This window comes from Gymnodraco acuticeps, unplaced genomic scaffold (genome assembly GCF_902827175.1).
Source record: "Gymnodraco acuticeps unplaced genomic scaffold, fGymAcu1.1, whole genome shotgun sequence".
In the NCBI taxonomy this organism is placed as follows: domain Eukaryota; kingdom Metazoa; phylum Chordata; class Actinopteri; order Perciformes; family Bathydraconidae; genus Gymnodraco; species Gymnodraco acuticeps.
Window position 1 is genome coordinate 77,047 of NW_022990277.1, and position 64,444 is coordinate 141,490.

Here is a 64,444-nt window from a genome sequence, read left to right on the forward strand (position 1 = left end):
AAAATACCCTTGTGCTGAAGATGCATCACCTGGTGGTCTGGCCCTCTGAGCTTCCTCATTGTTGTGGTTGATACCAGGGTGTCAGTGGCATTTGGGTCATGTTTGGCAATGCTGTTCGTCTTTGACATCCCTGAGACCCCCTGCTTCTGTCGTAATCATGGAAACCTCCCCCAGGGTAACTACATGGAGGGCCATTGTTTGGTGCATGTTGCCTTAGTAGTTGCGGGCAATCTCTGGTCCAATGGCCCATTTGGTTGCAATGGTAACATCCCTCAAACGTCTTCTGCCTGTGCCTCCTTGGAAACCTCCTGGTTGTTGGTTCTGCATCTGATTCTCTGGCACTATCTGAGATTTAACTGTTTGAGGTGTCTGCTCTGCATTCTCTGGTTCTTCCTGAGCTTGAATTGTTGGAGGTGTCTGCCCTGCCTTCTCTGGAAGTTTCCCCTCCCTTCTCCTTGTCTTGTTCCTACAAGCTACGGTGTCTTGTTTTTTCTGCTATGTCTTCCCTCACTGGCGGGTCTGCTACTCGGACCACATTTATGCTATGTGCCAATAGGCTGGCATATTCCAGATGGAGTATCAGACTTGTAACTCTTATAAATCTTTCTTCATCTTCACTCCAGATAGTTCTTTTAATTGGAAAGGTTAAAGCATCTGATCAGATTATTACCCTTTCCTTGATATCTGCGGTTGAGCCTGGCTCTGCGTCTAGTCTCAATTTAGTTTCTTTTGGTGACATGTTCTCTAACTATTCGAATGAATATTATTAAGTTATCAAAGATTGAAACACTAATCCTCCGACTAGCACCTTCGTTCCTGATAAATAATATCCTATGTCATCCGAACTTAACTTTAAATCTGGGTAGGTTTTTTTTTTTTTTTTTTTTAGAATATTTTTTTTTTTTTTTATGATTTAAGTTTTTTTTTTTTTTTTTGTAAAATATTAATAAATTAAAAGATAACTTTTTTTTGAAATGTTAAAATAAAAATTGTACAGTGTATCGTTTTTGACTTTGAGATAAGAAAATCGAAGTCTTGTGAAAATCTAAATCTACTGTGTACAGTGCATACTGAAATGTATGGAACTATGTAAATGTCATAATTTGTGTTAGATTTAATCAATTGGTGTTTGAATATTCTACAGTCTAGTTTGAAAGTCTATGATGTAAAGTTTCTCATATGTTAATTAGAAACCACTTTGTAATTCTGTCCCGGCGAATGTGTTCATCAATAACACTCAAAATTAAGCTTCAAAATGTTATAATATCTTTGTAATAATTCTGTATTACCAGCAGAGTGCGCTGTTGTAATTTCCAGCTTAATCCACTAGGGATAGCTGTTGCAAAACTGACCTCTTTTTAACAAGAAGAAGCTTATTTCCTTAAAAATGGGAAGAAAATGTGAATATGGTTAAACAACACAGCACATAACCGCCAAAACACACTTGCAAACAAGAATATCTCAAATAAACCGCCAATACACACTTGCAAACAAGAATATCTCAAATAAACCGCCAATACGCACTTGCAAACAACAATATTTTCAAAACCAGACTCCTACAAATACCAAACTTCCCACGGTAAGATAACCTGTCTATTTTATAGTTCCAACTTCTGCCAATAAATATGATTTGTCCTTCTCAATATGGAGTGCCTAGCCTCATGTGAGTGGGACTGTGTGTCAAAACAAACAGAGTACTTTCAATTAGCATTTCACGAAATGGCGACTGCCGTGTGGCTTATTTTCAGCATGAGGACAAGACAAGATGGCAACTGATTTTCCAACCTTTGACCTGAAGAACAAAGGGATTTGAAAACACCTCGTGGCTCTCAGAGGGGAGTTTAAATAATGGCGGGGTGTAATCTTGTCAAGAAAATTGAACACAAAACAACACTGCAGTTTAAAATAACATTTCTATCTAGTTTACTATGAAAAAAATGGGCTTTATCTTATTGATATCATCACTTAAAGTTAGGAACCCTTACGCATAAGCTATAAACCTATCTACGTATTATTTGACTTTATAGTCCACTATTGGTCAACTGCTGCCATTTCGACACGCTAGGTGGGAGTATTATGGTAACTTATCAGCGACCATTAAATGACCGTCGTCAATTTAACGTAATGCTGTTGTAACTCCACATCTCGTATTCCACCCGCAATATCTTGGTTGAAACTAGAACAGTTATGACCACTGATAAAGCTTACACCTTAATCAAGCCTTTCCTCAAAAGGACTTTTTTAAAACAGTTCTCAACTGTTTTCGACTAGCACTGTCTTCAGTTACTCAACCCTAAGTTGATTCGCTATGCCTTGTTGGTTTTCAATTACTTGATCCTTAATCAATTCGCTATGTCCCATAGATCTTAACAATAATCGTTAAATGGACTTATATATCCTTACGTCATAGGCTAATTTAACTACTGACGTAACAAGGGACACCTACATGAAAACACAACAAGACACCTACCCAAAGTACAATGGCCACACACATTTATATTTTAAAATACTACACACACACAAATTAATAGCATGCAGGGTTAGATATATGAAAAAAGAAATTTGAACTCACCCTGATTGTGAAAATGCAACGCCACGTGTTATGGAATTCTTATTGTTATAAATTTGGTTGTTTTAACATTAAATACACAGCTATTTTCAGGATCCGCTGGCCTCCGTCCAACACAAACCTATTTTGTACTGCATAAACTATGAAGAATTTGATTTAACAGGTTTCCTCTTACCAAGTATTCGAGCTCGTTGTGTCGAACGGAAGCCGCGTCTCCGGAAAACAGCTGGTTGTGTAGTCTCTTCTGTCCAACGAGAATCACGTCGCGGAGCACCAATTGTTAACTGTGATGGTTATTCTCGCGTCCAGGAAAGAGAAGCTTAAAAAGGAGACTAAATGGAGTCTCTGAGATGTTTTCAAATTGGTACTTTAATTAATAAAAGGCGCGGTACAGTCACAAACAGGATATTGTCCGACAGAAAAGCAGCTGTCTCTGGCCCTCGCTAGCAGAGAAAAGAGCCCGAACCGCTCAGGTGCTGCTCTTATATAGCTTCTGCAGGCTCCTCCCTGCGGGCCGGCCCTCCACATCTTAATGTCCGTTGTTACGTTTAAACAGAGGATTCAGGCATTGTACATTCAATACATACTTAAACACGCCTCTTCTCCTCATATTGTCTTTCATCACTTTTCCTTTAACACATTCTAAACGTTGTAGTTAATATTCTAAAAAATACAGAAAATACTTCACGGCTGGTTTGGTTTCTGGTCATTCCGGAAGTTGTCACATCTTACCCACGTCTGTAAACAATAACTTTATTCAAATAAACTATACCTTCATTTAATATTCAGCAATAATAATACGTCTATAGTTGCAGTGTTAAAATCAGTAGGTTTCTGTGTGCATCACTCCATGTCATTTCGCTACTAAATTAACCTCTATAAGAAATGGTAAACTAGCCACATGCTAACCGGAGATGAAGGATTTTCAGAATAAAAGCTTAACTGGTTGTGCACAATAATTTTCTGGTTTTTCAGTATAAAACAGCATTTAAACTGAAGGTACATTTAAGGTACATTATGCCATCAAAATATTGATTTTAATTTCTAACAAAACACACGCAAAAAAGATTTAAAAAATAATTAAACAAGTGAGTGCCTGTTTTTCCTGGCCAATGTCAGGGTCCTTGAACACAACACACGCCAAACGTGTCATCACGTGGTATATGTCTCGTCTGACAGGGGTGTAGTTCTGACGGAGAGCACCAGAACGCAGCTCCGCTCCGGCACTTCCAAAAATGGCAGTACCCATAAGGAGCCGTACACATGCTGCAGTTTTTGCGTGGCTGTGTCTTTAGCTGAAAGCCCAGTGGCGATCTGTTCATCTGTCACACTGATCATACAGACAGTCAATAACTTTGTTGTTATTAGCATCTGGTTAGCTAGCTATGCTAACGAATATAAGAAGCTTTTTCTCCAACCAGTGAGGTAAAGGCACATCTTTATATGATCATTATAGTTATAAAAAAATAAGAGAATAAAGTAAACAGGTATAAAATACTATATGACAGTAAACAAAAGTTTTTTTTTTTTTAATTAATAAACAAGAATACAGTTTGAAAGGAGAGTGATTTGTAAAATATCCATAAAGAAAATCTGCTTACAGTTCTGTTCCATATGGGTGTTGAGAGATGTATCCATAGATCTACTAATGTTGCTCTCAAAGTGCACCAGATTGATGCTTTTAACTTCAACATTTAAAAAAAAATCTTCCCGGGGGAGCTTGCCCGCCCGGACCCCCCAAGAGGAGGTTAGGTCCCCCCCCCCCACTTAAATCATGTTCACATGGATAGGAAACTAAATACATTTGCACACATCTTGTGTCCATATCTTTCTGTTTGGGTGGTCATGCCACACCGTGCACGTGCATCAGTGACGTGCGGTGAGGTTCATGGCTGGTGAGGCACTGACTCTTTCAGAGTCAGATTTACAAATATCATATTTTGACCTTAATCGACATATTCGATTATTTTCAAAAGCTTTTTTAGTCTGATGCTTCGATTCATTTTAAACAGACCGTTCAACAAAAGGATACCCACAATCTAAATATTGGATTGTTCTTTCTTAGTAAGATCCCATTTTCATTACAATTGGGGTCTTACCTTGACTTGAAGATGAAGTCCATGCTATCCTTCTGGACAACAATCTCTATTACTTTTTTGTAAAAGTCCTCCTTATCTTCCTGTAGTTTCAAAAGTCTAGTTTGTTGTTTGCATCGCGTCTACCGCCATGGTCTACCCATGGATGTATAATAAGAACGGGTCTACCCCGTCTCTACGTAGAATAACAGTAGCAACAAGAACCTGTGGGCTCACTTGCGCCCCCTTCAGTGCGGCAGAGGTTATGGCTGCCTCCCCTGGTGCTTTTTTCATTGCCGTTGTATGATGAGACCAGCGAGCCTAAATATCATACACGTTAAATAAGTTATTTAGAGACTATGGATGGCGAGGATAAATGTAATAAAGGGATCTACAAACATTACATTGGTGACATACAGTGAGATGGTGCAGGCATGCGCTTAGGGCCCGCTTTCCAGCCAGTTTCTGTGGGGTGACGCATTCTGAGGTGAGGCAGAGCTCATCTGTGCCTCACCTCACCCCACAGTAACTGGCTTGAGCGCGCTCACAAAATAAGTGCCCGCGTTAAATTAGTGCCCGCGCTCCAGCCAGTTACTGCGGGCTTACGAGAGGCAGAGCTCGTCCCTGCCTCACTTCTCATCGCTACCCGTAGTTGTAGCGGAGGAGCTCTGCAAATGTGCTGATTTTGACTATAAAAAGCGATTGGAATCAAACAGAAATCACATTTACAAGTTACAACACAGATCAGTGGAGACATTTTATTATTATTACTATTTAGTTTTTCTTTAGTTGTTTTTCCGTTACATTGGATTATGACAGGTGAGGCTCTGCCTCCCCTGCCTCCCCTGACTGCACGTCGCTGACGTGCATGCATGCATGCTTTTTCTTTACACAGCATGAAAGAAAGATTTTAGTATTTTTAAGCAGAGGTCAATAATTTGTACGGCCCTCGGAGGATGTTGAAAACATTGAAATGGCCCTTGAGAGGAAAAAGGTTCCCCACCCCTGGTCTAAGAGATGCTGATTTGAAACCGTTGTTACACACAGTTACGGCATTTCCTGTTTCTGCCGGAGAGGGTAGGCCGTCCCAAAGCTTGCTGCTGTGTTTACTCCCTCCATCTGACAGGAGGGAGCCTCCTTGAGCTGCGAGTGTGGCTACAGACGGCGTTCACTCCGTCACGGAGGGGTAGGGTCGAGGGAGTTGTTTGGGATTGGGCCTTACTATAGCTGGGCCCTCTGTGAATGTAGAGAGGGACCAACAAGCTCTCTCGTCTTCACAGTAACTCGCAGAGACGGTTTTAAACCCTTCACATTCAAACAGAAACTGAACAGGCAGATTCGAAGGATTTATTTCTTTGGAAATATTATTTTAAATACAATTAAATCAAGTTATTTTGGTAAAACTAATGAAAAATGTAACAACAAAAAAATATAAAAAATAATATTTAAAAATGATTAGGCCTATTATTTTTTTTATGTTTTAAAATATAATTTTTTTAGAATATCTTAGGCCCTCACAGAGGGCCTAGAGGGCCCTGACGGCTCGCCACTGGTATAAGATCATATTAATGAGAGAGACGTCAACACCTTGTCAGTCTATGGTCAACACTAAGCTAGTTAGCTAACGTTAGCTCCACTTGACTGAAACCAATGCATTCTGCTGCTAACGTTAGCATTAGCTTTAGCATAACAAAGCAGTTGAGAGCAGCTTCTTACCGTCTTCCTGTCCCAGTGTAACTCCACATGTCAGCAGGAAGAGAAACTGAAGACCGACACCAAACATGTGTTCCCTCTGGAACAACACTAGTTGACAGAGAGTACACTTAGCTCACTGTGAATAACTATATTTGAAGTTAAATGTCAGAAATATGTAGAAGTAAACATCGTTAGGCTATTTCCTGTTTCTTCTGACTGAAACTGAAGGGAGGAGTTTTGAGTTTTCTCCTGTGACTCACTGTGGGTGTGTTTTTTTAATGTATTTATTTAACCTACAATTGTAACGGAAAACATCATTAACAGCAGCTTTGTAGAAGCCAGCAGAGGTGGAGGAAGTACTCAGTACTAATGTATTGAAGTAAAACCATCAATACTACAGTCTAAGAAGAATACTGAGTTACAAGTACAAGTCCTGCATTCAAAATAACACTAGAAGTAAAAAAAAAAAGCAATAGCATTTATGTAAAATAGCCAGTTCTCATTACTTAAAGTAATTGTTAGTCATTACATTCAGAAAAATAGAATATATATTAATGTATACATTTGAATATAAGATTATTATTTTTAAATGACCACTAGAGCTTGGTATTATTGTAAAAGTCACTAAACATTTATTATTATCATTTATCTATTTCTAAAGATATGTTTCACTTATCAAGATAACGTTATTTCAATTAAAGCTTTCCTTGACAAACATTTTTGCATTTAGGAAGAATCCATAATGTCAATAACAACAGTTTCACCAAAACATCAGAAAGGTTCATAGATATTCCTAAAACTGTAAGGCTTCTTTAATCTTGCAATCTGTAATTGATCTGTTATCATGAAGTGCCATGTCATTAAATAATCCTATAAACGTAGAAGACATGAGAAATAAACCTTTGAGAATGTAATATATTGCCAATATAATCAAATGATTATTTCCAAATATCCTCACAGCAGCTCCACGTGCAACATGAACACAGACAGATACCAAGACAAGAGACAAGGAGACTTTTAACAGAACAAACGATCGCTGAAGACAACATGGAGAAGACCCTCTGATCTGATCTGGGATTTCACTCTGAGTTCATTTCATTCACTGATTCTGTAGGAGAGGTGTTCCCCTCCTGGTCACTGCCGAGGTGCCCTTGAGCAAGGCTGCAAGCTGCCCACTGCTCCCAGTACTAAGATGGGTTAAGTGCAGAGGTTCAACTCCCTGTGTGTGCATGGGTTTCATCCTCTAATTCTTCTACTCGTACCTCACACTGCTCTGTAACCTTTACTCATGTCTTTTAAACCTGTGTTATTCATGTGTTGTGTTTATTTGATTCTCTTTGCTTTGTAATGACTGGTTTTAAATGACATGTTATAATGTGTTTCTTAATGTCTTTCTTTTATAAAGCCCTTTGAGGTGCCTTGTGTTGAAATGTGCTGTATGAATACACAAAGTAGACGTTCAGTGTAACCTTATATTCACAGAGATCTGGGGAGGCTGCTTTCTGTTTCTATGGAGCAGCTTCCCATTGGAGCTTTTAAAGTAGATTAAAGACCCATGTTTTTATGTTGGGGTCATTGTATTGGTCTCACTGATCATGTTTGATGGCTCTGTGATATCAAACTGTATTTTTCAGTTAAAGGAATTGTATAAATTAAGAATAATGGGACTATATGAAGCAGAATGTGAAGAAGTCGATGTACTCTGGTCCTGCTTCGGTACATGTTTGATGTGATGTCTGTTCTTTATTTACAGGTCCCATTGTTATTATTATGATGCGCCGCTCTCCGCCGTCTCCTCCAGCAGGACTCAGGTGAGGGTGTTGCACTTTTCCTTTCCCTTACATGTGAGGTTTCAGTGTTGGTGTGTTGTTTCTTTCCGTTAAGTATTTCTTGTGTTTCTCTTATTCTCCTAAGATACTGTTTGGCTGTGAAAAAGAAATATGAAGGACAGACCATCTATTTCTATTTATTTAGAAAGGGGCGTGTCATATGAGATTATCTTCTTCTCCCTGCTCCTTTTCGGTTAACGGGGTGTTTACAGACATGTTATGTTTATTATTATACATGAAGTTTTGCATACCATGAACGGAACAAAATGAAATATAACCCTTTGTTTGTTTATAACTTGTTGTTAATAATGTCCCTCACTCTTTGTGTCGTCTCTGTAAAGCTCTTTGGGCTGCATGTTGCATGAAAGGTATAAATAAAGTGTATTATTAGTGAGGGTTGCCATGTGTCTCAAAACGCTTACATCTTTACACAGATCGTGCGAGTATGTCTTCAGAGTTTTGTTTTGACTACATTACTGAAAAACAGTCAATTACTTTGATGTAAATGTTTTTATTGATGTACCGTGTTTTACCGAACTCAATTCAATTCATTACATGTGTCTATAAGGCAAGGCAAGGCAAGGCAAGTTTATTTATATAGCACTTTTCAACACAAGGCAATTCAAAGTGCTTTACAAAAAATGAAAGAGATTAAGAAGTCTGTAAAGTCTTTAGTGAGACAGGTGTTGCATCGGAGAAACACAGTACAATAAACCATGACTCACACGTGCACTCATATAACACAGGTACAGGGTTAAGTGATTCCTATTCAGTTCTCTTAACAAAAGCAGAAGTGCATTTCTTAGATGGGCATCAGGCATTACGGGCATCAGGCATTACAACAGGTTCATTTTTGGCAGATAATACACTCAGATAACACATGATAACATGTTCAGGAGCATTAGCTGAGAGCAAAGACAAGAGAAACTGAGAATATTAAAAAGGCACATATTTCATCTGCAACTTAAAGAAATCCCCTCAATAAGTCTCACTGAGGAGAGAAACGTGTGTAACGACATGATTTACAGTTAAATTATCCCCAGACATGTATATTTAATACATTCATTAGGACATCAGTCAAATAACAAATCCAGAATGACACACACTTGATGGCTAAACTACATTTCATAGCTTTGATCACTCGGTATACAAAACAATGCTGTGTGGAAAAGAGGTTACGGTTTTTCACCTGGAGTAACTCTTGTTTAACATCAACCTTATTCTAACTGGCCCCTCAGAAAGGCTTTTGAAGGTCTGCACCAGGTGAGGACCTGAATGTCCTCTCACTCAGGAAACTCAGGTTGTTCACACACCTTTTCATCAGATGTAACGCTAACACTCAGCTGACTGCAGTGGCAGCTTTGAAGCATCTTTATCAGGATCGTTTGTCCCGTTAGACGGTAGGTTGATCTCCTCTTCTCCCTTCAGAGCAGAATCTGCAGCAGAGAAGATAAAAACATATATTACATAAAGTCAACTTTGATACAACCCAGAAATGTTATTTATAACCCAAACCAAACATGTCCATGTTGGTAGTGTGTGTTAGTTATTGACTGAATGTTCTTCAGCAGGAATGAATGTGTGATTGACAGATGAACCCTGAGGACCATCAGACTCTCATCTGCAGTCTGACTGATACTTTTATTTATACTATGTTCACTTCTCATTCAGGTAGTTCTCTATTTTCACTGCTGTAAATTAATCACACATTCAGTCGTATGGTATCATCGTTTATATATTGATGTTTGTGGGGTCAATAAATCAACCTGATGTAAACACTAACACAATGAAGCACATCTGAGAAGACACAGAGACAACACTCTGGTGTCTGCTAATTAAAAATAAATACAAATTATGTTTTTAACTCACCTTTATTGTGGAGTATTTTGATGCACTTTGCAAATACAAGCAAAGCCAGAACTGCAGCAAGATTTACAGCTCCCAAAACGAATGAAGTGATGCCAACAATAAGCATGGTCCCTGAGCTGTCCTCTGAAAAACATCATTGAAAAATATAAATGTAACTTGAAATGTTCAGGACTGACAGCACAACATCACTAAGGACATCTACATATTCTAAACCCAATTACACATGAGCCATTAACATCACTTCATAATTAAAACTCATCTCACCAAAGGTCTGAGCAGAGACCCGATGCTTGATGTCCTCCTGAGAGACCACACAGCGGTAGATGTGGCCCCTGGTCACATTAACGCTGAGAGTGATTTTTGCAATCAATAACTTAATTTCCACCAAAACATCAGAAAGGTTCTGCAATCTGTAATTGATCTGTTATCATGAAGTGCCATGTCATTAAATAATCCTATAAACGTAGAAGACATGAGAAATAAACCTTTGAGAATGTAATATATTGCCAATATAATCAAATGATTATTTCCAAATATCCTCACAGCAGCTCCACGTGCAACATGAACACAGACAGATACCAAGACAAGAGACAAGGAGACTTTTAACAGAACAAACGATCGCTGAAGACAACATGGAGAAGACCCTCTGATCTGATCTGGGATTTCACTCTGAGTTCATTTCATTCACTGATTCTGTAGGAGAGGTGTTCCCCTCCTGGTCACTGCCGAGGTGCCCTTGAGCAAGGCTGCAAGCTGCCCACTGCTCCCAGTACTAAGATGGGTTAAGTGCAGAGGTTCAACTCCCTGTGTGTGCATGGGTTTCATCCTCTAATTCTTCTACTCGTACCTCACCCTGCTCTGTAACCTTTACTCATGTCTTTTAAACCTGTGTTATTCATGTGTTGTGTTTATTTGATTCTCTTTGCTCTGTAATGACTGGTTTTAAATGACATGTTATAATGTGTTTCTTAATGTCTTTCTTTTATAAAGCCCTTTGAGGTGCCTTGTGTTGAAATGTGCTGTATGAATACACAAAGTAGAAGTTCAGTGTAACCTTATATTCACAGAGATCTGGGGAGGCTGCTTTCTGTTTCTATGGAGCAGCTTCCCATTGGAGCTTTTAAAGTAGATTAAAGACCCATGTTTTTATGTTGGGGTCATTGTATTGCATTGTAAAAGAAATATGAAGGACAGACCATCTATTTCTATTTTTTTTAGAAAGGGGCGTGTCATATGAGATTATCTTCTTCTCCCTGCTCCTTTTCGGTTAACGGTGTGTTTACAGAGACAAGTTTTGTTAACAATTAATTATACATGAAGTTTGCATACCATGAACGGAACAAATTAAATGAAATAACCCTTTGTTTGTTTATAACTTGTTGTTAATAATGTCCCTCACTCTTTGTGTTGTCTCTGTAAAGCTCTTTGGGCTGAATGTTGCATGAAAGGTATAAATAACGTTTATTATTATTAATGTGAGGGTTGCCATGTGTCTGAAAATGCTTAAATCTTACACAGATTGTGCGAGTATGTCTTCAGAGTTTTGTTTTTTACTATTTTACTGAAAAACTGGGGTTACGTACTGTAACCCAGCTTCTATGAGATAGGCGCAGCCCTCTAAGGCTATCGCTATTGGGTAATCCCACAGCACGTGTGCAGCACTGACAGACTTAATCCACGCCCACCTATGACGTGGGGCTCACTTCCGTATAAATAGAAAGTAGTCCCGACAATCCACTCCCACACAAACAGCTTTTCTTCAGCTATTCGCTGAGCCAGTGGGCCCGAACCTTAGAGGGCTGCGCCTATACTCATAGAAGCTGGGTTACAATACGTAACCCAGCTTCTATGAGTATAAGGCTTCGCCCTCCAAGGCTATCACTATTGGGTTAAGGGCGAAGCAGGATGTAGTCTACGCCCCACTGGTCCGTCCGTTACCAGAAGTACAAAACACACCTACTCAATTAATAACCCATGTCCATTGCGCCATGCGTAATGGAGCATCAGTCCATGGAAATGTAGCATTAAAAAAAAAAAAAAAAAGTCCCACTTGTTAAAACGATCAAGAGAGGGGGGAAAAGGGCAGCTCTCTAAGTGCCGACAGGCAGGAGAGAGGGCACGCAGTTGAGTCCCCGACATTACTCACTCTGACAGGACACTCAGTACTGAATGTGTCAGAGATGAATGGGAGACATCCCTCAAATACAAACGAATAAAAGAACAGGGTGAAGACCAAGATGCAGCAGTGCAAATGTCTTCCACTGTCATTCCTCCGTGCAACGCCGTAGAGGAGGGAAATCCTCTGGTGCTGTGCGCTTTGATGTTTTCCGGGGGATCCACCCCAGAGGAGACATACACCTATGACACAGCCTCACACAGCCAGTGTGACAGGCGCTGTGCCGACAGAGGCTGCCCTATTGAGCGCTCTCAGTAATGCACAAACAGACGCTGGGATTTGCGTAAGGCAGCCGTGCGTGCAATATAGCATGCCAGCGCGCGCACGGGACGGAGGAGATGAGATGTGGCTTCTTCCTCTGATGTGTGAGGAGGAGGAAAGAAACCATCCAAAGTTATCACTCTCGATCTAAAAGAGCTTGTGATCACCTTTGGCATAAAAGCCGGGTTAGGGCGCAAAACAGCTGAACTGCCATCTCCTTGGATCTGGAGACATGACGGAGCCACCGAGAGAGCAGACCAATCACTCACCCTTTTAGCTGATGTCAGAGCCAATAGCAGAGCTACTTTGGCTGACAAGAACTTCAGGGGAACCTGATCTAAAGGTTCAAATGGAGCTTTACTCAGTGCGCGTAACACTAAAGCCAAAACCCATTGAGGCGCCAAAGCGCGTGACACAGGTCTGAGTCTCTGTGCTCCCCGTAGAAAACGTTTCGTCAGAGGGTGACTACACACCGTGCTGACACCACTCTACGTGGCAAGATGAAATGGCAGCAGCATATGTTTTGACCGTGCTATAAGCCAATTCCTGTCCAGCAACAGGAACGACAGCACGAGGCAGGGGGCCCAACGGGGTCCAGGATTTTCCCTACACACCAAACGGAACGCTGTCCATCTGGCTGTGTAGGATGTGTGTTCAGCAGCTGCGCTGATCGAACACCTCCCTGGCGATTTATGTAGGCCGCCGCTGCTTTGTTGTCTGTTCGAATCAACACATGTTGTTTGTACAGCAACGGGGCGAAGTGCTGGAGCACTTTCCATATGGAGAGTAATTCCAGCACGTTTATATGGAGAGACATGTGACTCAGCCACTGTCCCCCCACTGCCTGCGGCATGCACGTTCCTCAGCCTGCGAGAGATGCGTCTGTGAACACTGCGGTGTGTGACGTCACTCTGCTCAGGGGCACGCCCACTGACGTGGAGATTTTTCCAGTGGGTTCAATCCAAACCCACGGAAGGAGGAATGTACACCATGCGTCTCCTCTGACGCACGGGGTCGATACGCAGGCGAATAAACCAACACATCCTCACTCCCAGGTCGGCCTATGTTGACGTTATGTCAAGTTCCCTGTCGGCTTTTTCCAACGCAAGGGGGGGGGCCTTAGCGTCCATTTTCAACGCAAGGGGGGGGGCCCTTAGCGTCCATTTTCAGCTTTCCGGGATGTCCATATGCTTCTATAGACGCTCATGGAAGCACGGCATTCGTTTGTGTCGGCTGCCCTTAAAGGCAATGTGAGCGTCCATTCTCATTGGATAACGGAGAATTGTACACCCGGAAGTAAGTATTCCCCTTACTGTCGATTGATTTTACAGTGATATCTGCACTACTCATCGACTAAAAAACACCAGATTATCCTTGTTAATTACACAACATTGATTGGTTTAAATTGTGTGCAATGCTTTTGTATTTTTCCCCTTCGATTCGGAGAAACAAATGTTTTTTCGGAGTAAAGGATGGCAGAAGACACTACACTACCCAGAATCCCCAGCTATCGTTTGGACTACACCATGTGCTCTGTTTGACGTCACGTGATCTTCAAATTTCTCCCTGAAGAAAAAAAAAACATGGCCGAACATCGTTTTATTCTCGATGGAAAATACCTATTTTAAATTTAGTTTGGCCATTAAAATGCGTTTTGATGTCATTTGATGCGAGAAATATGAGTTGTTATTTCAGATTATGTGTGCAGTGGATGCACATGATCTTTAGTTTGCTAGTTATTACGAAGATTACTTCAGGAAATTGCGTCCATAACGTTTTCATTGTTACCAAGGTGGTTGCTAGGAACGCTGCTATCGATATTATTTCTGTTATGTTGTGTAACTGTTTAATGGTGTTATCTTTATTGCTACCCCCTTCCCCGTCAATGTATAGTGTTGGTCCACAGCGCAAACATATTAGTTTAACAAAATCCGCATCTAAAGATAGCCTACGTTATTTTCCCCTATGCAATTCCAGTCTCACATCTCACAGCACATCGTCATTAACAAATACCGGAAACAGACCGAAAACATTGAAAACAAATACAATAATACTTTATTCCGAATGTGCTTGCTTTTCTCTTTGGAAGTCATCACATACCGCCATTGTAATACACGGTTCAGCTGCATTAAATATTACATATCTGCCGTAGTTCTGTATTTATAGAGCCCTGATGAGAAGACTTCTAGACAAACATGAGGAACTGAAAACGTGACGTGGATCATAAATATATCAGCCATTAAACAACATCTTACATTTCTTTTCACACAATACGTCTCGTTGCAGTATCAACACTAATTCGGCTGACTTTTATATTTGATCCAATTGGTAGATAGGCTGTATTTACACCATAAAGGTGCACAGCTGATATAAAGGGACACCTAGTGGTTAAAGCATGTTATTGAATTTCATTATTTGTATTATTAGATATTAATAGGATCCCTATAAAGTATATTCATTACTCGTTATTCTCTACTAATAGTTCATTAAAGACTGTATATAATGACTATTTTGCACATCCCTTTCAAGATTTCAAGGTTTTCTAAGGTTTATTGACATATCATATAGGCCTACACAACTATGGTGTAGTTATGCATTGAATGAAAAACTTGGGTCGCAGGTTCCTCAATAGTGCATTACAAGACATCTATCAATATTTGTGCGTACCTCCAGCAATGTTAACTATGTTGAAGCACTTATTTTAACTGATATTATACATCATGTATTATACTCTTATAAGATGTATGTAGATATTTCATCTCCGGCCTTGTCAGGTATTGAACAATCAATAAATAAAGAACACAGAATTGTTGAATATAAAACACAGAATTTGTGTGATTATACTAAATGATTTACAAATAAACACCACTGCATATTTAACTGTTACACATGCTGATGTAACGCAAATGTTCCAACTTGAGATCAATAAAGTATATCTTATCTTAAGCTTCAGTTCAAAAGACCTCATGAAAGACGATACAAGAAGTGAGGATACCCGGCCCGGAGGAAGCCCGGGGTCCCCTTCTGGAGCCAGGCCCAGAAGGAGGACTCGTCGGCGAGCGTCTGGTGGCCGGGCTTGCCACGGAGCCCGGCCGGGCCCAGCCCGAAAAGGCAACGTGGGCAACACCTCCGCTTCTCCGTCCCGCGGGCCCACCACCTACGGGAAACATCAATGGGGTCGGGTGCGCTGCCAGAAGGGTGGCAGTGAAAGCGGAGGGTCTCGACGGACCAGACCCGGGCGACAGAAGCTGGCTTTGGGGACGTGGAACGTCACCTCTCTGGGGGGGAAGGAGCCGGAGCTTGTGCGGGAGGTGGAGCGTTACCAGTTGGATCTGGTTGGGCTCACCTCTACGCACAGCGTCGGCTCTGGAACCTTACTTCTGGATAGGGGTTGGACTCTATTCTTCTCCGGAGTTGCTCAAGGTGTGAGGCGCCGGGCGGGTGTGGGGATACTCACAAGTCCCCGGTTAGGTGCTTCGTTGTTGGAGTTTACCCCAGTGGACGAGAGGGTCGCCTCCCTACGCCTGCGGGTTATGGGGGGGAAAACTCTGACTGTTGTGTGTGCTTATGCACCCAACAGCAGTTCAGAGTATACGGCCTTCTTGGAGACCCTGGAAAGAGTCCTGTATGGGGCTCCTGAAGGGGACTCTTTAATCTTGCTGGGAGACTTCAACGCACATGTGGGCAATGATGGAGACACTTGGAGGGGCGTGATTGGGAGGAACGGCCCCCCTGATCTGAACCGGAGTGGTGGTTTGTTACTGGACTTCTGTGCTAGTCATGGATTGGCCATAACAAACACCATGTTCGAACATAAGGATGCTCATAAGTGTACGTGGTACCAGAGCACCCTAGGCAGAAGGTCCATGATCGATTTCGTTATCGTATCATCGGACCTGAGGCCGTATGTTTTGGACACTCGGGTAAAGAGAGGGGCGGAGTTGTCAACTGATCACCATCTGGTGGTGAGTTGGGTCGAGTGGCGAGGGAAGCCTCTGGATAGACCTGGTAAGCCCAAACGTGTAGTTCGGGTGAACTGGGAACGTCTGGAGGAGGCCCAAGTTCAGGAGGCCTTCAACTCACACCTCCGGCGGAGCTTTTCGGGCATTCCTGTGGAGGTTGGGGACATTGAACCAGAGTGGTCGGTGTTCAAAGCCTCTATTGCCGAAGCCGCGGCGGGGAGCTGTGGTCTCAAGGTCCTAGGTGCCTCAAGGGGCGGTAACCCTCGAACCTCCTGGTGGACACCGGTGGTCAGGGAAGCCGTCCGACTGAAGAAGGAGGCCTTCAGGGATTTGTTATCCCGGGGGACTCCCGAGGCAGTTGCAAGGGTACCGACAGGCCCGAAGGGCAGCAGCCTCATCCGTGGCCGAGGCAAAGCAGCGGGTGTGGGAGAAGTTCGGAGAAGACATGGAGAAGGACTTTCGGGCGGCACCAAAGTTGTTCTGGAAAACTGTCCGACATCTCAGGAGGGGGAAGCAGGGAACCATCCAAGCTGTGTACAGTAAGGATGGGACGTTGTTGACCTCAACTGATGGAGTGTTAGGGCGTTGGAAGGAACACTTTGAGGAACTCCTGAACCCGACAACTCCGCCCTCTATGTTAGAGGCAGAGCTGGAGTATGACGGGGGATCAACACCAATCTCCCGGGGGGAGGTCACTGAGGTCGTCAAACAACTCCACAGTGGCAAAGCCCCGGGGGTGGATGAGATCCGCCCGGAAATGCTGAAGGCTCTGGGTGTTGAGGGACTGTCATGGTTGACACGTCTCATCAACGTTGCGTGGAAGTCGGAAACAGTACCGAAGGAGTGGCAGACCGGGGTGGTGGTTCCCCTATTTAAAAAGGGGGATCAGAGGGTGTGTGCCAATTACAGAGGCATCACACTACTCAGCCTCCCCGGGAAAGTTTACTCTAAGGTACTCGAAAGGAGGGTCAGGCCGATTGTCGAACCTCAGATTGAGGAGGAACAATGCGGATTCCGTCCTGGTCGTGGAACGACGGATCAGCTTTTTACTCTCGCAAGGATCCTGGAGGGGGCCTGGGAGTACGCTTATCCGGTCTACATGTGTTTTGTAGACTTGGAGAAGGCGTATGACCGAGTTCCCAGGGTGTTACTGTGGGAGGTGCTGCGGGAGTATGGGGTGAGGGGGTCTCTACTCAGGGCCATCCAATCTCTGTACTCCCAAAGCGAGAGCTGTGTCCGGGTCCTCGGCAGTAAGTCGGACCCATTTCCGGTGAGGGTTGGCCTCCGCCAGGGCTGCGCTTTGTCACCAATCCTGTTTGTAATATACATGGATCGGATTTCGAGGCGTAGTCATGGGGGAGGGGGTCTGCAGTTCGGTGGACTAAGGATTGCACCACTGCTTTTTGCAGATGATGTGGTTCTAATGGCTTCATCGGTCTGCGACCTTCAGCACTCACTGGATCGGTTCGCAACCGAGTGTGAAGCGGCTGGGATGAGGATCAGCACCTCCAAATCTGAGGCCATGGTTCTCAGCAGGAAACCGATGGACTGTCCACTCCAGGTAGGGAATGAGTCCTTACCCCAAGTGAAGGAGTTCAAGTATCTCGGGGTCTTGTTCTCGAGTGAGGGAACAATGGAGCGTGAGATGGGCCGGAGAATCGGAGCAGCGGGAGCGGTACTGCAGTCGCTTTACCGCACCGTTGTGACGAAAAGGGAGCTGAGCCAGAAGGCAAAGCTCTCGGTCTTCCGGGCCATTTTCGTTCCTACCCTCACCTATGGTCATGAAGGATGGGTCATGACCGAAAGAACGAGATCGCGGATACAAGCGGCCGAGATGGGTTTTCTCCGCAGGGTGGCTGGTGTCTCCCTTAGGGATAAGGTGAGAAGTTCGGTCATCAGGGAGGGACTCGGAGTTGAGCCGCTCCTCCTTCGCGTCGAAAGGAGCCAGTTGAGGTGGTTCGGGCACCTAGTTAGGATGCCACCTGGGCGCCTCCCTAGGGAGGTGTTCCAGGCACGTCCAGCTGGGAAGAGACCAAGGGGTAGACCTAGGACCAGGTGGAGGGATTATATCTCTTCGCTGGCCTGGGAGCGCCTTGGGATCCCCCAGTCAGAGCTGGTTGATGTCGCCAGGGAAAAGAAAGTTTGGGGCTCTCTGCTGGAACTGCTACCCCCGCGACCCGATCACGGATAAGCGGGAGAAGATGGATGGATGGATGGATCTTAAGCTGATCGATGGCTATACTGCCATATTTGCAAAATGTGCCTCTGAACCTTAACAAGTGCATGTTTCAGGCTTATCAATTAATGTAATGTAATGTTATCAATTAACAACAGGGGTCACAAACATAAGACCAGCTGTTAAATAAAGCTCTTCTGACCTTAGCTGGCATGTGTGTGTATATATATATTAATGCTGCCCATTATGGGCACAAGCAATTTTCACCCATTTATTAATTATATGTTTTAAATGTGAGTGTTTCCTATTCCCTAAACCTCCAGGGATGTACACAGTTTAATACTGGCAACTTCTTATTATGGGAAATACGAAAACGTCTTTTAAAACTACAACTCCCAGTAGAGACGTGCCATAGATACAGAACATGTTGCGAAACAGAATAGCCAGCATTTGTAGTTCTGGGGACGGGGTGGGGAAGCGGGGGACGCGGTGGTCCCGTTCAAATCCAGTTTTGGACGGTCTGCGTGGTTCCATCCCATTTCAAGTGCTGTTCGAGGCTCGGCGTAACCCTCGGAGCACACTCTCCAATCACAGAGCTTGAGGACTATCGCGGGGTTTGTCAAACAGAGCACATGGTGTAGTCCAAACGATAGCTGGGGATTCTGGGTAGTGTAGTGTCTTCTGCCATCCTTTACTCAGAAAAAATATTTGTTTCTCCGAATCGAAGGGGAAAAATACAAAAGCATTGCACACAATTTAAACCAATCAATGTTGTGTAATTAACAAGGATAATCTGGTGTTTTTTAGTCGATGAGTAGTGCAGATATCACTGTAAAATCAATCGACAGTAAGGGGAATACTTACTTCCGGGTGTACGATTCTCCGTTATCCAATGAGAATGGACGCTCACATTGCCTTTATGGGCAGCCGACACAAACGAATGCCGTGCTTCCATGAGCGTCCATAGAAGCATATGGACATCCCGGAAAGCTGAAAATGGACGCTAAGGGCCCCCCCCCTTGCGTTGAAAATGGACGCTAAGGCCCCCCCCCTTGCGTTGGAAAAAGCCGACAGGGAACTTGACAGAACGTCAACATAGGCCGACCTGGGAGTGAGGATGTGTTGAATAAACCACCTCTGGAGTCTCCTCACTGTGAAGGAGACCCAGGGGGATCACCACGTGACCAGCTGATATGTCTAACAGCTGCATCACGGAGAGGGCTGTCACCGCCCCGCGGGGTGTGACGCGCCGGAGGAGAGCTGTCACTTTCTCCCCTCTCCGCTGTGAGAGTCGCGCTCTCATGCGGGCTGAGTTAAATTCCACTCCCAGTTAAATGTCTGGGAGGGAAGAGGACAACTCTTCTTCCAGTTGATAATGAAACCCAGGCTTGACAGATGAGATACCAGCTGTATCGTCTGTAAGCCGCTTCCTCCCTTCCTGGAGCGAGCCAGCCACAGCCGGTCGTCCAGGTAAAAATAACACTCATCCCCATTCTGAGTAGCTGCTCCAACGGTCTCCACCCACTTTGAAAAAATGCGTGGAGCCAGGAATGAGAAACGCAGGAATTTGCTGCGTTTCGGGATGATGGTTACGTGCAGTGCTTGAATTGGAATGAAAAAGGTGCCAGTACTCTAAAATCAGCAACTTTTTCAAGTCAATTTTATATATACAGCCCACAAACAAGAATTTGGCTACTATAATGCTGGTGGGTTTGTCTCTTTACTACTGTATATTTTAGAAAGGTTCACTGTACTTAACATTTTTTATGATAGGCAGCGGATATGGCTAAAGCTCAGTAAGGTCAATATTAACTGAAAATATAGCAATCAAAGTCTAGATCTTCTGCTGAAGACACATGAAGCAGAGACCTTTCAGGTGAGAGCCCCTCTGGTGGTGTTCAACATTAATGACAAGGAAACAAAGCTCTGGTCAGAAGCATTTTTTATAAAAAGCTTTAACAAAATTAAGTATTTCTGTACATTTTGAATGCAATCTAACTTTCCAACTCAGAAAACGAAAAACGAAAAAGTGCCAAAAGTCTTCTCACATGGCTGAGCTGCTTTGCAATATACTTCACCACTGAAGAATACAAATATGTATAAAGTAAACTATGATGCAATCTAACTTTCCAACTCAGAAAAATGATAAAGAGCATGAACAAAGAACATGTAAAAACAAATGCAAAATTTGCACAATCTAAAATGAGAAACTGTAACTGCAAGTAACAAAGTCTGAGCCATGGTAAAGAGTTACATTGAACACCAAGCTGATCAGATAACTCCCTGGTTGGTCTGAAGTCCTTCTATCTCCAGGATCTGTACAAATCGGCACATTATGCCAAAAGTCTTCTCACTGGGTGAGCTGCTTTGCAATATACTTCACATTGTTAGAAAGGCTCCAGAAGGCCTTGGGGACATCAGTATCAGGGGCTGGAGCTGGACAGGCTCTTTCATCAGCACTTCTCCTTCCCTTTGCCAGCCAGGACCTCACATACTGTTCCGGATTGAACTGTCCTAGTGATGGTCCATTACATTTAATGAAAACCAGGCTGGACAGTCGGCTGACCAGAGAGCATTCCTTTTTGCAGTAAGGATATCGTTCATGCAGCTGAATGCCCGCTCACACTCACTAGTGGAGACAGCGATGGTTCGGACTGCTTTCAGTAGAGGCTCCATGGCAGCAGGTGTACGGGATGCCCTGGTTTCCTTGTATTCGCGAAAGCCCTGAACAGTCTCTCTTCTGTCCACTTTCAGCACTTCGCACAAACGTAGCACCTCTACGTCCCCATACTGTACGTCTAACTCCTCTTCAGGCCAAACTTCCAGGATGGATAACTTTCATGTCCTGGATTAGCTGATTGTCCCGGGCCTCCCGGCCATGTAATGGGATTTCTCTTGTGCTGACATGAGAGGAGGTTGTGGAAGTCATTCTGTGTCTCAGATTCTCACTGCGGAAAAACTGACCTGCATGAATCTGTACAAGCCTGCCATTCTCACGCAGGGCAACACCCTTGAAGGACTTCTCAGCTAGAGCTGTATGAACTGTAGTCATGTGTGGGCCAGGCATGGTGACCATGGATTCAAAAACTCGTATTTCTCGAGTTAAGAGCCTATCTGCTGTAGGCAGTGTCATCTCTCTTTTTTGGAGTTGCCGAGAGAGGTCGCTGAGCTCTGTGAGCGCATCGTACATCAGTCCCAGATTGCTGACAAACGTTGCAGATGTGAGCACATCATCCAGGCCCTTGTACTTTGCTCTGTCTCTGGAATCCCTGCTCGTGTCGTTTGCAGCATTTGTGAAGTGATCATGAAGCACTCGGTAGTTTTCCCAGACTGCTCTGACGCTCCTTTCACTTGAAGCCACCCAGCGGATGGACAAAACACGCCCTATCACCAGGAGACGCTGTCCGACTGCTTGCGCACACTGCGCTAACTGCCTCTGATTTTTGGGGGAGGCATGGAACAAGGAATAGAGTTTGTCAAAAAAGATCTGGAAATGATTGAGCCCTGAGACCTCCTTGACCACATCCCCAACTGCCAGCTCTAGACGATGATTGGAGCAGTGCCACACAAACAGGCTTGGGAATTTACTACACAACTGGGTAGCAACGCCTGTTCTCTTCCCTAGCATGACTGAAGCCCCATCACATGCAAAAGAAACGAAACACTGACCTAAAAAGTCCTCGTTAAAATCTCTTCCAAGACACTCCATTAACGCCTTTGTGATGTCATCAGCCGTTGTTCCATCCAACTCGATCAGCTCCCAAAAAAACGTTTCGGGCTCAGCATCAGCTAATGCTGAGCGTAGACACACAACAAGCACCGTTTTACCACTAATAGTGGTAGATTCATCGACCAAAACACAGAGTTTTCTTTGGTTTTCTGTAATGTCTTTTGTCATTTTTTTCTTCAGCTCATGAGCTATGTGGTCGATGATTTCGCCACAGGTTTTATTGGAGTGCAAAACCCTGCCCACGTTCAGCCCATTCAGTTTCTGTACATTCAAATCAATTGGCATGTCTGTGAATGGCCGGCTATGTTTGCCAATTTTATATGCCGTTCGAAAAACTCTGATAGTGGTGTCTAATTCAGATGTATGCATAGACTGCACTTGATGTTGAATAGTTTCACGTGAAGCAGATGTAAGGATGTCAGCAGCTTTTACATGGGCTTGTGATTCTTTATGTTCTTTGATTTTTTTTTCTCAGGCTAGCTTGTTGTTTGCCCTTGTCAACACCAAAATGAGACACTGCACACTCACCCCATTCAGTTGACAGTTTCAGTCCTTGACCTTCCCAAAGATTTGACATCTCTGCATATCCGACATCCTAGCTTCTTATCTTTAAGAAGGAGCCATGCATTGGTCTTGCAAAAATATTGCACCTGGTCCGTTGTCCAGCAGTCAGGTGCATCGCTTTGCCCGGTGTTGGTGGTGGCAGTTGCGCCAGCAGCAGCTAACGTTAGAGGCTCTGGAGGAGGCGGCGGAGCTAGTGCTAATGCTAATGCACTAGAACTTGGAGCAGGAGGATCAACCAAAGAAAGCTCCCCATCAGACACAATTTCCAACACAGGCACAGCATTTTCTGTATTTGAAGTTTCTTCCGGCGACAACCGCTGTCTTTTTGCACTTTTATTAATCCAAGCTAACATTTTAGAAATGCTAATTTGTGACGTGACTTGCTTTCCTTCTCTCGGGGGCGTGCCTGCTCTGTTCTATCACTCTACATAGCCACCCACTGGGTGGGAGTTGCACTGCATAAACACAAACACACGTGCATCTAGGTATGTAAATTGTAAAGCATTAAAACATGGTTTTACTAACAGTTTTCAGTATGTTGTTACTTCGGCATTATTATTATTATTATTTTGAAACGTGTATTACTATTAAATCACGGTCAAATAGGTTAATTTTGACATAGTCGTTTCCACCACAGTATTTACATGGAGAAGATAAGCCCCGCCCCCTCTCCAGCACGTTCTGTTTGAATGACAGGAGTAAACAGCTGACAGCCGCTGTGAAACTCCAGCGGTTAGAGCGATGAGAATGTCCGTTCGGCACCTCATGACGCATCTACTGAGTACCGGGCGGCTGTATATATATATATATATATATGGATGTATAATAAGAACGGCGGGAGAGTGTTGAGTACTGGCACGGTGCATGAGTACCGGAGTACCGCCAGCATGCCGGTACTGAGCAAGAAGTGCCGGTACTCCATGGGTCAGAACCAGAAGTGCCGGTACTGCGTACCGGTGAGTACCGGCCCAATTCCAGCACTGGTTACGTGGAGGAATGCATCCTTCAGGATTATGGATGTGAACCAGTCTCCCTGGTGAACACACTCCAGCACCTGTTTGATCGTCAACATGGGAAAAGGCCATTCCCTTGTTGGACACTGACAGATCGAGGATGGGTCTCATTCCCGCCGCCCCATCTCATTCGGGACCAGAAAATACCGGGAGTAAAAAACCCTGATTTTCTTCCCCTTGAGGAACCCTGGAAAAAAGCTTTCTTTTAACAAGAGTTCCTGCCGCTCTGCACGGAGCGCGAGACACTGTTCCCGGGATGACAGGGTTCCCTGTATCCCGTAGAACTGCGGGGGGAAGAGGCGAACTGCAGAGACTACCCTCTGCCCATCCGCCTGCTCATCCATCTGTTCATCAGACACACGCACCGCCACCCGGAGTACCATACAGTACTCCGATATCGCCGGGTGTACTTTCTCTGGATGTGCTGTGGTTGGTGGCAAACCACGCCAGAGCCCTCCACACGCTGCATTTCACACAGGCTCTCAATATGTCGCCGTTTAGGAGAAGACTCGTAAACCGCGCGTTCACGCTCAACACCACTAAGGCTTGGCGATTTTTTTGCGAGCAACGCGACCAACAACCAATCACATGAATCTCCCGCCCCCGACATACAAAGCAATAGCAATGTTAAAACGAAGTAAACTGGATATAAAATCCCCAAACAGGCGAAACCCTACCAGATTCATCCACTGTCTCTGCCACCTCCCTCCATGCCTCGCTCCTCCGGTTTGTATCCCGGTAGATGAACAGAGACTGATCATACAGCACCGGGTGATTCACTACCGCTATAATGAATTTTCCCTCCATTTTTTTGAATATGTGGAAATCACCTGCGTAGTCTCTCCCAGCATACACGCGGTTTGATTGGCTCGCTTGTACTGGCAGATTTGCATAAACGGGATTTCATTGGCTGACGCCAGCTTCGAGCCTCAAAAGTTGAACATTGTTCAACTTTTGACGCCGATAGACGCTCGCGATGCTTGCAACGCCTTGCCATGCTACCCACAATGCAGTTCGGCGAAGTTTTAAAATATCCTACGTCACCCCATTCAAATGAATGGGCGAAGCGTTGAAAGCATTTTTTGACGCCTGTAGTGTATACGGGCCGTAAGGGATGAGCGGAGGTGTGTGCAGTGCTGTCCACACAATGCGTAATAATGGCCCTCCGTGGGCTTATTACGACCGTGGGTAGGAGGTACGTCTGAGACAGAGGAACAATCCATGCTGCCTAAACTGTTAACTGTGATGGTTATTCTCGTGTCCAGGAAAGAGAAGCTTAAAAAGGAGACTAAATGGAGTCTCTGAGATGTTTTCAAATTGGTACTTTAATTAATAAAAAGCGTGGTAAAGTCACAAACAGGATATTGTCCGACAGAAAAGCAGCTGTCTCTGGCCCTCGCTAGCAGAGAAAAGAGGCCGAACCCCTCAGGTTTCGTTGTTTATATAGCCTCTCCTGGCTCCTCCCTGGGGGCCGGCTCTCCGACTATTTAATGTCCGTTGTTACACATATCACAGTATACAGACATTGTACATTCAATATATATCTAAACACTCATTTTCTCCTCCTTAACTCTTTCATGACTTTCCATTCAACACATTCCAAACGCTGTAATCAACACTCCAAAAAATACAGGAAATCCTTCACAGCAATTTGGTTTCCGGTCGCTCCGAATGTTGTGACATGCTACCCACATCTGTAAACGATAACGCACTCAAATAAACTGTACCTTCATTTAATATCCAACAATAATAATATCTCGACGTCTATAGTTGTAGTGTTGAAATCAGTAGGTTTCGGTGTGCAACATCATATCATATCACTGCTAAATTCACATCTATAGGAAATGGTATATTAGCCTCATGCTAAATGCTAACCGGAGGTGAAGGATTTTCAGAATAAAAGTCTAACTGGTTGTGCACAAGAACTTCTGGTTTTTCAGTATAAAACAGCATTTAAACTAAAGGTACATTTAAGGTACATTATGCCATCAAAACATTGATTTGAATTTCTAACAAAACCCAACAAGTTTAAGGTAGACGGATTGAATAGTAAGCCTTGCTGTTTTATTAACCGATAAGTTAAAAAAAAACAGCCGGCTTAGGCAGCGAGCCATGCTGCCAAGTAACCAATAGGCTATTGGCAGCCGGCTTAACCGGGGAGCCTTGCTGCATATTATCTTCCATCTGTCCATCGAACACACGCGCCGCCATTCAGCGCGCCAACCTGCTCTGGATGTGCTGTGGTTGTCATGGTGACGAGCCACGCCAGAGCCCTCCAGACGCTGCATTTCACACAGGCTCTCATTATGTCGCGTTTAGGAGAAGGCTCGTAAACCGGACACCGAGGTGCGTTCACACTCAACACCCCTAAGGGATGAGCGGAGGTGTGTGCAGTGCTGACCACACTGTAATAATGGCACTCTTGTGCTCATTACGATCGTGTGTAGGAGGTAGGTTTGGGACAGAGGAGAAAATCCGAGCTGCCTAAAAACCAACAGGTTTTAAAGACATCCGGTTATGCAGCGAGCCATGCTGCCTATAACCGACAGGTTAGGGGCAGCCGGCTTACCCGGTGGGCCTTGCTGCTTATTATTATCCATCTGTCCATCGAACACACGCGTCGCCACTCTGAGTAATATTCTGAGAGCGCGCAACCTGCTCTGGATGTGCTGTGGTTGTCATGGTGACGAGCCACGTCAGAGGCCTCGTCGCCGTTGCCCGTGAAGCAAACCAAGAGGGGCCCGGACCGAAAAGCTGCGAGGGGGCCTCCACACGCTGCATCTCACACCGGCTCTCCTCCTGTCTCTGTTTAGGAGAAGGCTCGTAAACTGGACATTGAGGCGCGTTCATGCTCAAACCTGCTGAGGAATGAGCGGAGGTGTGTGCAGTGCTATTCACACAGTGCGTAATAACAGCCCTGGGCTCATTACGACCGTGTGTAGTAGGCACATCTGGGACAGAGGAAAAAAACCGTGCTGCCTGCTAACCGACAGGTTAGGAGCATCAGGTTTAAACGTCAAGCCCTGCTGTCTAATAACCGCTTGGTTAAATACAGCTGGCTTGTGCCACGAGCCCTGCTGCCTGCTGACTGACAGGTTACAGCCGGCTCCCCATGGTGATCCGTGAATGGAGGGGAAGGAGTCGCCTGACTGCTGCCTGCCACTGGGATCCCATAAATCAAGGGCTTGGTCCACAGAGTAAGACTCCCGGACTAGCCAATCATCCTCGGCCGCAGCAGCGAGAGCGTCCACTCTCCACTGTCTGTGGGCCAGAGGGAGACGGACACAATGAGTGCACGACACCTGGGGAGTGAGAGCCGCGTTTGCGTGCTCTAATCCCCGGCAGGACTCACACCGTGAGCTCCGGTCGTAACTCATACTGTATGTCGGGTTGACACCGGGCCCCCACCCTGTTTCCCCCGTCCGGAGGAGAAGGAGGATGGGGCCAGGGGGAAATGTTTGCTTTCTAGTAAACAGCTCTGAAAAGAGTTTGTGCCTGTACAGTGCTTCTGCAACGGAGTGCTGAAGAAAAGTGGGAGCAGATTGTAGGGACTACTTCCTATTTATACGGAAGTGAGCCCGGAGGTGGGGCCCACGTCATAGGTCGGCGTGGATTAAGTCTGTCAGTGCTGCACACGTGCAGTGGGATTACCCAATAGCGATAGCCTTAGAGGGCGAAGCCTTATACGAAATAGAACAGTGAATTACTTTAAAGACAATGTTTTTATTGATGTACCGTGTTTTACCGAACTCAATTAAATTCAATATAAATTACATTCATTACATTTGTCTGTAGTCGTTAGTGAGACAGGTGTTGCATTGGGAAAAAAAGACAGATCCAGCCGTATAAGGCACAGGGTTTATTTAAAAATCTATTCCTACATTTATAATACAGTTGTTGTAACAAAGAAAGCAGAAGTGCATTTCTTAAAAGTGCATCAGAAGAATATAAACAGCAGCAACAACAACAGGTTCATTTTTGGCAGATAATACATTCAGCATGTTAACATAACATGTGAGAGTAGAAAAAAGACAAACTGAGAATATAAAAAGGCACATATTTCAGCTGAAACTTAAAGAAATCCCCTAAATAATTCACACAATGAGGTTTGGAGAGAAACTTCAACTTAATATAACTTGGTCCTCTTTCACAATAAAACTCTAGAGGCCTGTACTACGAAGCAGGATTTTCGCTTAGCGAGGTAACTTCAGGGTTAACTCTGAGTTAGAGGTAACTTCAGGGTTAACTCTGAGTTAGAGGTAACTTCACGGAGCCTACACATGGCGGCGTGCGTTGCCGCTTCAACGCTTCTGCCCATTCACTTTGAATGGGGTGACGTCATGATTCGCCGAACTGCATTGTGGGAGCAAAGCGTAGCTTCTCTCGCGGTGCTCGCTGCAAAAGTAGAGCAATGTTCTACTTTTGCCACCTCGACGGAGGCGTCAGCCAATCAAATCCCGTGTATGCAAATCTGACATTACAAGCGCTAGCCAATCAAACCGCGTGTATGTTGGGAGAGCCAGACCGCAGTTATTTCCCATATGTCAAAAAATGGAGGAGAAAATTATCGTGGCGGTACTATATGACCAGTCCCTCTTTACATACAGGGATACAAACCGGAGGAGCCAGGCATGGGGGGAGGTGGCAGAGACAGTGGGTGAAACTGGTAGGTTTTCGCCTGTTTGGGGAGTTTATATCCAGTGTACTTCGTTTGAATGGACAGCTAGCAAGCATAGACAGTATATTTAGCCAGCATGGATGTAGCATGAATGCTTTGCTTTGTATTATCCGGGGCGGGACATTCATGTGATTGGTTGTTGGTCGCGTTGTTCGTAAAAAATCCCCAAGCTTCAGACACGCCCACCGCCAAGCGGTAACGCACGCCGCCGTGTGTAGGGGCCGTCAGGGTTGACTCCGGGTTAGAGAGGTAACTTCAGGGTTTATGATATCATGAACCTGTTAATGTACGCATTCAATCACTTGTTCTGTTAGCAGCTGTATTGACCTTGCAGGTGCAGCTCTGTGGCTTTTATCCTGGATAAAGTGTTTAAGTCATGGATGTTTAAAGTTAAAATTCTTCATATGTCTAATATTATAGTTTACTTTTCATTCAGGAAGTATGACGCTGCGCTGTCAGTACGCTTCTCCATGTTTATGATTGGTCAAATGTTGCTAACCCCGCCCCTTTCATGGGAACGCGCTCTCAGCTGGAGAGAGAAACCCTGGCTTGAGTTACCGAGTTGATAACCAGCGTCGTAGGACCGCTTAGCGAGATCTCGTTTGTTTTGGGTTAGGTAAGACGGATAACTCAAACATACCCAGGGTCTGTTGGACTGGATTCGTAGTACAGGCCTCAGGGCACTGCGGTGTAAAAACATGATTTACAGTTAAATAATCCCCAGAAATGTAAACGTATATTTACTACATTCATAAGGACATCAGTCAAATAACAAATTCAGAAATGACAAAACAATTATAAATTGAAAAAGAGTGCAAAAAAGTTATTGAAATTCCCTGAATGACACACAAATAAAGATGATTTAGGAAAAATAAAAAAAGACATCTGTTTTTACACAAACCCTGTAATAGGCGGTTCATTAAACTTCACTTCATCAGGAACATTTCTGACAGATTCAATCCTTGTTTTATCGTAGAAAGTGATGCATGTCTTTTTAAAAACACGTCAACTAACAAAACATGAGTTTCATGAAAATATATTCCATAAAAAGGCACGTCTTTACTTTAGCAAGAGTTTTCCCAGCAGAAACATGCATGTCTCTCTAAAATAATAAAACTATAATAAAGACAAAAGTAATACTCAAATATTTTTTAAGTTAAAGTGAATTAAATCTACTTTCCCCAAAATGTCAGTGCTTGGGGAAACTCACTACAAACCCACAGAGAAGACCCTTAACTTTATTCATGATTACAACAATCTCAGATCTGACAAAGTGTTTCTTCTCATCTACGATATTAAAGTGACTCAAGGCTCAGATTGATGTCAAACCATTGGCATGAATATTCATTCAAACTGGTTTTGTACCCGTCAGCTCATTCAGACTGCTAATTAAAACATTATATTGGAAGAGAAATATGCTATTATTATTATTATTTGAATAGCTGCAACCTGAACAACATTTTTTTTAAAGTAACACCTGTTCAATCTTTGCCAGAGTGGAGCTGACAAGCTGGTTCTTTAGATGTGAACTAATTCTGTCAAATTTAAGTTGATCGATTAAAACCCCTTCCTCTTTACCTTCATGTTATTTTTAAGGAAACGCTTTTCATTGAAATCTTTCTTGTTTTTAACTATTTTTCAAAACACATATTACAATTTTTTTATAAATAGATTCCCTTTAAGATAATCCCTTAAATAACGCTGCTGTCAAAATACCTTTAACTTAATTATCTTCTTTTTAATATATTGTTTCAGGATATTTTACAGCTTCGTGTTTGAATGTGATCAAACTGAAGTGGATTCATTCCTCTGGGAACATCCGTCTAGAACGAGCTTCAAGTATTTAGACGTTTTTTTTAACTTTAGGAGCATGTTTCAGACCGATGAGGTGTGTGGAAAAGAGGTTAGGTTCTTTTCATCTTTGGGGAAGTTTTACAGCAGGAGCCACAGATGTGGAGTAACTCTTGTTTAACATCAACATAATTCTAACTGGTCCCTCAGAAAGGCTTTTGAAGGTCTGCACCAGGTGAGGACCTGAATGTCCTCTCACTCAGGAAACTCAGGTTGTTCACACACCTTTTCATCAGATGTAACGCTAACTCTGGACTGGCCTCAGTGGCTCCTCTGAAGGATCTCTAACAGGACCGTTTGTCCCGTTAGACGATAGGTTGATCTCCTCTTCTCCCTTCAGAGCAGAATCTGCAGCAGAGAAGATAAAAACATATATTACATAAAGTCAACTTTGATACAACCCAGAAATGTTATTTATAACCCAAACCAAACATGTCCATGTTGGTAGTGTGTGTTAGTTATTGACTGAATGTTCTTCAGCAGGAATGAATGTGTGATTGACAGATGAACCCTGAGGACCATCAGACTCTCATCAGCAGTCTGACTGATACTTTTATTTATACTATGTTCACTTCTCATTCAGGTAGTTCTCTATTTTCACTGCTGTAAATGAATCACACATTCAGTCGTATGGTATCATCGTTTATATATTGATGTTTGTGGGTTCAATAAATCAACCTGATGTAAACACTAACACAATGAAGCACATCTGAGAAGACACAGAGACAACACTCTGGTGTCTGCTAATTAAAAATAAATACAAATTATGTTTTTAACTCACCTTTATTGTGGAGTATTTTGATGCGCTTTGCAAATACAAGCAAAGCCAGAACTGCAGCAAGATTTACAGCTCCCAAAACGAATGAAGTGATGCCAACAATAAGCATGGTCCCTGAGCTGTCCTCACTCTCTTTCTCTGAAAAACATCATTCAAAAATATAAATGTAACTTTAAATGTTCAGGACAACATCACTAAGGACATCTAAGGCTGGAGCCACACGGGAAAATGTCTTCCGTCCACACGCACGGTACACAGACCGCTGGACCCACTGGAGACGCTGTAGTACATATGCCGGACCTGTAAGTGGTGCTGTACTTCCGCCACAAAGTACACCAAAAGCAGCGAAGAAGACCGAGCATGGTTGCCATGGTCGCCCTTCTGTTTATTTTCCCCGGTGGATTTACCAACATGTAGTGCAGCGGTGGGGAGAGAGGCAGCGCTCTGGCTGTTTCGGCGGCCTCTGTTTCTCTCTTATCTCCCTCCCGGCGAGCGTGTGCTCCTGCTGTAAAAGGCAGGTGCACCGCACCCACTGTCACTAACTCTGAGCCTGGCTCCCGAGCAGAACGTTAGATGAAAAACACCCACCTCTCGGCCTCTTCCAAGGGACGAGGGAACTGTGCGGGGGGGGGGGGGGGGGGGGGGTCTGCTGGAGGCTCCCGCTACCGGGACCTGGCTCGAAATTAACACTCGGAACACTGTTGTTGGCGAAACACATCAGCGGTGGCGCGGGGGTGGGCAGGAGAGGCGGGGCTATGGCGTATAGGACCACGGACATACACACAGAGCCGTTTGACCCCGCAGAGCGTTCCGTCCGCAGATCTACCCACCTTGGGACCCGTTATCGTTTTCTGCGTTTCCCTGTTGGCCTTGTGTGGCCGAACCGTCTATATGATAGAGAACTGTAGCGGATACGACCGGTTCCGTCTCCGTGTGGCTAGGTCATAAATCTTCTCAAGCTAAATTACACACATGAACATTTGAAATCACTTCATATAAACTCATCTCACCACTGACGTGCACAGAGATCTGAGCAGAGACCCAATGCTTGATGTCCTCCTGAGAGACCACACAGAGGTAGTGGTCTGTCCTGGTCACATTAACGCTGAGAGAGATGAAGACGTGGTCTTTCTCTGGGACTCGTTCCTCCTCAGCTTGGAGTCTGTTTCCATCTCCGCTCTGCCACTCTGCTTTAGTGTTTAGAGAAGCACCAGGAACCTCACACTGCAGAAGGGCCCGGTCTGCTGTGGTATTGAGAATCATAACGCGCGGCTTTGGAGTTGCAGCTGTGAACAGGTGGAACATAAAAACGTATGTTATGTAAAAATTTAACATGACCAGAGGGAGGGTAAACCTGTTCTTACCCGACGTGGCAGATGCTACAGCTACAAGCTAACAGCCATAAGAACTCTGGTATTGTAATCATCAAACAACATAATAAATTAGATGTTTATAGCGTCACAATGTATCTTTCCACAATGAAATGAACTTGACGAAGCCGACGATGTTTACGTTTAGTATTAAATTCTTAAGGGTCGTTCAAAAGGGCCGGTCAAATGCAGCGTCTTTTGCTGCCACAAACACAAGACGCACGTACGTCCAACAAAAGTACTCACCAACATCCAGCTCAAAGTAGAATGTCTGAGGACGCTGCAGACGTGAAAAATAACAGGTGTAGTTTCCGCTGTCGGCTGCTGTCGTGTTTCTGATGAGGATGGAGACGTTGCCGTTCTTCAGTTCGTAGAGAACATTTGAGACTCGTCCTTTGAACTGCTCACTCTGACCTGGAAGACCGTTATTGTTGTAATGGAGGCTGGCATCATACTTGAAAACCTCGTTCTGAGTTTCTCCTCGAGGACCGACCTTCCTCCATTCAAAGTAATCTCTTTCAGCGTCCCTGCCGATAGATACTGGTAATAAAGCATCTCTACTTTCTGGAACAACCACTCTGACAGCACCTGGAAGATAAAGCACATTTTCATCATTATTGTATAAGCCAATTAGCTCTCATGGATGTAAGTAGAAACCAATATCTGTTGACTCAGAGGTTCTGTGGGAAGGCTAATGGACAACAAGAACGGGAAAATAAATGAACTGATTCGATATGTGCAACAATGCTGTAAACAGAGCAACACCTGAGCGGCTGATCATCTTTAAGACTGAAGTAAAGACATCAGAGGTATCATTACTGCAGCAATGCATTGGAAGTCTAAGAGAACACAGTTAAAAAAATGCATTACATGAAATTAAAAGGGGAAAAGTAGTTTGTAGATTATTAAAACATCTCCTATTACCTGGGTTAAAATAAAAAATAACTTCAATATTGACTTAAAAAAAAAAATATATATATATCGACAGAGGTGGGACTTCAGAGGTAAATGGTGTACTTTTCCTCCACTACATGTATTTAATCCCTTCAGTTACTTCACAGATCTGGATGAATGATGGTAAATCTAACCAAGTGTTGAATCAGACTTTAGTTCCACCTGGAGTAAATCCACCAGCTACCCTGCAGTATACAAAGCCATTAAAACTAGCTGCACCTTCACCAGCTTTGAGAACACTTTCATGATCAATCATTATAAAACATATATATATATTATTCTGAAATGGACCAATCTGCACAATGAATACTTTTACTGTCTTTCACTATATTTTGATGAGAATACTTTTCTACTTTCACTTGAGGAACATTTTGAATACAGGACTTTTACTGTAAGAGAGTATTCCTACACTCTGGTACTTCTACTTTTACTCAAGTACTTCTACTTTTACTCAAGCACAAGATCTGAGTACTTCTACTTTTACTCAAGTACACGATCTGAGTACTTCTACTTTTACTCAAGTACAAGATCTGTGTACTTCTACTTTTACTCAAGAACAAGATCTGAGTACTTCTACTTTTACTCAAGTACACGATCTGAGTACTTCTCCAAAAATAGGTGATTAAAAAGGCTCGTAGAAACTGGACTTGAATTAAAGAAATGCCAAAAAACAAGTTACAACTACTACAACGGGTAATTATTCATAAATATGTATCGATAATCATTAATAAATACTGATTTTATCATGCAGCATTACGACCCTCCATTAATCACAGTAGTGAAGAAAAGCAGGGTCGCCATCTTAGCAGCTGCTGCTGTTTTAACATGAAGAGAGAGATCGAAAGTAAAAACCTGCAGTAACTTCTTTAAAACATCCATGTTTATAACACAGACACATGAAGCTGTTTATAAAGTCACCACAACATCAACACAGCTCCTCTATACAATAAAACCAAGCCTGGCATTTAGATGAAATAACTTTAACAGCACTTTTCTACTTCAGTAATGACAACAAGAAGTTATGGGACACTTTGATAGCTCTTTAAAATTAGCTCTAATAACGATAACACACATTATAATGAATATGCACACATGTATAAGATCATTAATTTATAAGAGAGACGTCAACACTTCGCTGTAACTATTGTGCTTTAAACAATTAAGCTTTTTAAGTTTGAATCTTTAGCTAGGAGCTAAGCTAGTTAGCTACCGTTAGCTTCACTTGAATGAATGAATTCTGTTGCTAACGTTAGCATTAGCTTTAGCATAACAAAGCAGTTGAGAGCAGCTTCTTACCGGCTTCCTGTCCCAGTGTAACTCCACATGTCAGCAGGAAGAGAAGCTGAAGACTGACATCAAACATGTGTTCCCTCTGGAACAACATTAGTTTACAGAGAGTACACTTAGCTCACAGTGAATAACTATATTTGAAGTTGTGTGGTAGTACTATGAACCTTACGTTATTTCTGGTACGTAGCCTACTACGCAGAGGCTTCTGTACTGCGTATTACGTAACTTGATTGCTGTGTCAGGCTGTGGGTGGGTGTCATGGGTGAAGAAGTTAATGGCGGATTGAAAGTGCATATACCGCCACCTACTGTACAAGAGTGTGTGTCACCACGTCATCCTATCACCACTTGTGGAAGTATACCACTTTCAAAATACTCCAAGGTGAGTTCAAAACATAATTTGTATTTATTTTTAATTTGCAGATTCCAACAAAGCAGATGTATCCAGAGTGTTGTCTCTGTGTCTTCTCAGATGTGCTTCATTGTGTTAGTGTTTACATCAGGTTGATTTATTGACCCCACAAATATCAATATATAAACGATGAAAAGTGCAACACCCTCACCTGAGTCCTGCTGGAGGAGACGGCGGAGAGCGGCCCATACTAATCATAATAATAACAATGGGACCTGTAAATAAAGAACAGACATCACATCAAACATGTACCGAAGCAGGACCAGAGTACATCGACTTCTTCACATTCTGCTTCATATAGTCCCATTATTCTTAATTTATACAATTCCTTTAACTGAAAAATACAGTTTGATATCACAGAGCCATCAAACATGATCAGTGAGACCAATACAATGACCCCAACATAAAAACATGGGTCTTTAATCTACTTTAAAAGCTCCAATGGGAAGCTGCTCCATAGAAACAGAAAGCAGCCTCCCCAGATCTCTGTGAATATAAGGTTACACTGAACGTCTACTTTGTGTATTCATACAGCACATTTCAACACAAGGCACCTCAAAGGGCTTTATAAAAGAAAGACATTAAGAAACACATTATAACATGTCAATTAGGGGAGGCTGTGGCGCAGTGGACTAGTGTGTTGGTGTTGGGATCAGGGCAGCACAGGTTCAAACCCCACTGCAGTCAGCATGTCGTTGTGTCCCTGAGACACTTCACCCCAAATTGCTCCTGTGGATTGTCCATATATAGGAACTCTGCACGATGTTTTCAAGTATGATGCCGGTGTTGTGTCACATTATGCCTCCCCGTCATGAAATGCCCCCCTTGTCACGGGAACGCGCATTTCTAAATGACACGTTTACACCTCTAAATGACACGTTAACACCATAGGTTTACACCTTAAAACGATGTTTAAAACGAAAAGTAAACGTTCAGGGTTTTTATTAATGGTAATTTTCAGACTGTGAGTTGTTTAGTGGTAGCTCATAGTCTTGATTCTTCTGGTTTAACTTTTCGCTCCGTATTTGAGGTGTCGAAATTCGTTCGTCACTTCCTTTTCAGTTTGTTTTTTTAAATGTTTTTTTTTATCATTATTGTTACGTCCTGTCTGTATAAACGTGCTTTAAAATGTATTGTTTCATTTTACATAGTTGTCATCTAATAATCTAAATATGTTTACAAATGTTACATAGTCTTTGTCAGCATATATGCTATGCGTACAAAATAAAAGTGTGACATTCATGAAACTTGCTCCATTTATTGGTACCAGTCCTAGAACCATACCCTGAAAAATGCTTGAGGGTGGGATTCATAGAAACCTCTTTTTTTTTGGGGGGGGGGGGCATTTTATGACAGGCCTAGCCATCACAATATGCCCCCCCTTGCTATCTTACAAAATAAAAGTGTCACATTCATGAAACTTGCTCCATTTATTGGTACCAGTCCTAGAACCATACCCTGAAAAATGCTTGAGGGTGGGATTCATAGAAACCTCTTTTGGTGGGGGGGGGGGGCATTTTATGACAGGCCTGGCCATCACAATATGCCCCCCCCTTGCTATCTTACAAAATTAAAGTGTGACATTCATGAAACTTTCTCCATTTATTGGTACCAGTCCTAGAACCATACTCTGAAAAATGCTTGAGGGTGGGATTCATATAAACCTCTTTTGGTGGGGGGGGACATTTTATGACAGGCCTGGCCATCACAATATGCCCCCCCTTGCTATCTTACAAAATAAAAGTGTCACATTCATGAAACTTGCTCCATTTATTGGTACCAGTCCTAGAACCATACCCTGAAAAATGCTTGAGGGTGGGATTAATAGAAACCTCTTTTGGTGGGGGAGGGGAATTTTATGACAGGCCAAACAATAGTTGCATTGGTTGAAATGACAGTGGACAGTTAATGATGGTTCCTTCGGGGCATTATGTGCATCCAGGGCACAAGTACGGTTGATCAACTGGCGGCCTTTGTACACATTGGTGGTGGTACCACTGCTGACAAATGTCACAGCAAATCTGAGAAAACAATAAATACTTGTTATGTAAGGTATGCATTATGGGATTTTGTTATGATAATAGAATATCTCTAATGTATTTCCCACTAACATTCTAACCATTCCTTCAATAATCGAAATCTTTCAAAAACATAAATGTTGTGTTATGAGAAAGAAATACATTTTCAACAAAAATGTATGGAAAAACAAGCAAACCATTAATCCTTTATCAGTTAATGCTGAAGATGCCAAATATAGTAGCAATTACCAACGCAAATGTTATGTTGATAAAGTCTGGAAACATATTTCTGCTAATTTTCTTTATTTGTAATGTGCATATTGTGATGGCCAGGCCTGTCATAAAATTCCCCCCCCACCAAAAGAGGTTTCTATGAATCCCACCCTCAAGCATTTTTCAGGGTATGGTTCTAGGACTGGTACCAATAAATGGAGCAAGTTTCATGAATGTGACACTTTTATTTTGTAAGATAGCAAGGGGGGGCATATTGTGATGGCCAGGCCTGTCATAAAATGCCCCCCCCCACCAAAAGAGGTTTCTATGAATCCCACCCTCAAGCATTTTTCAGGGTATGGTTCTAGGACTGGTACCAATAAATGGAGCAAGTTTCATGAATGTCACACTTTTATTTTGTACGCATAGCATATATGCTGACAAAGACTATGTAACATTTGTAAACATATTTAGATTATTAGATGACAACTATGTAAAATTAAACAATACATTTTAAAGCACGTTTATACAGACAGGACGTAACAATAATGATAAAAAAAACATTTAAAAAAACAAACTGAAAAGGAAGTGACGAACGAATTTCGACACCTCATATACGGAGCGAAAAGTTAAACCAGAAGAATCAAGACTATGAGCTACCACTAAACAACTCACAGTCTGAAAATTACCATTAATAAAAACCCTGAACGTTTACTTTTCGTTTTAAACATCGTTTTAAGGTGTAAACCTATGGTGTTAACGTGTCATTTAGAGGTGTAAACGTGTCATTTAGAAATGCGCGTTCCCGTGACAAGGGGGGCATTTCATGACGGGGAGGCATAATGTGACACAACACCGGCATCTCCTACAACAACAATGGTCTTCCAGGTCAGAGTGAGCCGTTCAAACAACCCACTCTCTTCAGTCTGCGTACAAATGACACGACTTTACACATTGGAAATGCGTGCAATAGATACGCAGAAGTCCGATTTTGCGTGCATATGATACGCCACGTTTTGTCCGTCGGGTCTTAGTAGACCGGAAGCTGTGCGGTTCATAAAAACATGTTCTTACCGGTTCTTACTCAATAGAGAGGCGAAGTCCCTCCCCTTCCGAAAGCCTCCATGGGACCCCGGAAGCGGAAAATTATACATTGAAGTCAATGGAGAGAGAAAGGTTATCTTTTGATCCCGTTTGAATTGTGCCACGAATGACACATATGATGTTTGTCAATTTAAAAGAACATTTTGCAAGTCAAAAAAATAAAAATGTGTCGTAAAACTGTGAAGTTACACATTTTTTCGTGTGAAACCGCTCAGTGAACTACAGGTCTCTCGTCTCGCACAATACGCGTCACCAACATAAAGATGGCCGTCACGTTAGCACATTTCACCACATTCTTTCAGAATGAGAATAAAAGTATTTTACGAGGTGAAAATCACTACAAGTCTGGGCACGTTGAGAGCTGTACCTATATGAAAGGGGAGTTAGTCGGTTCTGTAAGAGCCAGCATGCGGGACCGGCTTTACAAGGTTTCGGTGAGTAATATGAGTGCAATGTGTAACGTTAATGTCAGCTAGCTAACATTAGCTAACAAGGTACACTAACGTGTTTTGTTTTAGCAACTAGTTTTCTCCTTAAGAACTTCGTGGTCTCTGTGTATGCTGTGGATAACATTAGTGTTCACAAGAACAAGGTACACTCCCGTGTTTTGTTTTAGTTGCTCTTCAGATTGAAGCGGCCAGTTTTATATCGACTATACTGTATGTGTGATCTCCTTTTTCTCGTTGTGTCATTTGAGTTTATTTGCTGTGTGTCGATTCAAGGATTTTGGTTATCTAGTCACAGCTGTGTGTGACTCCCTCTGGTACACTGGTATGTGTTTTCCTAATGTAGAGAGCATTGATTAATTAATAAACTACACACTGAGTCTAGATCCTGACCAAATCCTTTTTTATTGTTGATCAAATGTTTTTCAAAAACGTATTCATACACATTTAGAAAAATACAATGTACAATCACAACCAATACAACACAAATTACAAAAAAACAAACAATAACAACAGACAAGAGGACAAAACTATGGAAAAATAAACCCTCCCACCCCCAGATCCGGACCATCCTTGTATTATTGCTCATTCAATCTATTATAGCATGCTAACAAATGGTACTTACTTTATTTTTACAGATCTGCATGGGAGACAATGGCGCGATGCAGAGCGCTGTCTGTGATTGTGCACAGGGGATGTACAAATGCAGCCACGCTGCAGCATTGGCAATATTTGCCATGTGGCAGATCAGCTCCACAGATGTTGAGTGCCAGTGGAGGAAGCCTGGCACTTCCAAAGTAGTCCAGCCGGTGTCTCAACTTTACCATCAGCGAGAGGAGACATACAACCCACTGGCCAGAGACATCGCCAACTGTCAACTGGGGGGTTGTAAACGAGGCCGAAGGGGTGAAGGCTTTTGTGGAGGCCTATCAAGTGACAGTGTTCGAATCGAGTCTGGTCTCTTTGTGAGTGAGTCGGGTGTTCTGGGAGCATCACCCGATGGACTTGTGCAGCCATCTGCCCTGCTGGAGGTGAAGTGTCCACACAGCCAGAGGAACATGACCATCACGGAGGCAGTCCAGTTACCATCCTTCTGTCTCCGTGAGGAGGGTGGGTCATATATTCTCAAGGAGAATCACCCATACTGGCACCAGGTCCAAGGGCAGGTGCACATCACAGACCGGAGTCTCTGCTACTTTGTTGTGTGGACCATGAAGGAGGCGATCATCATCCCCATCCCCAAAGACCCTGCATGGCATGGAAATCTCCTCCTCCTGGAACAATTCTACACCCAGCATATGCTCCCTGTGTTGGCCAGTAGAGAGGAGGACATTTCAATAAACATACTCTTAACACCCTCGGACTCTGCGTTGTGTTTGGTATGTGTGATGGGGTGTTATGCAGAGGGGAGGAAAACAGGACACAGCAGATTGGGATTGTGGTGGAGATGCTGAGCAGTTATTTAATTGTTGCATGTAATTATTATTATACTGCGTGCTTCTTAGTTATTCCATATTTTGCTGTAACATGGATCTGTATGTAACTCTATATTTACTTGTTATCTACCACACTTCCTTCTACATCATATACCATCATTATACATGATGATACCTGGTGATTTGTATACATATCTGTAAATTGTATAATTGTATTTAAACGTCTTTTTGATCTCTCAAACTGAGTAAGATTGACAATAAAGTTGACTTTGAAAAATATATATATTCTTTATGAAAATAGTTGACTGTTGTCAAATGAATCCAAATGAAACGTTGGACTGAACTACAACTACGCCTTTAAATCTCTACGGACTGTTTTTCAGTGGGATGGCAAGTTCCTATCTTTAAACATTTATTAGTTTTTTCTCAGAACAGATTTAATTTTCTGAAGTTAATTTAACTTTGCCGACCATGTAAGGTCATCATTAAAAGGTACAATCAATTTGTTTAGGGTTGACTAAAATAATGAAAAAACATTCATTTGGATAATTTACTGACAGAATAAGAAACTCAATGATGCTCTACTCACCTGTTCCCTTTTTATAAAGTGAAACAGTTGAAACGATAGATTTTAGTAAACTTAAAAACAACCTTCTCCAAAAGCTATCAAGGAATATACCGAATACTTGTTTTAGAACTTTATTACATATTTTTATATAAATAGTTTGAATGATCCATAATTGACAGAAGCTTGTGTTTACACTGACCTGTTACTCATATATTAATGTCTTTGTAACTTCAGTAAACCACTACCTCACTAATTTCTTTCATTCATCACGGTTCAGTAAACTAAGTGATACATGAACCAGTTTAATCATTATAATAACGTAGGATTGCAACTCTTTGAAAATGTATGTGGCTCTTAAAAGAGCTGTTGTGTTTGGGTGTGCTGGTCTCAGGTCAGTCTAAGCCCTCTCTCCGCGGATGCGGCGGGCCAGCTGGATGTCCTTGGGCATGATGGGGACCCTCTTTGCTTGGTTCATCTTACTGGGGGGCAGCTACATGGATGTCGGTGCAGTCCACAATCATTGCGCAGTTGAAGGCAGAATGAATTTATTATTGACTCCGAATGAAGCACAACTTCATGTCATACAATACAATGACTTTATTTGTAATTGTGTAAAAAAATATGAGCATTGATTAGCAAGCAGGACCTGCAGGAACAGAGAATGGTGATGGATGGAGCTGGGAAGAGAGAAGAATAAAGAAAACAGATCAACTTTATTATCGGATATTAAAAATTCAATTTCAAAACAAGTTGCCGCTCCTACAGTTTTCTAGTATGTAAAGATGATTTCACATGACCTATGCAAAATATCACACTCAATACATGTGTGTCTCTGGGGGGTGCATTGTGCCTTTGATGTATATAAATAATATATCATAACCAAATACTATTACGTACAGTGGAAATCAGGTTGCCAGAGCAGGTCAGTGTGCATGTTCCTCAACGTCTCAGCAGTTACAGGTGAGGTAAAGAAAATAAAAGAGAAAAAGGTCAGTAACAACACTTTAAAGTAACAACACTTTGAATAATTATCTCTTCTAACAATTTTCTCTCAATAAGCACACAACGACTGTCTTTCCAACAAACAGATTGTCATCACAATGAAACACGTCCAGAAGAATGTCATGCAAAGCTCCATGCCTGCCTTCGACTCTCCCTGAACTGCTTCCTTAGCACCCGGTGGAGGGCGCAGTAGGCTACTCTTCAAAAGTTTCACGAAATACTTACCATCATGTTTGGTTACTGTTTAACATTTTGGTTTACTTCATGTAATAAAATAATAACTTCATGGTAAGGCTACTACAAATGACAAGGCTAAGTAATGTAATGCTAACTAACGTGCTCGCTACTCGTCGCTACTAGCTAGGTAGCTAACTTGACTATGTTCCATGCACAACATGTATATTACCTATGATATTACCTGATATGTCTGATCCAGCGACTCCTGGTCCTTTCATCAGACGGGAATCGATAGAAGGAGCAAGTGGTATGATCACTTTTATGACTACAACCTGGTACAAAGCACACAGGCATCTTGTAAAAGTGAATTTATTTTTAGCGATCTATAATTTATTGGAGGGAATAAATCAGTTATGAGATCTTCTTCTTCGCTTTAATTACGAGTCTTATTATAAATCACCGAGCATGCCTGTGACATCACTTACGCGACCCAGAATGGGATTTGGGATTTGTAGTCTTTGTAGTAGCGTATTTTTCATAGTCTTATATTTCAGCAGTTTTACGACAAAATGTGACTTTTTTGACATGGAAATGATTGTTTAAGATTGACAAAAATCATATGTGTAGTTCGTGGCACAATTCAAACGGGATCAAAAGATACGTGTTCTCTCTCCATTGAATTCAATGTAAATTTTTCGCTTCCGGGGTCCCATGGTCCGGAAGTAGATGGGCGTGACTTCGCCTCTCCATAGAGAGGCGAAGTCACGCCCATCTACTTCCGGACCATGGGACCCCGGAAGCGAAAAATTTACATTGAATTCAATGGAGAGAGAACACGTATCTTTTGATCCCGTTTGAATTGTGCCACGAACTACACATATGATGTTTGTCAATTTTAAACAATCATTTCCATGTCAAAAAAGTCACATGTTGTCGTAAAACTGTTGAAATATAAGACTATGAAAAATACGCGACTACAAATCCCAAATCCCATTCAGGGTCGCGTAAGTGATGTCACAGGCGATAATGCTCCAAGTGGTTGGTTCACTTTTACAAGATGCCTGTGTGCTTTGTACCAGGTTGTAATCACAAAAGTGATCATACCACTTGCTCGTTCTATCGCTTCCCGTCTGATGAAAGGACCAGGAGTCGCTGGATCAGACATATCAGGTAATATCATAGGTAATATACATGTTGTGCATGGAACATAGTCAAGTTAGCTACCTAGCTAGTAGCGACGAGTAGCGAGCACGTTAGTTAGCATTACATTACTTGGCCTTGTCATTTTTAGTAGCCTTACCATGAAGTTATTATTTTATTACATGAAGTAAACCAAAATGTTAAACAGTAACCAAACATGATGGTAAGTATTTCGTGAAACTTTTGAAGAGTAGCCTACTGCGCCTCCACCGGGTGCAGATTTACAAATCTCAACCTGTCGTACAATGGACAGCTTCCCCCCCCCCCATCCCCCATCTATGTATATACTCGCATTTTAGACTCTGTTACTAACTGTACATCTGTAGACTTGGTATGTCTTAAATGTCCGGTTAGGATGTATTAGAACGAAATCTAAAATGAAAATTGTAAACAAGCAATCTGTATGTAAAAAACCACCTGTATGTAAATTGTAAATAAGCCATCTGTATGTCAAATATGTCTTATATGTCTTAAATCAGTGCTTCTCAAAGTGTGGTCCGTGGACCACTGGTGGTCCGTGAGCGCCCCCTAGTGGTCCGTGAGTATATTGGTACAATTTCACATTTTAAATAAATTAATAAATTAAAGTTTTACGCACTCTCGCGGGAATATCTCCGCAATGGAGCGAGCTTAAGTTTCACTTTATTCATAAAACCAGTTTTCGATTGTATGATATAGCCCAGCGCAACACCTTCATCACACATGTTGCCACTTGTTTGTACCATTTTCAGGCGATTTGTAATCTGTTCAAGAAAAACGATGTGATTTTGGATATTTGTGGGGTTAGGTGGTCCGCGAGTGTTTTTTTATTGGTTAAGTGGTCCTTGGTATGAAAGAGTTTGAGAAACACTGTCTTAAATGACATGATGAATTGGAAATGGGGGACCCTGATGTAAACAAGACGAAAGTCTTTCTCTGGTCTGCATCCCCTTAACAATTGTATGTTTTGAGCTGTACTGTACTGTACCCAATACACAAGCTGTTCATAAACTTTTCAATCAATCAATCAATCAATCAATGCTAAGGAAGCAGTTCAGGGAGAGTCGAAGGCAGGCATGGAGCTTTGCATGACATTCTTCTGGACGTGTTCATTGTGATGACAGTGAGGGTGAGTCAATCTGTTTGTTGGAAAGACAGTCGTTGTGTGCTTATTGAGAGAAAATTGTTAGAAGAGATAATTATTCAAAGTGTTGTTACTTTAAAGTGTTGTTACTGACCTTTTTCTCTTTTATTTTCTTTACCTCACCTGTAACTGCTGAGACGTTGAGGAACATGCACACTGACCTGCTCTGGCAACCTGGTTTCCACTGTACGTAATAGTATTTGGTTATGGTATATTATTTATATACATCAAAGGCACAATGCACCCCCCAGAGACACACATGTATTGAGTGTGATATGTTGCATAGGTCATGTGAAATCATCTTTACATACTAGAAAACTGTAGGAGCGGCAACTTGTTTTGAAATATAATTTTTAATATCCGATAATAAAGTTGATCTGTTTTCTTTATTCTTCTCTCTTCCCAGCTCCATCCATCACCATTCTCTGTTCCTGCAGGTCCTGCTTGCTAATCAATGCTCATATGTTTTTACACAATTACAAATAAAGTCATTGTATTGTATGACATGAAGTTGTGCTTCATTCGGAGTCAATAATAAATTAATTCTGCCTTCAACTGCACAATGATTGTGGACTGCACCGACATCCATGTAGCTGCCCCCCAGTAAGATGAACCAAGCAAAGAGGGTCACCATCATGCCCAAGGACATCCAGCTGGCCCGCTGCATCAGGAGAGAGAGGGCTTAGACTGACCTGAGACCAGCACACCCAAACACAACGGCTCTTTTAAGAGCCACCTACAGTTTCAAAGAGTTGCAATCCTACGTTATTATAATGATTAAACTGGTTCATGTATCACTTAGTTTACTGAACCGTGATGAATGAAATAAATGAGTGAGGTAGTGGTTTACTGAAGTTACAAAGACATTAATATATGAGTAACAGGTCAGTGTAAACACAAGCTTCTGTCAATTATGGATCATTCAAACTATTTATATACAAATATGTAATAAAGTTCTAAAACAAGTATTCGGTATATTCCTTGATAGCTTTTGGAGAAGGTTGTTTTTAAGTTTACTCAAATCTATCGTTTCAACTGTTTCACTTTATAAAAAGGGAACAGGTGAGTAGAGCATCATTGAGTTTCTTATTCTGTCAGTAAATTATCCAAATGAATGTTTTTCATTATTTTAGTCAACCATAAACAAATTGATTGTACCTTTTAATGATGACCTTACATGGTCGGCAAAGTTAAATTAACTTCAGAAAATCAAATCTGTTCTGAGAAAAAACTAATAAATGTTTAAAGATAGGAACTTGCCATCCCACTGAAAAACAGTCCGTAGAGATTTAAAGGCGTAGTTGTAGTTCAGTCCAACGTTTCATTTGGATTCATTTGACAACTGTCAACTATTTTCATAAAGAATATATATATTTTTCAAAGTCAACTTTATTGTCAATCTTACTCAGTTTGTGTTTATAGACAGAGAGATCAAAAAGACGTTTAAATACAATTATACAATTTACAGATATGTATACAAATATATATATCCTATATACACCATCATGTATAATGATGGTGTATGATGTAGAAGGAAGTGTGGTAGATAACAAGTAAGGCCCAATCCCAAACCACTCCCTCGACCCTACCCCTCCGTGACGGAGTGAACTCCGTCTGTAGCCACACTCGCAGCTCAACGAGGCTCCCTCCTGTCAGATGGAGGGAGTAAACACAGCAGCAAGCTTTGGGACGGCCCCCCCTCTCTCCGGCAGAAACAGGAAATGCCGTAACTGTATGTAACAACGGTTTCAAATCAGCATCTCTTAGACAAAAAATGTAAATTAATAACTCAAATAAAACTCCAAACATCTTTCATTGTGTTACTTTTTTGTAAAGATATTTTAGTTTTAAACCTGATGTTTATAAGCTTCTTAGTTTTTGCAACAGTCTGTAAATGTACACAACTTTATAATAAAATGCACACATTTACCTTTTTCTAGACTAAACACAGGTATGATCCTAAATTAAAACATATGAGGTTATCATGAGGTTGTTAACATCGCAGTTTATCAGTGGATGTTTGCTGGAACTACTTGTAAACAGCTTGTTTCCTGACGGACACACACAGCGTTGAGACCGGTCAGGTAGAGACCGGTCTCAAGTCAGCACAGCTGCAGACTCGTTGTTTGAGGGCTTGATAGCCCACTCCCCCTCCACACCGCTCCACACTCGTTGCTTTGGAACAGCCCTCAATATGGCGGACCCTCCGCGTGAACGCGCAAACGGAGGGGTAGGGTGTAGGGGGCGGTTAGGGAATGGGCCTAAATATAGAGTTACATACAGATCCATGTTACAGCAAAAGATGGAATAACTCAGAAGCACGCAGTATAATAATAATTACATGCAACAATTAAATAACTGCTCAGCATCTCCACCACAATCCCAATCTGCTGTGTCCTGTTTTCCTCCCCTCTGCATAACACCCCATCACATATACCAAACACAACGCAGAGTCCGAGGGTGTTAAGAGTATGTTTATGTAAATGTCCTCCTCTCTACTGGCCAACACAGGGAGCATATGCTGGGTGTAGAAGTTCTCCAGGAGGAGGAGATTTCCATGCCATGCAGGGTCTTTGGGGATGGGGATGATGATCGCCTCCTTCGTGGTCCACACAACAAAGTAGCAGAGACTCCGGTCTGTGATGGGCAGCTGCCCTTGGACCTGGTGCCAGTATGGGTGATTCTCCTTGAGAATATATGACCCACCCTCCTCACGAAGACAGAAGGATGGTAACTGGACTGCCTCCGCGATGGTCATGTTCCTCTGGCTGTGTGGACACTTCACCTCCAGCAGGGCAGATGGCTGCACAAGTCTAATCGGGTGATGCTCCCAAAACACCCGACTCACTCACAAAGAGACCAGACTCGATTCTAACACTGTCACTTGATAGGCCTCCACAAAAGCCTTCACCCCTTCGGCCTCGTTTACAACCCCCCAGTTGACAGTTGGCGATGTCTCTGGCCAGTGGGTTGTATGTCTCCTCTCGCTGTTGGTAAAGTTGAGACACCGGCTGGACTACTTTTTAAGTGCCAGGCTTCCTCCACTGGCACTCAACATCTGTGGAGCTGATCTGCCACATGGCAAATATTGCCAATGCTGCAGCGTGGCTGCATTTGTACATCTCCTGTGCACAATCACAGACAGCGCTCTGCATCGCGCCATCGTCTCCCATGCAGATCTGTAAAAATAAAGTAAGTACCATTTGTTAGCATGCTATAATAGATTGAATGAGCAATAATACAAGGATGGTCCGGATCTGGGGGTGGGAGGGTTTATTTTTCCATAGTTTTGTCCTCTTGTCTGATTGTTGTTATTGTTCGTTTTTTCTGTATTTTTTGTAATTTGTGTTGTATTGGTTGTGATTGTACATTTTATTTTTCTAAATGTGTATGAATACATTTTTGAAAAACATTTGATCAACAATAAAAAAGGATTTGGTCAGGATCTAGACTCAGTGTGTAGTTTATTAATTAATCAATGCTCTCTACATTAGGAAAACACATACCAGTGTACCAGAGGGAGTCACACACAGCTGTGCCTAGATAACCAAAATCCTTGAATCGACACACAGCAAATAAACTCAAATGACACAACGAGAAAAAGGAGATCACACATACAGTATAGTCGATATAAAACTGGCCGCTTCAATCTGAAGAGCAACTAAAACAAAACACGGGAGTGTACCTTGTTCTTGTGAACACTAATGTTATCCACAGCATACACAGAGACCACGAATTTCTTAAGGAGAAAACTAGTTACTAAAACAAAAACACGTTAGTGTACCTTGTTAGCTAATGTTAGCTAGCTGACATTAACGATACACATTGCACTCATATTACTCACCGAAACCTTGTAAAGCCGGTCCCGCTGCTCTTACAGAACCGACTAACTCCCCTTTCGTGTATGTATAGCTCTCAACATGCCCAGACTTGAAGTGATGTTCACCTCGTTTTATACTTTTCGCCTCATTCTGAAAGAAACAGGTGAAATTAGCTAACGTGACGGCCATCTTTGTGATGGTGACGCGTTCTGTGCGAGACCAGAGACCTGTAGTTCACTGAGCGGTTTCACACAAAAAAATGTGTAACTTCACAGTTTTACGACACATTTTTATTTTTTTGACTTGTAAAATGTTCTTTTAAATTGACAAACATCATATGTGTCATTCGTGGCACAATTCAAACGGGATCAAAAGATAACCTTTCTCTCTCCATTGACTTCAATGTATAATTTTCCGCTTCCGGGGTCCCCTGGAGGCTCCCGGAAGGGGAGGGACTTCGCCTCTCTATATCGAGCCACAATTATTGTTTTTATTAGCCGTTTCTCAGGAACTGAATTTCAAAATAAAGTCACCGGAAACAGACGTAGGCCTATAAGGGACATTTCGAGCATCATTGCGATACACAACACAAACCCACTGAACTGATTACCCAAGATCCTCAGCTAGAAGCTCGGTGATTGGATTGTTTAGCCGCAATGCATGTTGGGATATGGTGTTAATGCGATATGAAATCCGAAAAACATTTAAAAAAAGAAGATAATACTTTATTCCGAGTGTGCTTTCTTTTCTCTTTGGAAGTCATCACATAACGACATTGTAATACACGGTTCGGCTGCATTAAATATTACATATCTGCCCTAGTTCTTTATTTATAGAGCCCTGATGAGAAGACTTCTGACAAACTGGAAGAACTGCCGCCAAAACTGAAAACGTGACGTGGATCATAAATATATCAGCAATTAAACAACATCTTCCATTTCTTTTCACACAATACGTCTCCTTGCAGTATCAACACTAATTCGGCTGACTTTTATATTTGATCCAATTGGTAGATAGGCTGTATTTACACCATAACGGTGCACAGCTGATAGAAAAGGACTTGTAGTTTTTAAAGATATTGCTGATTTTCTTTGAATATAAGAATGTAAATACTGAGTTGAGAGAATAGTCAGGGGATTTGGGTGATGGGAGACACATCTATGAATTCACAATTTCAATAGCTTACCATTAATTGACGGATACCTTTCTGTCTGTGATGTTTTACAAATCAGATATTAATGTGTAGAAGTAAAACATGAGAAATAGTATAGCAATATCCTGTAAAATTATGTAAAAACATGAATAAAACTACACATCTTCAGATGTTATACATAAGTGTCCTACACTAATAATACAAAGTTATTATTAGTATGGCTGTGTGTACCTTGTGTGCACCGCCTAGTGGTTAAAGCACGTTATTGAATGATTTGTGTTGAATAATGTTATTTTTGTTGAATAATGTTATTTGATGAAAAAAATATTAAGAGTAAATACTTTCATAGGGGGAAAGTAGAAGGTCAATGATAGAAATATAGAATATAAAAAATCAAGAAGATACTGTAAGTGATCTCTACAATAAAACAGTTTAGTGCAGGATGTACAAAGATATTAATATGAGGATGTGCAAAACAAACAAACTAATTAACCTTTATTTAAACATTAAATAATACTTTAGATTAAGGTCTGCTTTTAAATAAGAAAAAACTTTGGGGGTATCTATCTACAGATAGATATATTAAGCCTGACAAAGTACTTAACGTCTAATATATTGCTTTCCTGCAATATTAACTATGTTGAAGCATTTATTTTAACTGATATTATACACATTAAGTATACTCTTATGTATGTAGATAGTCTAAGAAATGTGCAGAATATGACAGTTTAATGGTGGAGGTTTACACACATATTGATAGATGTCTTGTAATGCACTGTTGAGGAATCTGTGACCCAATATTTTCATTCATTGCATACACCGTAGTTGTGTATATGATATGTCAATAAACCTTTGAAAATCTTGAAATCTTGAAAGGGATGTGCAAAATAGCCATAATACAGTCTTTAATTAACTATTAGTAGAGAATAACGAGGAATGAATATACTTTATAGGGATCTGCAGATAAATGTTTTGTCTTCTCAAGCACCAACTATCAAATATCTCTCCTGATTGTTGGCACTTGACAATCACCTTCCCTGAATTTTACTCAGGTGTAACTAAAGTCTGCTTTAAGGGTTGTTTATATTTCACATCATTAATCGGAATCTGCAAAGTAACTCAAATGAATGTAGTGGAGTAAAAATACCAGGTTAACCTCTGTATTGTAGTGGAGTAGAATTACATAGTAACAATGAACTGTCATTTGGGTATATAGCCCATTATGGATAAAAGCGATTTTCACCCATTTAGTAATTACATGTTTTAAATGTGTACACACCAATTTGTTTCCTATCGCCTAAACCTCCAGTACACAGTTTAATACTGTCAACTTCTAATTTTGGGAACAACGAAAACGTCTTTTAAAACTACAATTCCCAGTAGAGACGTGCCATAGAGAACATGTTGCGAACTGCGACAGCATGTGTAGTTCTCGGGGGCGTTCAAGTCCAGTTTTGAATAGTCTGCTGTGGTTTCGTTCCATTTCAAAGAGTTTGACGCTCGGCGTAACCTTGGCGCACTGCCACTCCAACATCCAATCCCAGAGCTTGAAGATTAATCACGGGGTTTGTCAACGGGACTGTAGTCCCAAACAATAGCTGGGGATTATGGGTAGTGTAGTGTCTTCGGCCATCCTAAACTCTGATTTTTTTTTCGGATATCATATCGCATTAACAACATATCCCAACGTGCATTGCGGCTAAAACATCCCGAGCTTCAAGCTGAGGATCTTGGGTAATCAGTTTACCGTCTACGTCTGTTTCCGGTGACTTTATTTATGGCTAAAAAGCATGCTAACAAGCCCAAGATTATAGAAATAAACGAATAAATAAAAACAAGGATAATTGTGTGTTATTGTTGAGTAAATAACAGTGTGTTATTTAGAAAAGAATAACAAATTAGAAGGAAAAAAAGATTTTTAAAAATACAGATTTCAGTATTCTGAGGCTCTTAGCCCCATTTCTTTTCCTCACAGACGGCAAAAAAAGTACGACATTATACGATTTAAAATAAAAACAATAATCGTGGCTTGGTATTGAGTAAGAACATGTTTTTATGAACCACACAGCTTCCGGTCTACCAAGAAAAGACAAAACGTGGCGTATCATATGCATGCAAAACTCGGCATCAGAACTCAATGGGAATGGTTAGCGTATCATCCATCTTCTCCCCCCCGCTTATCCGTGGTCGGGTCGCGGGGGTAGCAGTTCCAGCAGAGAGCCCCAAACTTTCTTTTCCCTGGCGACATCAATCAGCTCTGACTGGGGGATCCCAAGGCGCTCCCAGGCCAGCGAAGAGATATAATCCCCTTGGTCTCTTCCCAGCTGGACGTGCCTGGAACACCTCCCTAGGGAGGCACCCAGGTGGCATCCTAACTAGGTGCCCGAACCACCTCAACTGGCTCCTTTCGACGCGAAGGAGGAGCGGCTCAACTCCGAGTCCCTCCCTGATGACCGAACTTCTCACCTTATCCCTAAGGGAGACACCAGCCACCCTGCGGAGAAAACCCATCTCGGCCGCTTGTATCCGCGATCTCGTTCTTTCGGTCATGACCTATCCTTCATGACCATAGGTGAGGGTAGGAACGAAAATGGCCCGGTAGACAGAGAGCTTTGCCTTCTGGCTCAGCTCCCTTTTCGTCACAACGGTGCGGTAAAGCGACTGCAGTACCGCTCCCGCTGCTCCGATTATCCGGCCCATCTCACGCTCCATTGTTCCCTCACTCGAGAACAAGACCCCGAGATACTTAAACTCCTTCACTTGGGGTAAGGACTCATTCCCTACTTGGAGTGGACAGTCCATCGGTTTCCTGCTGAGAACCATGGCCTCAGATTTGGAGGTGATCCTCATCCCAGCCGCTTCACACTCGGTTGCGAACCGATCCAGTGACTGCTGAAGGTCGCAGACCGATGAAGCCATTAGAACCACATCATCTGCAAAAAGCAATGGTGCAATCCTTAGTCCACCGAACTGCAGATCCCCTCCCCCATGACTACGCCTCAAAATCCGATCCATGTATATTACAAACAGGATTGGTGACAAAGCGCAGCCCTGACGGAGACCAACCCTCACCGGAAATGGGTCCGACTTACTGCCGAGGACCCGGACACAGCTCTCGCTTTGGGAGTACAGAGATTGGATGGCCCTGAGTAGAGACCCCCTCATCCCATACTCCCGCAGCACCTCCCACAGTAACTCCCTGGGAACTCGGTCATACGCCTTCTCCAAGTCTACAAAACACATGTAGACCGGATAAGCGTACTCCCAGGCCCCCTCCAGGATCCTTGCGAGAGTAAAAAGCTGATCCGTCGTTCCACGACCAGGATGGAATCCGCATTGTTCCTCCTCAATCTGAGGTTCGACAATCGGGCCTGACCCTCCTTTCGAGTACCTTAGAGTAAAACTTTCCCGGGGAGGCTGAGTAGTGTGATGCCTCTGTAATTGGCACACACCCTCTGATCCCCCTTTTTAAAAAGGGGAACCACCACCTCGGTCTGCCACTCCTTCGGTACTGTTTCCGACTTCCACACAACGTTGATGAGACGTGTCAACCATGACAGTCCCTCAACACCCAGAGCCTTCAGCATTTCCGGGCGGATCTCATCCACCCCCGGGGCTTTGCCACTGTGGAGTTGTTTGACGACCTCAGTGACCTCCCCCCGGGAGATTGGTGTTGATCCCCCGTCATACTCCAGCTCTGCCTCTAACATAGAGGGCGGAGTTGTCGGGTTCAAGAGTTCCTCAAAGTGTTCCTTCTAATGCCCTAACACTCCATCAGTTGAGGTCAACAACGTCCCATCCTTACTGTACACAGCTTGGAGAATTCCCTGCTTCCCCCTCCTGAGGTGTCGGACAGTTTTCCAGAACAACTTTGGTGCCGCCCGAAAGTCCTTCTCCATGTCTTCTCCGAACTTCTCCCACACCCACTGCTTTGCCTCGGCCACGGATGAGGCTGCTGCCCTTCGGGCCTGTCGGTACCTTGCAACTGCCTCGGGAGTCCCCCGGGATAACAAATCCCTGAAGGCCTCCCTCTTCAGTCGGATGGCTTCCCTGACCACCGGTGTCCACCAGGAGGTTCGAGGGTTACCGCCCCTTGAGGCACCTAGGACCTTGAGACCACAGCTCCCCGCCGCGGCTTTGGCAATAGAGGCTTTGAACACCGACCACTCTGGTTCAATGTCCCCATCCTCCACAGGAATGCCCGAAAAGCTCCGCCGGAGGTGTGAGTTCAAGGCCTCCTGAACTTGGGCCTCCTCCAGACGTTCCCAGTTCACCCGAACTACACGTTTGGGCTTACCAGGTCTATCCAGAGGCTTCCCCCGCCACTCGACCCTACTCACCACCAGATGGTGATCAGTTGACAACTCCGCCCCTCTCTTTACTCGAGTGTCCAAAACATACGGCCTCAGGTCCGATGATACGATAACGAAATCGATCATGGACCTTCTGCCTAGGGTGCTCTGGTACCACGTACACTTATGAGCATCCTTATGTTCGAACATGGTGTTTGTTATGGCCAATCCATGACTAGCACAGAAGTCCAGTAACAAACCACCACTCCGGTTCAGATCAGGGGGGCCGTTCCTCCCAATCATGCCCCTCCAAGTGTCTCCATCATTGCCCACATGTGCGTTGAAGTCTCCCAGCAAGATTAAAGAGTCCCCTTCAGGAGCCCCATACAGGACTCTTTCCAGGGTCTCCAAGAAGGCCGTATACTCTGAACTGCTGTTTGGTGCATAAGCACACACAACAGTCAGAGTTTTCCCCCCCATAACCCGCAGGCGTAGGGAGGCGACCCTCTCGTCCACTGGGGTAAACTCCAACAACGAAGCACCTAACCGGGGACTTGTGAGTATCCCCACACCCACCCGGTGCCTCACACCTTGAGCAACTCCGGAGAAGAATAGAGTCCAACCCCTATCCAGAAGTAAGGTTCCAGAGCCGACGCTGTGCGTAGAGGTGAGCCCAACCAGATCCAACTGGTAACGCTCCACCTCCCGTATCATATGCACGCAAAATCGGACTTTTGCGTATCTATTGCACGCATTTCCAATGTGTAAAGTCGTGTCATTTGTACGCAGACTGAAGAGAGTGGGTTGGTTCAAAGGACGAGTCTCACATTTTCCAGCAGAACTGAAGCACGGGTTAGGGTTAGGGTATCGTCATCAGAAAGACGACAGCAGCCAACCAACAGCTGAATCTGCAGCCTCCTCAGACATTCTACTTTGAGCTTGATATTGGTGAGTACTTTTGTTGGACCTACGTGCGTCTTGTCTTTGTGGCAATAAAAGACGCTGCATTTGAACGGCCCTTAAGAATTGAATACTGAGCGTAACCATGGTTACGGTATGATTGGAAAATTAATCCATCCAATTAATTTTGCTGCCCTTCTAAATACAAATGGAAACATGTAGCTCCTTTATTTGTGGCCTGTGTGTGTGAATTTGTGTCTCTGCTCGTGTTTTCCCTGCTCCATTAAGAGCGTAAAACACCATTAGGAAGCAAGGCAAGGCAGGCAAGGCAAGTTTATTTATATAGCACTTTTCAACACAAGGCAATTCAAAGTGCTTTACAAAAAATGAAAGAGATTAAGAAAATGGCATTTAGAATCAGTCATTAAAAAGAAAAGCTAATAAAATAAACATTAAAAGAAAAAAATACATGGATAAAAGTTACAGTGCTGTCAATTAAACATTAAAAGAAAAAAGTACATGGATAAAAGTTACAGTGCAGTCTAAGATATGAATAGTTCAATTAAAAGCAGCGACAAAAAAGAAAAGTCTTCAGCCTGGATTTAAAAGTAGTCAGAGTTGTAGCGGACCTGCAGGTTTCTGGGAGTTTGTTCCAGATATTTGGAGCATAATAACTGAACGCTGCTTTACCATGTTTAGTTCTGACTCTGGGAACAGAAAGCTGACCAGTCCCTGAAGACCTGAGAGATCTGGATGGTTCATAATTTAGCAGGAGGTCAGAAATGTATTTTGGGCCTAAACCATTCAGTGCTTTATAAACCAGCAGCAGTATTTTGAAATCTATTCTTTGACACACAGGAAGCCAGTGTAAAGACTTCAGAACTGGAGTGATGTGATCCACTTTCTTAGTGTTAGTGAGGACTCGAGCAGCAGCGTTCTGAATTAGCTGCAGCTTCCTAATAGATTTTTTAGTGAGACCTGTGAAGACACCATTGCAGTAGTCGAGTCTACTGAAGATAAAAGCATGGACAAGTTTTTCCAAATCCTGCTGTGACATTAGTCTTTTAATCCTAGATATATTCTTTAGGTGATAGTAGGCTGATTTAGTAACAGTTTTAATGTGACTGTTGAAACTCAGGTCAGAGTCCATGACTACACCTAGAGTTCTGGCTTTATCTGTTGTTTTGAACATTGCAGACTGAAGCTCAGTGCTAACTTTTATACGTTCTGCCTTGGCTCCAAAAACCATTACCTCAGTTTTATCTTTGTTTAATTGGAGAAAGTTCTGACACATCCAGTCATTGATTTGTTCAATGCACTTACTCAGTGTTTGAATTGGAGCATAGTCTCCTGGTGAAATTATTACGTAAATGTGTGTGTCATCCGCATAGCTATGGTAACTTATTTTGTTGTTCTTCATTATCTGAGCCAGTGGTAGCATGTAGATGTTAAAGAGAAGAGGCCCCAAGATGGAGCCTTGAGGAACCCCACATGTCATATTTGTCAACTCAGATATATATTTACCTATAGAAACAAAGTTGTTTCTGTCCTTTAAGTAGGATTCAAACCAATTCAGAACTGTTTCCGAAAGTCCCACCCAGTTCTCCAGTCGGTCTAGTAATATGCTGTGGTCAACAGTGTCAAACGCAGCACTGAGATCTAATAATACTAACACTGAAGTTCTGCCACTGTCTGTGTTTAAGTGGATGTCATTAAAGACCTTTACAAGAGCAGTCTCAGTGCTGTGGTTTGGACGAAAGCCTGACTGGAACACATCAAAACAGTTATTTAAATGCAAGAAATTACTCAACTGTTGAAAAACATTTTTTTCAATGATTTTACCTAGAAATGGCAGGTTTGATATGGGCCTGTAATTGTTCATTACTGAAGCATCTAGATTATTCTTTTTTAAGAGCGGTTTAATGACTGCAGTTTTCAGGGCCTGTGGAAAAATACCTGAGTGAAGAGATTTGTTTACTATATGAAGTAGATCTGAGGCCATGCAAGGCAAAACATCTTTGAAAAATCCTGTTGGAATAATATCAAGGCAGCAGGAGGAGGATTTCAGAAGTTGAATAATGTCCTCTAGGTTTTTATCATTAATCTGATGGAATTGTGTCATGGTGTTTGAATTGATGTTAAGTGGAGATAGGGACAACACATTTGCTGTTCCTGATGCAGAGGCACTGACTGCTTGTCTGATTTTCTGAATGTTGTCAGTGAAAAAGGAGGCAAAATCATTGCACGCCCTGGTGGATAGAAATTCAGAGGCTACTGACACTGGGGGGTTAGTTAGTCTGTCGACGGTAGCAAACAAGGCACGTGCGTTGTTTTTGTTTTTGGTAATGATGTCAGAGAAGAACGATTGTCGTGCGTTTTTCAATTCCAAATTATAAAGGCCAAGTCTCTCTTTATAGATTTCAAAGTGAACCTGGAGATTTGTTTTTCGCCACCTGCGTTCAGCTTTTCGACATTCTCTTTTTTCTGTTTTCACGGTCATGGCCTTTCTCCATGGAGATATTTTCTTGCCAGACACTTCCTTTACCTTAGTTGGAGCAATGGCATCTATAACATTTTTAATTTTTGAATTAAAATGATCTACTAGCTCATTTACTGAGATGTTGGCAGGGGCAAGTGTGGAAGAGAAATTCTGAGTAAACATTTCCCTAGTATTTTCAGTTAAATATCGCTTTGTGGTTACCTCTTTTTGAACATTTTTGTGAACAGAAATAGAGCTCTCAAAGAAAACACAGGAATGGTCAGAGAGTGCAACATCAGTCACCACAACCTCAGAGATATTCAGACCCTTTGAGATAATTAAGTCCAGAGTGTGCCCCTTATTGTGCGTGGGCTCCGTCACATGCTGAGTCAGTCCATAGCTATCAAGAACACAAAACAGTTCTTTAGCCCCTCTGTCCTGGGGGTTGTCAACATGGATGTTAAAATCACCAACAATGACTAGACGGTCAAAGTCAATACACACTATAGACAGCAGTTCAGTAAAGTCATCAAAAAAGCTTGCACAGTATTTGGGTGGTCTATAGATATTTAGGAACAGAGCTCGAGAGGAGCATTTCAGCCGAAGGGCCACATATTCAAAAGAATCAAAGTTTCCATACGATGTCTTCCTGCATTGAAGGGAATCATTGAACAGAATAGCAACTCCACCCCCTTTCTTATGCATTCTTTCCTGACTCATAAAACTAAAGTTGGGAGGGGTTGATTCGATAAGAACAGCTGCACTGTTATTTTGTTCAATCCAAGTTTCTGTTAAAAACATAAAATCGAGATTGTGCTCAGTGATTAAATCATTGATTAAAAATGTTTTTCCTGCCAAAGACCTGACATTTAATAAAGCTAGTTTAAGTTTGTTAAACACACTATCAGTCATGTTTTTTGTAACAAGCTGTGGCTGAGATGGAATCACTGCTAAATTAGATACACTCACACAAACGTTTGAGCGCTTCCTGTTTCTATGATTCACCGCTCTTAATCTATTACCTATCAACACAGATATCGGCAAAGCTACTGGCAGGCAGGGCCCCGACATGTCCTGGAAAGAGTTAAGAGTGCCATACGCCCTTGAGCCTGGACCCATCACATATCAGTAAGAGTTTGTTGTGTTTTGTACACACACATCCTTATCAGGCTTCGGAGACTGCAGAAGCCCCCTCGAAGGGAGGGGAGGTGGTCGACGTAGGCACGGTGATGGAGACGGGCTAGATGGTGCGGGGGTAGAGGACATGCTGCCAGGGGGGGGGGGGTGGTTGACGTAGGCGTGGTGATGAGGACGGGGGAGATGGTGCGCGTCTCCGCGGTGATTTTGGTGGGCGTCGTTGAGGAGCGGGGGTAAAGGACATGGTGCCAGCCCTGCGTATCGCCTTCGTTTGGTCTTTGAACTCCAGGAAGGAATCGGTGCCAACCCTCTGTATCTCCTTTGTGTGTTCATCGATCTCCAGGAGGGTGGGCGAGGGTGAAAGGGTGAACGGAGTATCCTCAAAGGCGTTGACAGGGGGGGGGGGCAGTGGAGACTCCTCCATGTGTCTCATAGGTCTCCCATAATCAGAACATTCCTCAGGCGGGTGCAGTGATAATTCTTCAGGGTTTTTCTGCGTGATGTGTTGTGTCTTTCTCGTGTTTTGATTCCTCTTGCCGCTTGTCCTTGGCAGAGGGAACAGATTGATGACGCAGGCAGTTGAATATGTTAGAGATAAACAATTTCACTCCTGACTTGTTCAGGCAAACTCCATTTGCCTTGAAAAGATGTCTGCGATCCCAGAAAAAAGTTAAAATTGTCAATAAAATGAACAGAATGGTCAGTACAGGCCGTTGAAAGCCAGGTGTTCAGTGCAAACAATCTGCTGAATCTCTCCACTCCTCTTCTGACTGGCGGTAGAGGGCCACTGATGAACACCTCTGCATTTAGAGAGCTGGCAGTTTCCAACAAACATTTAAAGTCTTCTTTCAGCACTTCTGACTGTTGTTTCACAACATCATTTGTTCCAATGTGCAGTACCACATTCTTCACAATCGGATGTTCAGCCCCAATATGCAGGATCTTCTCAGCCAAGTCAGAGACCACATCCTTGGGAAAACAGAGTACTTTGGTGTTGTTCTTATTACACAGACCTTTTACATCTCTTACAGCAGAGTCACCCACAATTAGAGTTTCAGGCCCAGTCGTTAGCTTTCCCTCTAGCCTTTTACTTTTAGAGTAGCTATTGGTCCTTACCCTGCTGTGTGAAGAGGACAGGTTATCCAGGTCATCAGATCTCCGGTTCTCGGTCAGCGGAGCGTATCTGTTCTGGATTGGCACACTTGGTGGTTTAGGAGGATTGTTTGTAATTCTCCCTTTAGCAGCTGTCCACGGCTGTTTCCTAGTATGAATAGGGGTTGAAGAGGCGCTCTTCCTGGGTGATAACAATGCAGGCCAGCCGGTCGCATCACAGATTTCGGAGCTCTGGGCTCTGCCTGTTATCCGTCCTCCCAAATCCCATGGAAGTGATTTACTCTTAGGCTTTGCACCCAGAGAGTTCCAGGGAGGACTACCACTTGTAGATTTATTACCCGGTACACAGCCCTCCTGTTCCTTGGAATCCTTGTAGCTGCTAACTAGCTGTGAGTTAGCATACCCTTCTCCATTACTTTGCAACACTGGTAAAGTCGTGTCATTCCCACGACATAGTCCATTCACTTCCACGTTAACTTCCAACCGTTGCATTTTCATTTCCAACACAGCCATCTTCTGTATAAGTTTCTGGAAGTCATCTGTAGAGAACGGAGGCATTTTGCTACCAACTAGCTTAAGCTAAATAGCAGTAGCCTACCAGCTTTAGCTGTTGCTAGGCCACGCTATTGTAAGACTGACGTCGTCGTAAAAATGTTGAAATATGGCTGAAACCCTCCGTCTATTTACGAAGATGAACTGTCCCAGTGATAAGTTAATGTCCAGGAGCCGCTGCTCGAAGTTTTCAGAGAATAAGAATAGGAAAATCAGCATAAAAAGTAAGCAGAGGCAAGAGCAAGCAGAAAAGCGTCTGCACTGTAAGAAAGATAAGGACACAAGGAATATCTGACCAGAAATTAAGGATTTGTATTGGTCTTTCAGATCTCGTACCGATCAGGAGAAATCTCAGGTGATGTCTCTGAGCAGTGTGTGCTGCAACTCCTGTTCAGGTTCAGGTTCTTTATTTGTACCCGTATGTAGATTCTGTTTGCAGAGAAAATACAAGGGTTCCATCCTGACACTAAAAACAAACACAAACAACAGACACATCTCTAATAAAAGGACTAGTAAAAGTACAAGTATACCCTGCTCAACCAAATCTCAAAATATTTAAAAAACATTTTAAGAAGGAAAACACTAGTACAAACATGGACATTCAAAATTCACAATTAAATAAATAAATAAAAATAGGCATCTGTGTGACGCTCCTATGATGTGTTAATTTGTGCAATAGCTGCTGGGATAAAACTTTTTTTATACCGCTTCGTTCTACTCCTTGGGACAAGTAACCTCCGGCCCGAAGGAAGAAGCTTGAATTCTGAGTGCAGAGGGTGGGAGTCATCGTCTAATATGGAGCTGAATAACCGCTGTAACTGCCTGAGGTACAGGGTCTCCAGGTTTAGCTGTGGCTCACCAATCAGTCTGCTGGACCGCTTTGCGATCTGACTCAGAGAGTTTCTACTCTTTAAAGTCAGGTTACCAAACCATGACATTAGTGAAAAAGACAGAATTGACTCGATAAAAGCACGATAAAACATAATCATCATGGTTTTATCAATGTTAAAATAGGACAGTTTCATAAGACAGTACAAACGCTGGTGCCCCCTTCTGCACACAGCTTCACAGTTTGGATCAGAGCTCAATTTCGAGTCAATAATTGTCCCGAGATATTTGTATGATTGCACAAATTCTACTTTCTGATTCTGGATTGTTAAGACTTCATGTATGTGGGGATGTCTTCTAAAATCAATGATCATGTCCTTGGTTTTGCTTATGTTCAGTTGTATATAGGACTCCTCACACCACCTGACAAAGTCGTCAATGACAGGGCCGTGGCTGGTCTCATTGTCCTGGAGCCTACTAACAATTACAGAGTCATCTGCATACTTCATTTATTTAGTTATTTATTTATTCATTTAGTTCTTTATTTTAATATTTATAACATAACATAGGATTTCATAAAGTATTTTTAAAATAGTTTATACATTATTCGAATATAGGAATAGTAGATAGGATTACTTAAAATATAGTACCTTATATTTCATCTTTTTTCCCTTTAGACCCTTGCGGTTTATTCTTAAAAACCCTTACCCTTACCCACCCCCCATTTTCCCTCTGCTGGTCTATGGCCTTGTAGAGGGTAACGGGGTACATAGTCGCTTAGATAAGCGGGGGAGTGCATCTGACGAAGAGATAGGTTGTTGTGCTCCCTCTCTCTGTTTCTTATCCTATATCTAATAGAACTGCTCGGGTCTTGATAGATTGAGTGGGGAAGTTCATGAGATCTTTCTAGAGGGTTATCAAGAATAACTTTTATCCAATGACCCTTTCTCTCTCTGTCTGTGTCTGTGTATTCTCTTGTTTCGATCAGTAGCGTGGCGTGGGAAAAAAATTAGGGGAAGCCAATAATACGTCCTTTCTTTTGGGTCGGGGGTGTGGTGGTCAATTTAATAACGTAACCAGATGAGTGATTACAGCACCCGGTATCATTTTACACACATTTGTATCATACAGATGCAGGACTTACACACGCCTGTTATCTAACCGACAGGTCCGCACCCACTCTCCAGCCCAAACTCTAATAAGCATTCATTCACAAACTAAATCAGGAGACCTTTAACGTTGTACGTCCGATTCGCTCCTTTTTTCCTCTCTGTACACAGCTCCAGTTTGGGCATCGGCCTGTCATCAGATTGTATTTGTTGTTGCTGCTGTAGTTTAGTACAATTATTTTTGAGTAAATACTCCAAATCTCCACCCTCCATAATTGCACTTGCTTCAGTTGCTTGCTACTTTCTAACGGCGGTGAGAGTGGTGCAGTGACGCTATCTATCTTCTATCGATTCGATTTATGATTCGAAAATTATAAAAGTAGGGTAGACATGTGAATATTATCCGACTGAACACAACGTGCATTTATCTAACAGGTTTGTTTTCCACTGACCTTATTTCGAGCTATTTTCCAAAATCCTATGGAGAAATCCCATTGCTTTCTGCCGAGGGAACCCGAGCGCAGCTTACTTCCGGGTTTTAGGAGCGTCACTGCAACACCAAGTTGATGCGATTTGATAGGATTGTGAGGCAAGGGAAGCCAGCCGCCTCTGGCTTCTCTTGGCATGGCCCTGACTAATCACAGGTTGGCAGGGGCATCACGTGAGCCTCATCTGATTGGTCAATCTCTCAATTTTTTTTCACCAAGGGAAGCCAATTTCGGCTAGCCTCCTCTCGCAGCAGAGAGTGCAATCTACTGTTTCACCATAACATCTAGAGGGGCTCTGTTTCACTCTTTGTAAAATACTCAATGAGAATGGGGGAGAGACGGGCCGGCAGCAACACACAACAAAGAATTCCCGAAACTAAACGAAGTGTTTTTATTTATTTATTAAAATTATAACTACACTCCGAAAAAACAGGGGAAGCCTGGCTTCCCTTGGCCTCTGGGAGAAAACGCCACTGGTTCCGATTAACCCAGCCAAATCTTCTTTTTTTTTTTTAATCTATCTACGCCGGGATCCAGAGTCGAGGCTGATCCTCTTGCTGGATTCATCTTCTTATTACAGACACATGCATTTCCTAACATTCGGTCTATATGCTGTAAAATGTATTATCTCTTCGATTTACACACGGCATCTATTGCACATCTGTCCGTCCTGGGAGAGGGATCCCTCCTCTGTTGCTCTCCCTGAGGTTTCTCCCATGTTCCCTTTAAACTGTGGGTTTTCTCTGGAAGTGTTTCCTTGTACGATGTGAGGGTCTAAGGATAGAGGGTGTCGTTTTTCTCATACTGATATTCTGAACAATCTGTGCTGTTGTATTGGCTGTAAAGTGTCTCTACTGTAGGCTATTTATATGTACAGCATTTTGGCTCGACCAAAAATCGTTTATAAATGTGCTATATAATTAAAACTTGATTTGATTTGATGTATATTGCAGTCCCTCACTCACTTTGTTTTATTCAGTGCGAGAATTGAGCTTGAGCTTGTCCTGCCAGGAGTTTAAATCTGGGCTGAAATGGTGTCAGGGCCATTCTCACACACACACACACACATGCAGGTGCTCATTGGTTAGCCTCGGTTAGCCTGCGCTGGAACGATATTTAGTTTTAATTTTGATCCTGGTGGACTGATCATATCGGGCTCTGAGACTGCTTATTTTTTGTGAGCTCAGTTCTGACTTGAGGGAATGTTTGGTCAAACTTTGTGTTTTGTCTCATAGTGGCGTTTTGGCACTTTTAATGAGCGCCACGGTCTCTGAACAAATGAGACACACTGGTTCTGTGCTCCCAGTGGGCAGGATAAACATGAATGAGTCCACTCAGGGTTAAAAGCTATGTTCTCACTGTCCACTTTCCTCTTCTAGGAGATCACCATGTGTAATTATTTGTCTCTCCCTGTCTGCCGCTAACACGCCTGTTCACTCTCCTCTCCGCTTCTCTCCCTGTATCGCTAATTATTCTCTTCACTCACTTTCCTCTCCGCTTCTCTCTGACGCGCTCTCGTCTCTTCTTCTGTGTTTCTCTCCCTCTATCACTCACTCGTCTCTTTCGCCCCCTGTCGGCAGCGGTTAAAATATAATCGCCCCGTCAAAATTGAAATATTGATTATCCGGGTCCGTATAGGTCGGCGTCTAGGTCCGGATCCGGACCACCTGTTGCCGACCCCTGCCCTTAAGGGACATGGGAAAAAAGAAAAAAGAGAGAGAGAGAAAAAAAAGTCGTGGGCACGAGAAAGTATCTCGTGAGCACGAGAAACTAACCCGTTATCCCGACTTTTCTTTTTGGAGAAAGTTACCGCCTGTCAGCGCCACTTCAATGATGCCGTTTAAAAACATAAAAATGTAAGGGCGGTGCCAGCCGTCAGTGAACCGAGCCAGCCGTCAACGGCCCTTGACGACCGGCCGTTCTGTGATTCTCCAGATTCTACAGATGGCCAGTCCGCCCACACACACCTCTACAACACATCGAACTGCGGACACGTGCAGCAGCGTTCTGAATCAGCTGCAGTTTTCTGATGGA

The 64,444-nt window shown here is 42.8% G+C and overlaps 1 protein-coding gene and 1 long non-coding RNA gene across 2 annotated transcripts; both read right to left on the reverse strand.

Annotated features, from left to right (window-relative positions):
* Positions 1–8,742: 8,742 nt before the first annotated feature.
* Positions 8,743–10,151, reverse strand: LOC117549632. Its single transcript, XR_004569509.1, has 2 exons — positions 10,038–10,151; positions 8,743–9,604 (listed from the first exon to the last, which is right to left on the reverse strand). It is a non-coding gene; the product is annotated as an uncharacterized LOC117549632 (long non-coding RNA).
* A 20,102-nt stretch (positions 10,152–30,253) lies between these two features.
* On the reverse strand, positions 30,254–35,071 carry LOC117549638 (CD276 antigen homolog). The gene is made up of 5 exons (XM_034221692.1): positions 34,847–35,071; positions 32,843–33,184; positions 32,237–32,512; positions 31,230–31,364; positions 30,254–30,796 (listed from the first exon to the last, which is right to left on the reverse strand). The coding sequence occupies exons 1-5, from the start codon at positions 34,932–34,934 to the stop codon at positions 30,693–30,695; spliced, it is 945 nt and encodes a 314-aa protein (XP_034077583.1). The 5' UTR covers positions 34,935–35,071; the 3' UTR covers positions 30,254–30,692.
* Between the last annotated feature and the right edge of the window lie 29,373 nt (positions 35,072–64,444).

Excerpts from the sequence above, each read along its gene's own strand:
- LOC117549638 (XM_034221692.1), bottom strand. The coding sequence starts at position 34,934 with ATGTTGTTCCAGAGGGAACACATGTTTGATGTCAGTCTTCAGCTTCTC. Across the intron at positions 33,185-34,846 it reads TACACTGGGACAGGAAGCCG|GTGCTGTCAGAGTGGTTGTT; the intron begins GTAAGAAGCTGC and ends TTTATCTTCCAG. Across the intron at positions 31,365-32,236 it reads GATCTCTGTGCACGTCAGTG|AGAAAGAGAGTGAGGACAGC; the intron begins GTGAGATGAGTT and ends GATGTTTTTCAG.